This window comes from Nicotiana tabacum, chromosome 7 (genome assembly GCF_000715075.1).
Source record: "Nicotiana tabacum cultivar K326 chromosome 7, ASM71507v2, whole genome shotgun sequence".
Lineage (NCBI taxonomy): Eukaryota > Viridiplantae > Streptophyta > Magnoliopsida > Solanales > Solanaceae > Nicotiana > Nicotiana tabacum.
The window spans coordinates 171,182,391-171,252,315 of NC_134086.1; the positions used below are offsets into that span (position 1 = coordinate 171,182,391).

Genomic DNA, 69,925 nt, shown 5'->3' on the forward strand with positions numbered 1-69,925 from the left:
GTTACATATTAGTCTATGTATTTTCTCAAACAAATTTCATAAATCCTTCAAGGTCCGGAGGAATTTCCGTTGGTGGTGGCGGAAAAGAAGCTTGTTCATCACCGCTTCCGGGCGAAGCAGCATCCTGCGCAAGTTCTGCTAGTATTTCTTCATAAGCTTCTTCTATCTCCGGTTGTAATTCTGCAAGTCCAAAATTTCTTCTTTCCGAACGGATCCAATCTCAGAAGAGTACTGATTTTTTCAAGCTCTCCCTTATAGACGCTCTATGATCACCGATTTGAAGTTTCACTTGACTGAAAAGCGCTCTCCGATGTCACTGTTAAAGCTTGAACACTTAAAATATCTCGAGTCATCCTTGAAAGAACCGGATAATGTTTTTGTTTGTCCTTCCACCATTCCAAAACATCAAAGGAGCTATCGGGAGTCTCTGATTCAAGTCCCTGCGACAAATAAACTTGAAGCTCATTTTGTTGTGAACTATCACCAATATTATCACCTTGAGAACCCCTGAACTCCATCCAAGCACTAAGGGCTTTTAGGCTCATAGTTCTTTTAGATGATTGCGAACTAGACGAAGTAGGAGTTGGAACATTTGGTCTAGCATGATCTAAGGCAAGTTGATAAGCATTATAAATTGTTTGAGCATTTATTTTAATTGAGGCTTTTGCATCTCCAAGTGTAGCAAATTCCTCATCTGAAAGTGATAAAGCGTTATAAATTTTTGTGTACCAAAAGTGAGTACCTCCTAATTTCATTGTATGATTTAACATGGTAGCAACACCAAAAATAGGGGGGATAGGGAAAAAATATTTTTTTAAACTTATCTTTCATAGAATTAATAGCAAGTTGATAAATTAACTCACCCTCTGAAAATTGAGTAAACAAATCTGCAAGTGCTGCAATATAAACTAAACAATTAGAAATAGTAGGATAATATTGCCCAGATAATTCATTTGTAGCAATATAAATTGTTCTAAAAAGTCTACAGGCATTTTAACATTAGTCCAATCCTGATTTGTAAGGTGCTCATCATCATCATCATCACCACCAACACGAGCATTATGCGTTGCGTTAATTGGGTTCATATATTCATATGCAACAAATAAACTATCATACATGTAATTCCATCTAGTCGGACAAGGTTTAGGAACCTTTCTTTCTCTAAGGCCAAATTCATCACAATTTTTAAAATATTCTCTAAGTCTACTTCTACGGTTTGAATAAAAAAGCCAATTAAGAGTCATTTTAACCTTTTCAATTTTCACATTTAAAATTTTCATACCATCACCGACGATTAAATAGTAAATATGATAAATACATCTAACATGAAAAATATTACTAAATGCAGGATTTAGTGTAGTTGTAAGCAAGTCTATAGCATTAGTGTTACTAGAAGCATTATCTATTGAAACCGACATTATTTTATCTCTAATGCAAAACATATCTACAAATATCTGCAACTGTGTTAGCAATAAACTTACATGTATGGTGTGAATTAATTATTCTATAAGCAATAATGCGCTTTTGCATTATCTAGTCCTCATCAATCCAATGACTTGTAACAATTAGATAATCACAGTCATTACCACTTCTACCAATATCAGTAGTAATAGTAATGCGACAATCTATATGAGTAAATAAATAGCGCAAATATTGTTCATATTCATGTTTATATTTATCAATATCGCTTTTTACGGTTGCGCGAGGCTTTCCTTTAAAAGTAAAATTAAAAACTCTTCTAATATAATGCACAAAGTGAGGGTTAGAAGGAAAACTCTAGGGTAAACACATAACAGTAACTATTTTTGCCAATTCTTCACGATCTTTATTTGGATCATAATATAAAATGCCACTAGTAGCAGTGAAAATTTCCGGTTGAACTAGATATGACCTTGTACTAGTGTTAACCTCAGTATCTAAACTTCTACCCTCTTGCGCAGCTTTCATTTGTAAATATCTAGCTTTATCTCTAGGGTGTTTCTTTATGTGTCTAGTCAAAGTACCCGTATCGCTACGGTCTCCAGTATATTTATGAGCCATCAAAGACCCACAAGTTTTACACTTAGCCATCAAAGTAAGCAATTATAGAAGAAAATTAGAGAGAGATTGAGAGAGATTGATGAATTTGTGAGTAAAAATGAAAGAATGACGGGGTATTTATAGTTGAGAATAGGGAAAAGGTGTAATTATAAAAAGTTTGGGGGCCAAATGGCTATTTTTAAAAAAGCCAAACGGCTAAAATTGCAGGCCAACAGCTAATTTTTAAATTTCAGACCGTTGACCTTTTTTAAAAAAATATATTTTTTTTTTAAAATAGCCGTTTGGCCTGGTTGAACCGACCCAGGCCCGCCTGCCAGTCCCGGGCTAAATGGTCCCGGGCTCGCGTTTGGTGAGAACCGGCCCACAGTGGACTTTTAGGACCGTTAGGGATCGTCCTGTTTGAACCGACCTGTTTGGCCTGTTTGCTAGCGGTTCTGGGCTGGGCCCACAATACACCCTTAGTTCAAACTCAAGAACGAAGAACAAATCAAGGTTCAAGGAGTACGAGTTCAAATCAAAGTTTGTGCTAGTTGAATTCAAGATCATTGTTCGTGGCAACAAGTATAGATTCAATATCAAGCTCGAAAGCTCTTGAATTTATTTACTATTGGAAAGAATAATCAGAGGATTCATAGGGATTGTAACACTCAAATATTTGAAATCAAATACTACGATTGTTGCGATATTCTTCGGTCATGATTTTATTTTCTCTACGCAATTTTAATCTCCACAAATTCTGGCACGCCCAGTGAGACAATCTCTACCTCTCATCTCAACTTTTCAATTAACAAAGTTCAAGAACATTGAAATGGATTCAAACAAAATCAATCCCAGTTCAACTTCCACCAAGGTTGCTAATTTCAGGTTCTATGCTGATGTAGAAAGCATTCTAGATGTTACTTTTGGAAGTTTTGGACCAGTTAGGAGGAGCAAAGCAAGCTCATTAGGACAACAAGCACCCCAAGTGTCGTCCGCATCAATCCCAGTTTTTGGATCTTCATCCTCAAAAGGAGCAAGATCTTCCACAAACGCACCTGAAGGAGGAAGTGATGTTGCTGAAAAGATCAAGAAAACTCTTGCTCTATTTGACCTCTTCGGATCCAAGTACTCTGCCGTGAAGGAAGATGATGATGCTTCAAGTGATGGATCCTCCCCACTTACACCACATAGCGTGAGCCAATAGAAGAACAATATGTGTGACAATCCATGCTACTCTCCATCGTCCACAACAATCATGCAAGCCACGGTGACAAACGCTTTATCTGTGGAAGAGCAGTTGGCAAAATTGACGGAAGCAATCGTTGGCTTGACCAAGTGCAAGCAAAATCAAGATGCTAGAATTGAGAAGTTAACAGGCAGGGTAAGAATCTTGATGAAAGAAGAATCCACCCATGCACCAGGCAAGCTCCCAAAAGTTCCCGAGAGTGATTCTCCCCCAAGACAAGTAGCATCCGCTAAGTCTATCCCTGTCTCATCTGAAGGAATGATTCCAATCGATCAACTGAAGGAGTTCATTGAAGGAACTATTTAAAATAAGTATGAAGTTGCTGCCAAGTCCTCTTACATGCGCAAAGCCGTATACTACAAAGATCGATATGTTGAAGATGCCTGCTAGCTATCAACTTCCAAAGTTTCAACAGTTTGATGGTAAAGGTAATCTAAAGCAACACGTGACGCACTTTGTTGAAACATGCAATAATGCTGGGACTTATGGAGATTACCTTGTCAAGTAATTTGTCCGCTCGCTGGAAGGAAATGTTTTTGATTGGTACATAGACCTCGAGGCCAGATCTATCAATAGTTGGGATCAACTAGAGCAAAATTTTCTCAATCGCTTTTATAGCACAAGGCGCATTGTGAGCATGGTGAAATTTACAAATACTCGTCAACAGAAGAGTGAACCAGTTATCGACTTTATCAATCATTAGAGGAATGCAAGCCTCAACTGCAAAGACATGCTTAGTGCAGCTTCTGGCATAGAGGTGTGCATCCAAAGCATGCATTGAGGATTGCGCTATATCTTGCAAGGTATCAAACCTAGCACATTTTTCAATCTTAAGGTGGACATATTAGTCCATTTGCAGCTTAAGTTGACCTCTTTATAGATTTACCCTTCTATGTGTTGCTATGGATTTGTCCTCCATATGATGTTGAGGATTTCTCCATCTATTTGTTGTCATGGACTTGTAATTGTTGTATGAACCTTTACGCCCTGAAATGGCCTTCGTTTTCTGGGCGGGGATGAGTATTCATCCCCTCATACCTTGAGAGTAATCTCTCCGATATTCGGATCACTTTGAGAGTAATCTCTCCGATAGTCGGGTCACCTTGAGAGTAATCTCTCAGATAGCCAGGTGACCTTGATAGAAATCTCTCCGATAGTCGGGCCACATTGAGAGTAATCTCTCCGATAGTCGGTCACCTTGAGAGTAATCTCTCCGGTAGTCGGGCTACCTTGAAAGTAATCTCTCTGATAGTCGGGTCACCTTGAGAGTAATCTCTCCAATAGTCGGGTCACCTTGAGAGTAATCTCTCCGATAGTCGGGTCACCTTAAGAGTAACCTCTTCGATAATCGGGTCATCTTGAGAGTAATCTCTCCGATATTCGGGCCACCTTGAGAGTAATCTCTCTGATATTTGGGCGGGGATGAATACCCATCCCCTCACACCCTAAGATTGTCATCTTCATGCACGGATCATCTCGTTAAACAAGAACACATCCTTCTTGTTTGACCTACAAAATTTTAAAAAAAAGGAAAAAGAAAAAGAAAAGGATAACGGAAAATACAGAAGAAAGAAATTACCTCAGCTAATGCTCCATAATCGTCAAAGCACGAAGCCGATATGGCTTGCAAGTATTGCGATTTGATGCTTAATAAACCTACGAGCATGCATTTATATGGTTTTCAAAATATGACATCAGATGTTTTAAGGAATACGAATTCAAATCAAAGTTCGTGCTAGTTGAATTCAAGATCATAATTCGTGGCAACAAATATATATTCAAGATCAAGCTCGAAAGCCCTTGAATTTATTTACTAGTGGAAAGAAGAATCATAGGATTCATAGAGATTGTAACACTCAAATACTACAATTGTTGCGATATTTTTCGGTCCTGATTTTATTTTCTCAACGCAAATTTATTGTCCACAATAATGACTAGAAGAACAAAATTTATTTACACCCAATATTTGTATTCATTTGTCTTGCCTGGTGCAAGCACGAGACGTAAGTATAAAAAAATTGCCATTCCTAATTTAGCGTAGAAATATCCCAAACGAAAATAAAAAAGAAAACGATAAATTATGGGTGTATTTAATACAAAGGAAAACGTTTTCACTAGAAAAAATATTCATGAAATGAATGATTTTATCACTTATTCTTTTATATTTGGTTGGTTAATGAATTTTTTTTTCTGAAAAATATTTTTTAATATTTAATTAGTGAGTAAAAAATTATTTTTATGAAAAGTATATAATTTAGACAAACACTACGAAGTCGAAATATATAAGGGCGAGAGGAAGGCGGGGGGTGTTTCCATTATAATCAGGGAAAACAAGAGGAGTTTGTTTACTGGCAAGTAAGCCGTTCAATTTTCTACTAGTAAATTAGAGATTCCAATGTACACCAGAATCCAGATGATATATTGTACCAAAAAAGTAATTTTAATGGATGCCTTGTTATTTTTTAAATATTTGGCTTTGAAAAAGTTTAAAAATATAATGAGTGATCTTGTGCATAAGATGACAAAAATAGATTGACTTTTGTTATACAAAACAAAGAAAAATAACTATCATAAATAAATTACCCTTAATTAAGTGACCTTCTAAGTAAAAATTCCAACTTTTTTGAATGATAGGAGTAGAGAAGAAACAATAAATAAAAAAAATGAAAAGGTTAAAATAAAAAATAAATAAAAAATCTACTACCCACCCAAGCAAAGAGTAAAAAAGTAATGGCATCTTTTCTTTTTTCCCCTTTCCAAAAATTGAATGATTCTGGTTCAATTGTATCATCTTCACTGTAACTTCATGCTGCGAATGTCAACCATTCCTTGATTAGAGAAACACCACTAAACAGTGAATCTCAACCATATGTTAACGTTAGGAATTTAATGAAATATAATCTAATAGCTTTTTTTGGGTCACACTCGATTAAGAATATGAGTAGAACAAGCCCATGCACTGAATAGAAACTTATACAGTTATACTCTCTCCGTTTCAATTTAGATTGACTCAAGTTTAAAAAAGAATGAAGATTTTTGAAACTTGTGGTTTTAAAAGCTTAAAGGGTAAAAGCTTTGTGGGACCTTGACATTTGTGTGGTTATAAAATCTTCTCATTTGGGGTAAAATGGATAAAATAAAGAGTTTAAAATTGAATTATTTCTAAATATAGAAATGTGTCATTTATTTCGGAACAGACTAAAAAGGAAAGTACCTCGTCTAATTTGAAACGGAGAGAGTATATACTGGTCGACAAAATATTACTCACAGTATTAAACCAAACACTATATTTTAGAAGAACCCGAACACGAAATCATAGTACTATCTAGATTCTCGACCTCAATTTCAAATTCTAAGCTAAGCCTTATTGACTTATAATAAAGATATTTTTGAAGTCATAGAATCTTCTGGTATCCTTTAATTACCAAAACACCCAAACTTTATTTTCTCTTATAAAAATTTTCACCTAGAATCATATAAAATTGTAGTTATAATATTTGAATTATATTTTGGTATTTATTGAGAATCATGTGTAAGCTGTTACTATATGAACAGGTTGGATGAATGCGAATATTCATAGGGACAAAATAATTAAACCTAATGTGATAAAGAGGTCCCAAAACAGAAATAGAAAATTTGAGTGTTCAACACTATTGTCATTTCAATTAAGTCACGCCACCATCATTTGGAATTCATCTCTCTGGTCTTTTAAACACCACACATGCACCTCATACTCATTTTAGAATTTATATTAACGAACTCGATCGATGCATTTATGACAAATATTTCCTAATTTGTAATTGTTATTAACTAAACTTTGTTTTTCAATAAGTTACTCATATTATAATGGTCTTTTTCTCCTATTTTGCAAATCACAAGCTTTTTGAATCATATCATAGTTGCATGCAAAGCAGTAGGCCTCCAGCATCATGATTTGTTAATTTCTTGGTTGATTTGCTTACAGAATCTCAATAAAACTGTCAAGTCAATGCAAAATATTTTAAATGAAAAACAATTAAAGTTTGTGATTAATTATGAAAATTACTTCAGTCTATAAAAAAATTCGGTCATAGAAATTCAATTAACCAATTCTCATAGTCAGATTGGAGTAGACTAATTCTTTAGTAAATTAAAATTCAGATATTCCAAAACTATATGGAAGGTACTATGAGTCTATGATTTCTACTATAACAAAATTGCAAAAATAAAATATCAGTCAAAATTCACTTAGTTAAAATCTCACGCAAAAGAAAACTAATCATTGCCAACACTACATCAGATTTTGTACTTGGCCTGTTAAGAGAAACTAATCGTGGCTAAAGTTCAAGATATAACCACATTGTCCCTCATATAAAATCTGGAAACTGGATTTGGAAAGCTAATTAGCCATAGACTTACTAAACCTCTAGCCTCAGCTTACCAACCTCTAGCCATTAGCCATAGACTTACTAAAACTAGCCAAGCACATATTAAAATTGAAAAACCAAATAAATAAGGTTCTTTCTCTCAAAGAATCACATCCAAAAATCGCATTCCATATTTTTAAGCGTGATTACCAACATTAGATGCAAGACGGAAAGGAAATTTTATTGACAAGATAGAAAATAAGGTGATGAAATACAAAAAAAATACAATATTCCAAAAATCTAAGCAAAAAGGAACTTTTTCAATGGATATAGTTGAAATTCATTGAAAGCATATAGATAAGTCAATATACAAAATTTGAGAAAGATTGGAGATGATTTGGACTGGTTTTATATCAAAATTCGTAATTAAATCGAGTTCAAAAATTCTTCTGCGACACATGTATCAAACGCATGTATCTCACACGCATGTATACATGGATATACATGTGATACACAATTGATATAAATATGATACATATGTGATATACAATGTGATATACATATTATTATTTTTCATGTTCATTTTTTACTTCGAATTTTCAATTCAAACCACCTCAAAACTTCACCAAATCATTCCAAAATTGAAATTCAAACTTCTTAAGATGTACCCAGTATGTTCTAACAACACCCACTCAAAAGAAAGCAAAAATTTAATTATTTTTTGCTACAAATAGCTAATTCGCTAAGGAATTTTTATATTCTTATACACTATATGAAACTATATTATCCTCCCTACTCAAGTTTCACTTCAATTACCTCCTATATACAAAATTACCAATTATGTACATTTTTAGGATTTAAGGATAATTAATCAATTCCTATAGTCACTCCACTCCCCCCACGTTTCTCTCTCTTTATCTCACTCCCCACACGTTTCTCTCTCCACATCCTACCCCCCTCCCCACGTATCTTGCACAAAAGAGCAGCAATTCCACCGTTGATAGCCATTAAAAAACTTTGAAACTTTGAATTCGAATTTGGGTTTTCAAAAAATATTATTTGTTTGAATTGGATGTTGTTGCAAAGAATTAAGAATTCTCTCTACGTCTCTCTCTATCCCTCAATCCCTAATTTCAGTAATGTAAAGCAAAGGAAACGAGAGTAGCAATTCTACAATTGACCACCATTAAAAAGCTTTGAAGCTTTGAATTCGAATTTGGGTTTTCAAAAATTATTATTTGTTTGGATTGAGTGTTGTTGCAAACAATTGGGAATATGGTTTGGAGTTTATATCTCAATTTTGAGGGGTTTTGGTGAAGATTAGACTTGATTTTTGCTGAATTTCAGATTGAAACTCGAAGAAGACGAAGAAGACATGATATACATTATATTTACGAAATTGTAGTAAAATTGTAGAAAAATTGTATTCTGTTGTTTATATATTTTTCTTTTATTTATTTAACTATTGTATGAAAGTTGAACAACATTGTATAAAAATTATATTTAAGTTGTATGATATTGTAATTGTATATAACTAAGTAGAAATAATGTATGAAAATTGTAGATAAGTTGTATAATATATAATTAGTTGTATGAAATTTATTTTTACTATGTATAAATCAGATACCAAATATACAAAAGACATATTGTATAAATTTTGTACAAAATTTGTATTTAAGTTGTATGTTATTGTAGTTGTATTTAACTAGGTAAAAATAATGTGTGAAAGTTGTGGATACGTTGTAATAAATTGTACAATATATAATTACAACAACAACAACCCAGTATAATCCCACTTAGTGGGGTCTGGGGAGTATAGTGTGTACGCAGACCTTACCCCTACCCTAGGGTAGAGAGACTGTTTCCAAATAGACCCCCGGCATCCTTCCCTCCAAGAACTTCCCACCTTGCTCTTGGGGAGACTCGAACTCACAACCTCTCGGTTGGAAGTGGGCGTTGCTTACCATCAGAGCAACCCCTCTTGTCAATATATAATTAGTTGTATGAAATTTATTTTTACTATGTATAAATCAGATACATAATATACAAATGATATTGATAAATCTTATATAAAATTTGCATTTAAGATTCTAATATGCCCATGTCTTCATTAGGGAGGAAGAAGAGGTTGTTTTGTCTACATTTACAGCTTCTCTCATCTCAAGTTCCGACACAAGAGTCTCTTTTATTGAATCTTTCAGATTGATTCTGTTAATCCTAACAAGTAACTACTTAAAAGGCTGCTTTCCTAGTTAACTTCATTTGTAAAATTTGAGAACCTAGTGATCATTTATTTTGGCACACCTTGATTTCCAGATTGTTTCATGTTATTTTTTGTTACTCTACAACTCTACTCTCTAAGACAACTTGTCATGGACATTGCAAAAGTATTTTTGTGGCTGATGGTTGTTTGTGTAATCTTATTCGCTTCTTATTGATCTGCTGGAAAATTCCAAATTAAACTCGAATGTGGAAATGTGTATTCTGCTCTTACACAATTATCCTCATTTCTCTGAGTTACGGAAAAAAATGCAATTATTCTTTTGAGAGGAAGAGGGGTACATCTCTATCAATAAAGTAGAAATTGTTAAAGAATTACAAGAGCTGAATTTGCAAAGGAATATGTTGTGGTAAACAATTGACGAGCACTGCCGATGATTGGAGAAAAATAAGGAAAGAGAAGAAGAGAGAGAGAGAGAGAGAAAAAAAGGAAAATGGTGTAATTAAATCCCTTGATTGAAGGCACAAATAATGGATTTGGGAGCCTTTTAAGGTGGATTATATATATCTTATAAACAAAACTTGTATATGCCAAGTAATTAGCTAAACATGGACATTAAGGGTAATAAAGTTTCAAATAGTTTATAGGAATGAAAAAATCTCATTGGCTAATATTAGTAATATTTTATGAATTGACCAATTTTTGCAATGAGCTACTTATAAATGGACATAGCTGGTAGGTTCCCAATAAATTTCTCTTGATAGAATAAGTACTGCTGGCCCACAAAAGTTTTGTATTCACTGCAACAATTGCTTCAGCAAAATAGCCATTGAAGCCCAAAAGATGACTTGTTCTACAGAAAGCCCAACAAATAAATGTACACTGGGATCTTTACGCAAATAGCCAATGGGATTCATTGTTTATTTTTTTAGTCAATATATATAAATTATACATTGCTTATACATGATTACATATATATTATATATGAATTATATATATGTTATACATCTACGGTCTATTTTTAGTTTAGTCGATTAGATTCGCAGCTATTTAGGTTAATTCTTTGACATTATTTTTATTTTACATTTTTTAAGATCCAGCCTCTCAAAATTAAAAAAAGTTCACGGAAAAGAAAATTTAAACCATTAATAGCTTGTTTGGCTAAGCTTCTTTTTGACCAAAAATATTTTTTTTTTTTTTTGCCAAAAGCACCTTTGGCCAAAAATTAAGGTGTTTGACCAAGCTTTTAGAAGGAAAAAAAGTGCTTTTGAGGAGAAACAGAAGCAGTTTTGGAGAAGCAGAAAAAAGTAACTTCTCTCCAAAAGCACTTTTTTGAGAATGAACTTTTGAGAAAAATACACTTAGAAGCAATTTTTTAAAGCTTGACCTAACACTAATTGATGCTCAAAAGTATTTTTCCAACTAATTAGCCAAGCACAAACTGTTTCTCACCAAAAGTACTTTTGAGAAAATCACTTATCAAAATAAGCTGATTTTTGCAGCTTGGTCAAACGGGCTATAAATCTATATTCTCTCATTGTGCTTAGGAATGTACGACTTCGATAATGCTAGGAGAAATTATTTTAAAGAAACGGAAGTGTTTTGTGGCAATACTTATTATATTCCTTCTCTATCATCATATTTTAGCCCTTACTAAAGAGTGATTATAAGCAAAAGTGTATAAAATGCGTATATAATTAGAGACAAACAGATACAACTGCACAAGTTTTAAGTTATAGGGGCCAAGTCTACACTCTACAAAACCAAAAAAAGAATAAAAAAAAAGAAAAGAAAAAAGAGAGTAAAAGTACAACACCTACCAACGGGAAAGTAAACGTACAACTTTTACGCTATAACCCTCTTCCTTTGTCCGGTAAGGACAAACACAGCAAAAGAATGAACAAGAATAATCACATCCACAACAAGAACATTATTTCTAAAAGCGAAAAGAACAAAAAAAAAAAAAGCTCATGTGGTTCAAAGAGAAAACTGAAGCACATATTTAAAGAAAGCTAAAAAGTATTTAACAAATGAAACTAGCCTACAATACTCAAAATTGCAAGCAAACCAATTATTTTCAGTATCTTATACTATGCAATAATGTTGACATTAATCCAACTTCTCAAAGTTGAGATTCAAAGCACCGATCACTTTTCGTTTGATGACTTTGCGCGTCATTGTTTAAAGCACACATTTCTCCAAAGCGCATGGCTTCACTCATTTGCTTTGCATCACTTCAAACAATAACACTGGGCAACAATGGAAAAGAAAATTCGACCAAAGGAACTGACAAGGAATGGCCAAGAGAGAGGGAGACAAGAAATTTCGTGTGACTGTTAGTACTTTAAAAAGATAAGACACCAATCCCTAAGAACATCTTAAGCAGGAGTAAGAATATAACAAATTTGTTTTCTTCATTTTATCTTTTTGCTTTTTTTATCCCCTCGAGACTGATTCCGGATGATCTTAGTTAATAATCAGGAGGATCCAATTATATTTTGTCAACGTTCAAGATCCTATTCTGTGGTTGAATGAATCTGCCTAAAAGCCACAGGAAATAAGACAGAGAAGCAGCAACCATTAACAGGGCCAAAGAGAAGACAAGTTACCCCAATTGCAATTCCAAGCAAGCCACAGGATCAGTCTTCTCTTTTGATAAAATGAGCAGTCAAGAGCTTTGTAACTGTGAAGCCATGGAAGGAATCAACTTGAAATAGTTCTTTTAACCTTTCATCGCAGATTATTGTCTTCTTATCAGATGGATCCTGGAAAAAGATAAGCACACACTATCAAGCCCTGAGATTGGTCAATTTTTTACCATGTTTCAAAACCTGCTACATATGCCCAGCATACAGCCAATAACTGCTGAAACACCACCACCAATAGATGTAACTATAGCAACTAATCAGTCATGGTATTCATATCTCAAATAGAAGTCATCAGATGGACCTCTTTATTTTTTAAGATAAGATACAACAACTACGTCTCAGTCCCAAACATGTTGGGGTCGCCTATATGAATTTTCACTAACCATGTTACTCCAAATGAATTCATGTCAGGCCGATATCATACAAAATAGCAAGGCCAAATACATATACAGCCCATCCAACTTGGCATCATTTTTCATTTTAGCACTCTATCTCTACCTTGTTCCATTTTGGCCCTCCAACTCTATTTCTTATGTTCCACTTTAACATAAAAGCTGAAACCAATGCAAAAAATATAGCCCGTTAAATCTGAGGTGTAATAAATATCCAATTAAATGTTACCACCTGATTTTTTCATCCATGTCAAACGGGTCAATATTAAAATACCTGAACCCCGATCATATTTTTTCATCCACCGTTGCTCATCTTCATTCTCTAAGTTCCAAAGCTTTCATCTGTCGATTTCATACCTGACCTGTTTAGATGAAATAAACCCACAAAAAATACGATCGGGTTCAGGAATTTTACTATTGACCTGTTTGACCTGGATAAAAACACCAGGTGACAATATTTAATTGGATATTTATTACACCTCATATTTAACAACCTATATTTTTTGCACCGGTTTCAGCTTTTGTGGTAAAGTGGAACATAAGAAATAGAGTTGAAGCGCCAAAATGGAACATATAAAATAGAGTTGGAGGGCCAAAATGGAACAAGGTAGAGATAGAGTGCCAAAATAAAAAATGGTGCCAAGTTGGATGGGTTGTATATGTATTTGGCCAAATAGCAATAATAATACTCTAGTACGTATTAATCACTCTGAACAGATAACATAAAGAGCTACTAGACATTGCCAAAAGACATCCCAATATTTCATTACATGGAATCTTCATTCACCCAGATATACCATAGAAAAGATTTCACTACCAGGATTATTGTCACTTAAATTTAGCTAATAATATCATCCAATTATAATAGCTGCAATGACAACGCTACCTAGTTATAAGCTTAAAGATGGTGAAGTAAGTGAGCAGAAAATGCAACAAACCTGCAGCTCATTTTCTTTTATATACTGCCATATTCGCTTGATAACATCAGCTCGAGTTAATGCATTTTCACCAATACCAAAGAATTTTACAAGGGCATCTGATAACCGAACTGGAGCAAGAAAACCAGATCCTCCCCCTTTGTGCCTTTTCTCTTTCTGCTTTGGCTCATCTAAAGCTGGTTAATTGAGAGTCGTAGATGTGGTTTAGCAAAATGCTGAATATGTCATTAGTTGGAGTAAAGCTGAAGCAAAGGCTTCACTGTACTGCAAGTGACCTAGATAAAGTGCGTAAGACTTTATGGAATCAAAGCCTATTACTTGCTGGACTTCGACCAATTTATTCTCACCTTCTTCTCTTCCTTGTTTCGGTAGCCTTTTCTTCACAGAGGATTTGACTTGACTGGCTGCATGAGTCAAAGGAAAAGATCCTGAATATACAAAAGATTTCAAAACTTCACAAGCACATCCACTAAGTTGAGTTCTGAGTCTTATAGATATGATAGGTCAAGCCACAAGCCAACTTTGAAGTCACTATAGTGACTTATGTGATGTCAAACAATTTTACAGAATAAAGCATGCAAGTCGGAAACTATTGCTTCAAGAACCAAAAGCGACTGGCCGTAGACACAGTACTCTTCTGCAATCATTTTAGTACCTAAAAATGATAACCAGAATAACTACAACAATACCATGATGATGAGAAATGGCTCCTATTGCAAAATATTAAATTACAAATTGAAATTGTCAAAACGAAAGTAATAATACCATCTTCCTCATCTATGGGCCAAATGTGCTTGGATAGCACCTTGTTCATCTGGAACATGTCGATTGTTTTGGCCCGGAAAATTTCACTCAAAACTTCATCACATAAAATTTTCCGCTTGTTCTGTGGGTTTTGTAAATTCTTCTCCCGGATATAGGCCCAAATCTTCTTAACAACCTACTAACCAAGAGACATCACAAGGTAAGGATCACAAGGTATACAGGAAATTAGATCGACCACAAGGTAAGGATCATAACAACATGTCATACAAGTTAAGCATCACCTCTGGTCTGCCCAGTTCGGACTCGCCAACCAATTTCTGAAGCTGTGGTGAAAGTGCGCATGGCTTGTTAAAGCCCCCTTTTTTCTTTGCTTCTCCATTCATTTTCTCAGACCTACTTAAAAGATTAAAATACAGTTCAGCGTGAACAACATTAGACAAAACACAGAGCACGATTTAAAAGTGGGTGATCAAAAGTAAGCCCGGAATAAGCCTTCTGCTCCTATGATAGCTTTACTATATCACATGTATTTGCTGATACTTGCGAGAATTATCAGTAAACGATAGCATCTATATTATGCACTAGCATACAAATTGTTGTCTAAATTTTTTTTTTCTCACTTCTACTATCTACAAAATGTCTGCCCACAACATGATAGAATGCATCGAACAAGTTATTCATGCCAGAATACAAATTCTATTCAACATAATGAGAAGGATTATTGATAAATCAATCAAGCAACTAAACTACAACCTCAAACTAGTTGGCTCGGTTATACTAATCATCTAAACACATTTCCCTCAATTCGGACCCATTTAATTCCATTAGTAGATAATTTATCTTCCAAGGCAAATTAAGGGTCTTAAAAACTAGAGATTCTGTAAATCTCACACTTATTACCCTGACGTACAAGTCTTTAACCAGTCTAGAAAGACTCTTGGCAATGCCGGACCTAAGTGTAACAACAAAGATTAAGCATTAATCCCAACAAAGATTATGCAAAGAAAAACATACCGAGCTTTCTCCTTTGCCCCTGTATCAGTCTCATTCTCTTCTTCTTGGGAGCAAGAATCATCATTTTCCTCTTCCTTCACATTCTCTGTTTCTTGTTCTTGTTCTACTTCTTGTACGTCGTCGTTCGGGGTTTCCTCAACATGGGTTCGAAGGAAAAGGTCAATTTGGTCTCTGATAAAGGCTTTTCTGTCATTTAAGTCAACCCCGAATTCCTCCTCAAGCTTCCGACGAACACTGCCGGCGGTGGTAGTTTCAAGGTCGGAAACTTTGAGAATTTCCCGGAGCCGATCAACCAATACGGAATCCGACACCATTGTTGGGGTAAAAATGGAAAGCTACTAGTGTTTGTGGTAGCCTTGGGTTTGCATGGACTAGAGATAAAGTAAACCTAGTTTTTATGAGAAACTGAGTTGAGTTCAACGCTTCTGAAGAAAAACAAAAGACTCTGAACCAGTTGCCAAACTATAGGAAAATAGTACAACTCCAAAACTCTTTTCCCCCTTTCCTTCTTTTTGCGTCTCTCTCTTGTTTTGTTTTTATTTTAGATTTTTTTTTCCTCCTTTTCTTTTGTGTTTAAAAAACTACTAATGGGGAACCTTACAATTAAAAAATAGAAGTGGCCTTGTAAATTAAATTAGTTGTTTTATATTGAGAACTTAGTGGTCAAGCGATCATAGTATCCATGTCACAATTATTTTTGTTTTGTTTTAATCTCATAAATTCAATTTCATTTTCCTCTTAGTCATTTTCCTTTCAGCGTAACTATAGATAACAACTAACCAGATACTTGTGAAGTCACCACCTGGCATTAAAAAATATGCCAAATGTTGAAGTTCAACATGCTTTCTTCTCCTCTTAAAATAGTTTTGTTTTTTGTAACATTTTCGTTTACTCTTTTCTCTTCTTGCTAAACTCATTTTTTTGATCTATTGTTTTGGCTATAATAACTTTCAGTGTAGGATTTCTAATGTCATGACGTAAAGTTTTAGAGTTCAAGACTTTTCGAAGATTGTTGTATTTCACTTGCAAGAATGCCTATACTTTGCAAGAGCAATTAGTTATTATCGTGGGTGCTAAGAAGAGTGGGAATGAATGATAAAGATGGCGAAACCTTATCCCATAAAATTCATGATCCATTGTTTTTAGGGCTTCAAATCATGGGTGTGGCTGACTCGGCCTACATTGTAGTTGATCAGACTAAGGCCTTAATTGCTTTTTTTAATATTAAGACGGTCTGAATTTGAATACACATTTGAATATCAAGATGCGTATTAAGATTAAAACATCTGAATCTGAATACACATCTGAATATATTAGTATGTGTATTAAGATCTGAATACTAAATAATTAAGACTGTTTGATTTTTAATATCTGAATGTATAAAATTTATCTTTGTTTGAAAATTAATAAACATAAAATTCAAATGAAATACTAACTAACCTAATATTCTATGAATAAAATATATAGTTTTTTAAAATATGATAGTTGTTGGTGGTGATGGCTAATAGATGAATGCCGACTAGAGGCGGTGGTTGGTGGTAGTTTTGGTTGATGATGGTGGTTCATGCTAGTAGCTAGTAGTGATTGGTAGTGGTGGTGATTATGATTGAGGATGCTGGTGGTGATAGTTAATAATGGCGGGTGGTGGTAGTAATTTTGACTGAGGAAGGTGGTGGGTGGGTGGTGGTAGGTTATAATGATGGGCAGTGTCGGCTGTGGTTGTTGATGGTAGTGGGGTGGTCAGTTGTGGTAGATGATGCAGATGAGTGTTGATTGTGGATGAGAACTGGTCGAAGTAGTGGGGATAGTTGGTGGTGATGGTCGATAATGGTGGCGGCTATCATCGAGGATGATGGTGGCGTGGTGGAGGTGGGGGTGGTGGGGTTAGTGGAGTATGGTAGTGGTAGCGGCATGGTGGTAGTTGATAATGGTAGGCACTGATGGCAATTATTAATGAATATGTGATAGCATCTTAATGAAATTAAGTCTCTATTATAGATCTTAATCATACAGATCTATTCAGACCCATTAAGTGGCTGTGAAGTAAAAAAAACAAATACACTTAATGATTAAGATCTGAATAATTAAGATTCAGACTTTAAAAACAAACACACTTAATTTCTGAGATCTGAATGATTAAGATTCAGACCTCCATTAAGTGCAAACAAACGAGGCCTAAATGGCGCGTCGAACTATGATGGTGCATTAGGTTGCACCTATACGTTGAGTCGTGCGAGTCCGAAACTGAAATAGTGCCATTTTTGGAACAAAATACGTTTCTACTGTTTTTCAAAAAAAGTTACATTTCTACATAAAACGCAGTATTACTTTAACGGAAAGTTAGCCGTTAAAGTTAAACGCAGAATTATACTGCATTTTATTAAAAATTAATTTTTGATAAGAAAGCGCATGACAATACTTCGTTTTCCTTAAACGATGTATTGTACTGCGTTTCCCTATAAAATTTGGGCCCACCTTAATAAAGTTCTGCAGGACTGCAGAGAATATTTATTTTTTTAGTGTAAAACATACTATAATACTGCGTTTTACACTGAAACGTATTTTTATACTGCGTTTTACACTAATTTTTGGGCCCACCAATAAGTGTTCTACGGATAACTGACATAATAATAATTCAAATACATAAAATGTGGTATTGTACTGCATTTTACAAAAAAAAAATTGCACCCCAAACTCGGACTTGCCTTATTTAAAGGCGTTTGAATTTTATGAAAATTCATTCAAAACTTTCTTTCAAACTTCCGTTCATACTTCTCTCTTCTTCTTATCAATCATTTTTTTATAATGTCTGAAGAGCCAAAAATAAGGGTTTCATTATATTGGGGGGGGGGGGGGGTGAGGCTGGAGAATAACTCTGTGAGGTATAGCTCACCTCCACAGTGTAATGTTAAATTGCCGCTTACAATGGAGTACGATAAATTGGTATCGTTGTTACGTAAAAAAATGAGTGTGAGGAAACGTTCGGTTAACCTTAAAGTAACCGGTAGATTTCCGTATTCAATGACTCCGCAGGGGTTTGCTTATTATTCTGAGTTTAACATCGAAGATGATGAAACTCTTAGAGATTTTTTGCGGATTGCGGATGAATACAGGGAATTTATTGTAATAAAATTATTGAAAATATACGTCAAGGTTGAAGACGTTCCCAATAATGAGGGCGTGCATAGTAGGGATAACCCCCAGTCATTGGGTGATTATTCTGGAGTAATTTTTGTCGGACAGATTGCTGATGAAAGAGCTTGCCTTGATTTAAATTTGTCACCACCGGCGAATGAGCAGCCACAAAATAATTTTTCGACTTTATATAATCCACAAAACAACTGGTAAACTTCAATTTTTTTACGATTTAGCGATGTTTATTTTATGTTTTAATTGAATTTGTATTAACAGTCATATTTTTCATAGGGGGAACCGTCCGGATATGAATTTTAATCCATTTAAATCGCTTAATTCCTTTATTTATTTAGCTATTTATCAATTGACATTGAATTAGATCACGTCTCCTTATAAACACATTGCAAGTTTAATTGTTACTCGTATTTCGAGGTAAACAGTTATACTTGATGATATATATAAAAGTTTCTTTAATTTTTTCCATATGTATACTTTTTATATTTTAAATCTTTTAGTGAAATAGATAGACATGAATATACAGTCACACCTCTCTATAACACATCTCTATATAACAGTTATTCACTATAAAAGTCTAGTTTTTCTCATAACTGATTTTTTATGATATGTTTTACCTCTCTATAACAACATTCTGCCTATAACAACAACATCCATCTTTATGACAGTACACTCTTTGTAAAATTACCCCTCTATAACGACCATGCAGATTTTCTAAGATTATTACTAATAACAATTCTAAATATTTAAGCAAATATTTTATAACTTTAATGTACAACTTATAATAGCTATATATATTATCTTTAAGGATAACAATATGTCCATTAATCTTGAATTTTGAGATTTTGAATTTTAATATTTCATTAATCTTTTATATATAATATTATAAAAGAAAAATAATTTGTTTTTGGATAATTTTTGTTTATAACAGCTAAAATATATTTAAATATCAAATGTTGTTATAGGTGTATAACAGTCATTCACTATAAAAGTCAATTTTATTTTAAACAACCAATGCTATTACAGAGAGGGTTGAACGCATATATTGAATGTGATAATTGTGCATGGTGGTGATCACCCACAAAACCAATCACATCCATAGATCATTGCGACATATTGCCTCAACTAATAACCAATCAAGTACAGAGATCATGCCAACTTTTTGAATATAAATTTTAGTTTTCACTTTTCAGAACTCCAAAATTGTTGTAAATTTCTGCAAGTGACACCAAATCCTACAACAACACGTGGCTGCAAATGGACGCTTTCTCGTGCTCTGCGTTGTAAAATAACTTTATCCCAACTCCCCAGAGACAGAGGCTCTCTTTCGTCATTCTGACGTCAACCCAAACCAATCCCTGAACACCGAAACAAGGATACATTTGTCATTTCATAATTTCACTGTTTCACAAATAAACAGAAATAACTACTCCCTTCTTCTCTCAAAGTCATAGCACCCGCATACCAATCCTACACAATTACTCTTTCAATGTAAGTCAAACGATTACTGATATATTGACATTTTTTAAAATTATAAAAATGGAGTTTTCTGCTCTAAGATGAAAACAAATGTTTGAATTTAGAGCCAAAATCACATTATATTAGCTCTCGCACTCAAGCTTCGTATTTTGATAAAGGTTGTCGTGTATCTAAACTATTTCACTGAATATGTGCTACCTTCTAATGACATATATATCGAATAACTCTACTCACAGTCTCACGCTTAGGCAAATAAGAAAAAATTATCTATTTTTGTCTATACTACTCTTATTCAAGCTTTATTAAATTTTTACTGAAAAAAATATTTAAATCTTAAAACTTTGAAATGATATTCTCCTTAGTCTCTTAGGGGTTGACTGGCAGAATATATTTGAAGAAATAATATATGTATTAAGTTTAGTATTATTAATTTCTTGTTTGACGGTATTTTTTAATATATATATTTTATATTAGTTATACATCGGATTCAGTGCTATTCGTATACATAGCAAAATATGACATTAATAATACCATAATTTTTAATACTTGATAACCACGAATAAAGACAAAACTATCTTTTATAAACTTTTTCCAAATACAAAGCTAATGAATATAGAAAATATTTCATAAATAAATATATTTTAAAAAAATTATGCAATAAAGTATTACAAATACACTGTATTTTGTATTATTCTTGTACGCCCTTATGAAACGACCCTTTAGTGCCAATAATTGGAGAACTGTGCAGCTAGCTTTTCTTAAATTTATTATTATTATTACTACCAACAAAAAGAAAGTTAAAAATAAGAAAAAGAAAAAGAAAAAGAAAGAGAGAGTAAAATAATATATCTGCGTGTGTATTCTGGAAGGCCAAAGAAGAAGTAGCTGAAAAAACAAAAATAAAGAAAGAAGAAAAGTAGCTCACTTCACGAGTTCGTCTGTTCTTTCTCTATAAACACACACACACACACAAAGATACTGTACTATAACATATTTGATGAAGTAACACGTCTGCTAAATCAAAACGCTAAACAGAAGTGGAATCTGATCATTTACTTCGCTGTAGTAAGTACAGATTTCACGGGATTTGAGCTCATCCATCATCACTTGTTGTTGTTGCCGTCCCTGTCTTTCTTCAACTACCAACTATACTCAATCTTGTGATTCATCTTCCTCCACGTAGGTAGCATTTCCAGTTCTATAATTTTTGTTGGTGTGTTCTTTTTGGTTTGATTTAAGATTAGGGTTTTATTTTCTTTGGTGATTGTGGGGTTTTAGTTATTAAAATGGCAGAAGTAGCTTAGCTTGTTGAAGTTAAGAAGGAGAGCTTTATGGATCGGGTGGCAATGACAGTAGGAGCAGGGATGGACGTGCCGATCATGCACGATAGTGATAGATACGAGCTTGTAAAGGATATTGGTTCTGGCAATTTTGGAGTGGCAAGGCTTATGAGGGACAGGCAAACTAATGAGCTTGTTGCTGTTAAGTATATCGAGAGAGGTGAGAAGGTTAGTCTTTCACTTCCATTTCTATGTATTTTAAAATTCTGGTTTGGCGCTAAAAAAATTGCTAAATTTGTGATTTACCAGTAGTAATAGTTATCTTTTTAAGAAAAAGTTTGTAATTTGCTATGGTACTTTCAAGTTAAATTATTTCATGGCTGTTTCCTTGTCTCTGCCCACAAGAAAGGGGGTGGGGTGGGGTTGCATCAAGTATAATGTGGAATATCATAGGAGATTCATATAGCTGGTGCTAGCTAGTTTTGGAGTGTGGTGTAGTTGATTGATTGACGTTTAGCTTTTGCATCCAGATTTGTGAATTTAAATGGAATTAGATAACAAGTGTTTGTGAGATATAGAGATAGTTACCTTTTCCCATTGTAGGTTTAAAGAAGGTCAAACTCTCAGTTTATTTGTTTTTCACGCAAAATCTTGTGATTGTGTTTCACTTAACTTGAGCATTATCAGCTGGAATACTAGGAAGAGACAACCAATGGATAAAGGGGCTAATCGACTTTACACTTTCTTGGCTTTTCTTTTTTGGATTTGTGGGGACTCAATATATCTGTGTTTGTTTTTCTGCCATTTACCTTTACCTGTTTATCTAGTCATTTATTGATGTGTACCTTCTACACATTGCAGATTGATGAAAATGTAAAGAGGGAAATCATCAACCATAGATCATTGAGGCACCCTAACATAGTCAGATTCAAAGAGGTAATATTCATCTCAAAACTGTCTCCCAATAATGGCTTAGGTGTTGAATTTTAAATGATTCTCACTTATAAGTTATAACTAAAAATAGGATTTTTTTTATTTCAGGTCATATTGACACCAACTCATTTGGCTATAGTGATGGAATACGCATCTGGAGGAGAACTGTTTGAGCGCATTTGCAATGCAGGCCGTTTCAGTGAGGATGAGGTATATATTTTAAAAGATTATTGTGGTTTTCACTTTGTCATGAATATATTCATAGGCTATTAGTTGTAAATTTCAGGCACGGTTTTTCTTCCAACAACTCATATCTGGGGTCAGCTATTGTCACGCCATGGTACTTCACCATTCTCTGCCTTCAATGTGCATTGCCGATCTACAATTAGTTATAAAAAAAGTGAATTAACGATCTATTGAGTATTGTGAAATTTTTAATGGTTTGTTTGCAATTGGTTGTTTATGAAGCAAGTATGCCACAGAGACCTGAAACTGGAGAATACATTATTGGATGGCAGCCCTGCACCAAGGCTAAAGATTTGTGATTTTGGATATTCTAAGGTAGTAATTGTTTTTTCTGTAATATTCTCTTAGACAATTGTGCCACAAGGCGACCTCCCCCCTTCTGAGAGAAAAAAGAAGCACAACTACTTGAGTATTTCAATAAAACCAGTCCAAATAGGGTGAAAAGGATAGTAAGGATACGTACTACACGCCAAACGAGCTTGGCATTTTGGTATAGGTTTTTTTTTTCTCGATTGACTAGGTGGGATTGATGTGTAGGTGTTGTTATTGTATATGTGCTGCTATACCTCAATCCCACGATCTATTTGCTACTTTTCTTCTCTCCCTGGCTTCTCCTCTATTCTTATGTCCTTCATGTTTTATTGACCATCATTTTGACTGTCGTTGTTTGCAGTCCTCGGTGTTGCATTCACAACCAAAGTCAACTGTTGGTACACCTGCATATATTGCTCCCGAAGTGTTATTGAAGAAAGAATATGATGGGAAGGTAAATCTTTTTCCATTTAATTTTTCAGAGCCAATGGTTGCTTGTGTTACAGTTTGGTCAAGTGGTGTGGTTGGCAGATGAAGTGCTGCTAAGCCCGTCTTCCTGAAAGCAATTATTAATTGTCTATTTTGCCTACTCTCCTTGATGAAGATCATAAATAGGTTTTATGTCTGATTACTGCTATGAAAGGTTTGATAAATTAGGAATGACAATGGGGTGACCAATCTCGTCCTCATCCCCTGCATTGATGTCTGTAACCAGTGCTCCAGTTTCAATTCTGGTTCCCTTTTCTCTATGTTGAGTTTGGAAGACATTAATTGTGCGTCCCATCAGGAGAGTGTGGCACAGCAATGGCCCCGAAGCTGGATTGTTTTAATGATTTTCTGTCCCTGCAACAGTTGTGAGACCTTACCGGCAGATTGTTTTGGTGGACAAACAACGTTGTGTGTAAATTTATAAGTACCTTGCAGTTGAAAAAAGCTACTTTGAAAACCCTATTTTATATATGCTCTAATGCATAGTGTCAAAAAAGAAAAAAGGCTTGAGTTGGTCTATGCAGAATGAAAATAGCTTTTACACAAGGTTGTTGTGCTGAGAAAGAATCATGATAGAACATTTTGAGATGTGGATCGTATGTGTGTTACAATGCTAGGAATTTGGTTTAGGAAACTTGGTGGTGTGTGAGGACTTTTCAACTTATGCAGGACTTTCTATATTATTCCATTAGAAAGGCTGCAAAACTCTGTTCCTTGACATTTGTCAAATGTCAATGCACCTTCTACAATTGGAATATACCCACTTCTACTTTAGTTCTAGATCATGTACGTTTAAACTAATGGATAATGTTACCATTATTAAATTTATCCTATGTGATTTAAGGAAAAGAAAAGAAAAGAAGATTATGTAGCAGCTTAGAATTATATTTTAAATGCTTATTATATGTCTACTTTTTCACTGCTCAAAATCTTTTGACTTTAAGCATGCATTAGCAATACAAGTGTTCTTGATACCGTTTGGCATAAAACGAGATTTAGTTAGTCATTGCTGAATTAGATTGTCTGCAAATTTAAAAAGTACTCCATTTTTGCAGTGAATGCATTAAGTTCGAAGTCTTTGTAAATATAGGTGGAAAATAGCTAGTTTGTTGTTACAGTTCAGGTCAACCAATTATACCCTTATTTACTTACGTCAACCTTATAACTTTATTTAATGTTCCTCTTTTACCAGAGATGTACCGGTCATTCTTTCAAAATATACTCTCACCATGATGTACGAAGTAAAGTGTTTATTTTCATTTCTGAACAGTGCCTTAGCCATTTTGCTTGTATTTGTAAATACTTAACAATGTTTTCTTAAAATATTTTTCCAAGCATTATCTGAAGGTACCAGAAAACTTTCCATGTTGTTATGGTTTTCACTGCTTAACCTTCCATTTGTAAATTATCTTATTAGCTTCTTTGTGCCTGATGTTCTCTTAGATGTTTTCTTCATTATCTCAAAATATTGCAGATTGCAGATGTCTGGTCTTGCGGGGTGACTTTGTATGTCATGCTAGTAGGAGCATACCCTTTTGAAGACCCGGAGGAGCCTAAAAATTTTCGCAAGACAATACAGGTAACTTCTTATGCTCTATTGTTACTGCAAAATCCTCTTTGTTTGTCTTATTGACTCATAGCATTTTCTGTTTCACAGCGAATCTTGAATGTACAGTATTCAATTCCAGATTATGTACATATCTCTCCAGAATGTCGTCATCTAATATCAAGGATTTTTGTTGCTGATCCTGCAAAGGTAATCTTATCCACAAATAATTCCGGTGCCCTTCATCCTGATTTTCTTCCCTCATCTTCTGTCTCAAAACATAATTTGAGGTCTTTCTAGTTACTGTCGACTGTGGTGTTGTAACATTTCTGTGCATGATTCATCATTGTTTGGACTTTAATGCTCTCTCTATCAGGAAAATCTTGTACTCAGGTCCCTGTATTGTCCTCTGCTGTTTCTTCATTTTGTTAAATTATCTTTCCTTTTGCCCAACCCCTTTATTTCGATTCTCTTATGTGTGGGTCCTTTCTTTTGCTTGCTAAGTTGCCTGGTGAAGGAAATAGTATGCTTGTGCTGTTTTGATATTTATATTTTATCTTTGTTTCCAATTAGTATATATTTAGTTTTGATTTTGTGATGCTACTGTTTTGCACTGCAACAGAGGATAACGATCCCCGAGATCAAGAACCATGAGTGGTTCTTGAGGAACCTTCCTGCAGATCTCACGGATGATAATATGACAAACAATCAGTTTGAGGAGCCAGAACAACGTATGCAGAGCATTGACGAAATCATGCAGATAATAACTGAGGCCACCATTCCTGCTGCTGGGACCAACAGCCTTAATCATTACCTTACTGGTAGCTTGGACATTGATGATGAGATGGAAGAAGACTTGGAGAGTGACCCTGACCTTGATATTGATAGCAGCGGAGAGATTGTCTATGCAATGTAAATGATTTGTGCATTACTAAGTTTATGGATCAAACGGAAGCCGAGTGTTGTAGGTCTTAATTATCTGGTCTACCTTTTGGTTTTCATTAGTTGTTTATCAAATGCAGTTCACAGCAATTCAGGCTTCCTCTCTTTGTTATCTCTCAATGGTTGTGTTGCTGTTGTTGTATTACTTGATTTCCCTTTTAAACTGTGTACTTGTAAGCTGCCATGTAACATTACTTTTTTTTTCTTCCAAAGTAGTATGTATGGTTGTGTTACTATTACTAAGGTAGTAGTTTCAGTGGTATTAACTGAATCTTGCATGTTTCTGGCACTCTTCTGCTAAATGTTTTTGCAATTTATTTTACATTATTCGGTAGGGTCCAGTGCTCATTTGCTGTTAAAGCTAACTCTTTTTCTTGTCCTGAAATTGAGCAGATTCTTAACTGCATAAAGGGAATTATAGGATATTAGTGTGGAGTTGAAAATCTAACTATAGGTCAAGGGAGTATTTATGCATCTTTCCTAGATTTACTGCACTTCTAATATCACTATACGAGAAAATAATATATTTTTATTAATTAAAACATAAAATAATAAACATAAGAAAATAATGAAGTTTTAAAATCAGTTGTAACCTTTTAACAATGACGATACTTCAATTTTCTTGTGGCAAAAAAAGGAAAAAAGAAAAAAAAAAAAAAAGGCCCTTACTGGAAAAGTAAATATTAACTGCATCTTGAGAAATTGAAGTAAAAACTTTGAAAGGACATTTACAATATTCCTAATGCCATCATACAAGAAAATAATTTTACTTAAATAATAAAGTCAAACAATGAATACAAGAAATAATGATATTTTTAGTGATTAATTGTAATTACAACGTAATACAATATGGAATGAATTTACAAAGGGAAAATATTTTATATTGAAATTTCATGCTTTTACAATCATATGGATATAGATAAATTTTATTTGGAGTTTATTCTCCTACGTCTTAGGTTTTTGAGATGCTAAGTTGCTATTTTTTTATATTTAATTTCTTTTTCAATTGATAATATAGTCAACTTATTTAATTCAAAATTGATCTTTAAGTAAAATTTTGTTATTAAAAAACTTCTTCCACTGAGACAGTTGTTAACATTGTTCTATAATTAATATAGACATTTGAAAAATATTGAAGTCTTCATATAATTGAGTATATAAAATAGATTAATTTACTATTTCACTTACACAATTTGTCCTAACACTTTTAATTCTAATATGGTGTGTGGAGATGTAATTAGCTTGAAACGAGTCTATTGAGACCTTGAAAGAAGAAAATTTACAAAGCTTTAACTTAAAAAAAAATTTAAATTCAATTAAATTTCAATGAGTAAGACGAAAGAAGCAAGAAGTTGTAAGAATTATGTGATTAATGGCTCTCGAAGGAAGATAACTCCACCAGCGCTTTATAATTTTTTTTTTTCTTTTTTGGTTGGAGTGTTCTAGTAAATTAATATAGAAGGACCTGTTCTAGTAAATTAATATAGAAGGATCTGAATTTCCTCTCAAATTTATTTTTCCGTGCATAAAAAATGAATATCGAAGTTTTGCTTACTAAAAATATAGAAAGATCAAGTCCCCTTTTTCTTTTTCTTTTTTTTTCTTTTCAAATTCAGAGTTAATTTTCCAAAAGAAAGTGAGCTTAGTTTCCTAATAAATATAGAAATGGGACAATGAAAAGTTTTCCTTTAATAAAAGAAGAAGACTTGTACGTGAAGTACAAGAAAGAAAATACGTGAAATTCGATACTTTCCGCTACTATCCTAATCCTCCTAGTCCTAGGAAACATTGCACCTCTATAAATATTGTATCCACCGGCTTACAATTTTGCAAACCATAGTTTCTTTATCAATTTGCTCTTTCTTGCTTTGCTTCAATGGGGAGCAGCCGGTCCCTTTAACTCCATATACAGTTTCGGTGATCGCGACTCTTCATCATCATCCGCCGCCGATCATATTGCTGCAACCCTCAGTTTGCCTTTTCCCCAATCATACACCCAATGAGGCACCGAGTTCTTCGAGTCTGGACTGAGTTTTGCGACGCCCGGAGCAACCATCATGAAGCCCCTTTTCTTCCTCAAGAATGGCATCCCAGCACCTCCAGAGTCACAAGACCTATCTCAGATTTCTACCTTCATGAGGTGGTTCCATCAAGGCTGCTTCTCTTTTCATGACTGCGGCAGAAATAACAAGGTTCTTCGGTTCTTCCGAAGGCGCTCATTTTTATGGATCAACCCGGCATCAACGACTACAAGCATGCCTTCTTACATGGAAAATCTATTTCAGAAGCGTCCCTTCTCGTCCCTGAAGTGGTGGAGACTATTAAGAATTCAGTAGAAAGACTCATCAACGAAGCCGGAGCCAAAACTCTCATAGTTTCTGGAATTCTACCCGTGGGCTGCTTTCCTGGTTTTAGGACTCTGTTTCCCGAGGGAGATTCAATTGGAAAAAACAGATGCCACAGAGGACTTAATATGTTTTCAAAGCTTCAAAATGATCATCTATGGCAAGCAATTCTGGAGCTGCGTTTGAAGTACCCTGATGTTCACATCATATATGTAGATTACTACAAAGCATTCATGGCGGTCCTTAAAAACCATGTGTTCCTGGGATTCAAGATGAAGAATTTGATGAAGGCATGTTGTGGCAGTGGAAACAGTCCACTCAACTTTGATACGCAGAAGAAGTGCGGAGACGAAGGAGTTGTTGTATGTTCTGATAGGGCTTCGTATTTATACTGGGATGGATTTCAATTGACACCTGAGGCTTTGGAGAACCTGATGGATACGCTCTTCAGCAAAAAAGGATTTGTATTCCCAGAATTGAAGGCTGGAGAAGAAACAGCAGCAGCAGTAACAAGGCGTCATTCCAGGATTCTTGCACGAGTTGGAGACATATCTTCTGTTATTAGGCATTTACTCTTCGTCTAAGATAGTTTTCTGTATTCAATTCATTAGCATTGGATTTTTTTCTGTAATATGTTTAAATCGAAGGGCAGGTTCTCATTGTTTCATATGTACAGGGGAATGCCCCTCTTAGTTTCTGTAACAACTAGCAATTCTTTTTACGCATACTCAATAAAAGTATCACAATTTCATTCAAATAAGCAATTAAACATAGAATTGAAGAAACAACCATGTATTAGTGAATTATAATCAAGGTCAAGCTAATATCAAACAACAATATTCATGGCTAAATCACAACCCCAGAACAATGGGTGTTTAGCTACTCATGATGTAATCAAACAATTGCAAAAGTGTTTAATCAATAAGAAATACTAGAAAAAGATGAAGAAAACTGAGAATTCTCCGCTTTCTCTCGATCCCGTGTGTGTTTTCTCTCCAAAGTGGCGTCTCCCCCTTCAAAAATAGGTTTAGTCTTGCTTTTATATGTGTTGGGTAGGTCTAAGGCCGAAATAACCTTGTCCCGGGTGAATTTGGAGAAAATTCACGTCACTGGCGCCCTCCACGGCACTCCAATATTTTTAGCTACTATTTTTGGCGCAACAGGTAGAGCTGGGTGCCACCTGTGGCGCTCAAATTCGCAAGTTTCCCGGTTTCGTTCGTTTTGGCTCAAATCTTGTGTGTTTCGCCCCCAATTGCTCCCGAATCATTCCTACACATAAAAACACTTCAAATTAATATAAATCATAGCATTTAACATCCCAAATTCACGAAACAAAAGTAAAATATGAGGCGATATACATAAAAATATATATGCTTTAAGCTAAATATCAACACCCCACACTTAGACTCTTGCTCGTCCTCGAGCAATGGGACAATTCACTACCCTCCAACTACGTACAATTATCAATTATAGAGGAGCACTTTAACTTTTAACCACATACTATACCCTGGACTATGATCAATACCGGCACACAAGCATGAACACATAAAAATTCACGTTCTTCCCATTTAAGCATGCCCAAGTATAACCCTTCAATTCAATCAATTCCAACAACCTATTTGTCACCACCCAACCTCAAAAGCCGACTTGTAACCACTAAGCACCCTCAATTCATGCACTTACCCAACAAGAAAATTTACAACATTACTAATCATTCATGAGATCATATGCCCTCTACCAACTTCTTATTTTCCAAGAGACAAAGGAATTGTGAAACTCCCAAGATCCTTCAACTTAGGAGGAAGTTTACTCTGAACTCTGGCACTGCACTCTTCAGTAAGTGCAACTGTTTCGAACTCTGCATGTCTTCATTTGTTTGCCACAACATCTCTGAGATACCTTGCATACTTAGGCACTCCCTGCAAAATTTCCACCAAAGGCAAATTCACACTCACTTGGCTCAAAATATCTAGGAATTTCTTGTACTTAGCATCATCTTTTTGCTTCTGCAGTCTTTTGGAAACGGAGGTGGTGGACTAGTCTCAATTACTGACTCGGGTCCTTTATCATCTTTCGCATTCCCCTCAACTGGCTTGGGAACTAATTTTCCTTCAGGATGAGCTGTATTCTTCTTTTTCTTTGGAACTTCTTCTAATGCTCTTTCATTTCTCAAGGTAACCGCATTGACTTGAGCTTTAGGATTGAGCTAAGTATCACTAGGAAGAGCCCCTACTAGTCTGGTATTTTGGGCTCTAGCAAGTTGGCCCACGTGGTGCTCCAAATTTCTCAGTGTTGCGGCTTGAGCCTGCTGATCAACCATTATTTTCTGATTGAAAGTTTGTTAATCTGCTATTAATTTTTGATTGAAAGTTTGTTGATCTGCTATTAATTTCTAATTGAGGGCTTGCTGGTCGGACATCAATTTCTTCATCATCTCCTCAAGGCTAGCTTGTTGTTTAGCCTGAGGTGGTCTGGATTGTTGTTGAGGTGCTTGAGGACTGTATTGATTCTGATTGCCTTGATTTTCACCCCAAGAGAAGTTTGGGTGATTCCTCCAGTTAGGATTATAGGTGTCCCCATACTAATTTGTTTGGCCTTGATTTCCATTACCCACAAAATATACAGACTCTGGATTTGCTGGGCATAGATTGCTCATGTGACCCTCTCCACACTTCACAAAATATTTGAACTTGTTGCACTGGCTGGGTTTGTTGCTTGTTAATGATCATGGTCATTTGATTGGCTTGGTTGGTCAGCGTAGAGACCTATGCTCACAATGCTGAGACAACATCTAATTCAAGAACCCATGGTGATTTTTGTACCATGTTCCTACCCATCTCTCCTTGCCAATCCGGATTACTTTTGGAGAATTTGTTCAATAATCCATAAATTTCATCAAAGCTTTTCTCCAATACTTGACCTCCAACTTCAACATCTACTATAATTTTTGTTTGGGGATGGAGCCCTTCTATGAAAGTGTGAACTAACACTTCATTCATCTGATTGTGATGAGGATAGTCTCTGAGTAGCCCGTTGAACCTTTCCCAAGCTGAGTATAAAGATTCTCCTGCTTTCTGTTTGAAGGCAACTATCTCACTTCTGATCTTTGCAGTTTTGCCTGAAAGGAAGAACCTTGTCAGAAATTTTCTTGCCAAATCATTCCAAGATGTAATGGAATTAGCTGGTTCTGCCTTTAGCCATCGCTTAGCTTCGCCCAACAGAGAGAATGGAAAAAGTGTGAGCCTCACATAATCTGGAGTGACCCCATTAGTGATATAAGTATCACTAATCTCCAAGAAGCTCAGAATATACTGTTGTGGATCCTCGTGTGGAAGACCCATAAACTGCCCATTTGCATGAAGTAGCTGGATCATGCTCTGTTTCAACTCAAAGTGCCTAGTGATTCTGGGCTTCACTATGCTGGAGGTAACATTAGCAATACTGAGCATTGCTACTTCCTGAACAGCCATATGTTTCTCCTCTGCCATGTTCACAGGAAATTGAATGAGTGCTTGAATATTGTTTGTATCCCTTGCTTCCCTCAACCTCCTATGAAATGTTTTCTCAGGTTCGGGGTCAAAGCCATTGAGTCTGTCCTGGCTTCTGACCCTACGCATCCAATCAAAGTTTCTGAGATTAGAGAAACAATCAAGTAACGTTATACTAGACGAAATAAACAATTTAAGCAAAAACTAGAAAGTAGTTTATATTCAAGTCCCCGGCAATGGCGCCAAAAACTTGTTGGTCCCAAACGCACATGCAAGTATACGTGGTCGACAAGTAATATAATGATAAGTTTAGTGTCGAACCCACAGAGACTTATATAAACTACTCACTAAATCACTAAAATTATTATTCAATCCATCTAAAATCAAAGTCCAATAATATGATTATATTATACTACGATTCTAAATAATAACTAAATTATCAAGTAATGAGTTGATTGTTGTGTATTCAGTAGAGACAAATATTCCAGGGTTGTGATCGATTCATCATTCGTATTGTGTTCTAATTAACTCTCCCTTTCATATAATTCATTCATGGTTGCTAATTAATCGATAATTGCTCTCATGGCCTTCTCCCGAAGTACTACTCGCCTATTCAAAATAGATTAACGCCTATATTCCTATGAAATCAATCTATTAAGAACACATTAAGATTACCATATTTAATTAAGCACGGTGACTAGGTATATTCCTATCTTAACCACAAATCCGCTCCCCCTAAGGGTTAAGATCATGCTCTCTTCAATTCTTCTCTAATCTAAACATGGCTTTCCCAAGCATAACATAGATAGTAAATAGAACCTAACTGCTGGACAGACAATTAAGCAATTAAATACATAATTGAAGAAACAATCATATATTAGTGAATTATAATCAAGGTCAAGCTAATATCAAACAACAATTTTCATGGCTAAATCACAACCCCAGAACAATGGGTGTTTAGCCACTCATGATGTAATCAAACAATTGCATAAGTGTTTAATCAATTGGAAATACTAGAAAAAGATGAAGAAAACTGAGAATTCTCCGCTTCCTCACGATCCCGTGTGTGTTTTCTCTCCAAAGTGGCGTTTCTCCCTTCAAAAATAGGTTTAGTATTGCTTTTATATGTGTTAGGTAGGTCTAAGGCCGAAATAACCTTGTCTCGGGCAAATTTGGAGAAAATTCACGTCACTGGCGCCCTTTCTAGCGCCAGGCGCCCTCCACGACACCCTCCACTATTTTTGGCGCAACAGGTAGGGCTGGGTGCCATTTGTGGCGCTTAAATTCGCAAGTTTCCCGGTTTGGTTCGTTTTGGCTCAAATCTTGCGCGTTTCGCCCCCAATTGCTCCCGAATCATTCCTACACATAAAAACACTTCAAATTAATATAATCATAGCATTTAACATCCCAAATTCACGAAACAAAAGTAAAATATGGGGCGATATACATAGAAATATATATGCTATAAACTAAACATCAGTAACTAATTTAAATATATATTTATAAAGATCAAAAGTTTTGCTCCAGAAAAAATATATCCCATTTATTTCCTCAAACTCAGTTTGTAAAAAAGGAAAAGTGAATTCCGTTTTCTTAAAAAGTTATGGAAATAGTAAATTCGGAGTGTGGAGTGCCCCTTCGTTTAAGAAACTTGGGATAAAAGAAAGAAAAAGGAAAAAAGTCTTTGGTCAATAATTTAATAAATCTTAAATGAAAACTAATTCTAATCAATTTAGGAAACACAAATAACTTTGCTTAAACACCAAGCTCACAAACTCTATAAATACAGTATGTACAATAATTCTAATGGAGGAATGTTTACAACTGGAGAAAAAACTTTATTGTAATCAATTCCCTCCTTTTGAGCATATCCTTTGGCCACCAATCTTGCTTTGTAACGAACATATTCTTGGTTAGGAAATCCTTCTTTCTTTGCAAATATCCACTTGCACCCAATTACTTTCTTTTCCTTCGGGAGATTGGCCAATCTCCATGTATGATTCTGATGAAGGGATTACATTTCATCATTCATGGCAATCCTCCACTTATCTTCTTTTGAACTTTGGGCAACATCTTTATAAGTGGTAGGAACATCATCAGCTACAATTGAGGCGGCACAAGCAACCGTCTCTATAAGACGAACATGTTTTGTTATTGTCCTTTTTGGCCTGCTAGTTGCTATTGATTCAAGTTATTGTTGAGGTTCCTGAGTTAGAATCTCCCTCTCTACTAGCTCTTCTTCCAGAGGATAATCTTCATTTGTTTCCTCCTCTGCTTCTTGTGTAGGAAAAATAAAGTGTCACGGCCCAAACCGAAGGGCCGCGACGGGCACCCGGTGCCTTACTCAACCGAGTACCAACATAACATATCTTTCTTATTATGTTATCATGAGTAAATGAGCTAGAAAACCCGTCATGAGATAACAAGAATAAAACATAAGGGAATACTCAACATATGAAGACCCAACATGATATACAAACTAATATATGTGACATACGGGCCTATAAGGCCGACATGACCATTAGTAAACTCGAAACATAGGCCGACAAGGCCATACAATTATCCATACACCTGACATCTGTCTACAAGCCTCTAAGAGTACATCAAATCATAAAGGTCAGGACAGGGTCCCGCCATACCAATCAATACATATCCAAAGCATACTGACCAAATAGGCAACTCCGGAGCAAGTGGAGTGCACCAACACCTTTACTGAGCTGATAGCCTACTAAGAGGACTGTCAACCTATCAATCGGGACCTGCGGGCATGAAATGCAGCGTCCCCAGGCAAAAGGGACGTTAGTACAAATAAAGTACCGAGTATATTAGGTAGGAAAACATAAACAAGAACAGTAATGTCAAGAGAGAGATAGAGGAGATACAACATGTAACATCTGAGTGCCTCTGGGGGTTACTGATATGAAATGCATAGTACATATATATACATAAACTTTTTAAAACATTCGCCTCTGTGGGCATCATCATCATCATATCGTACCCGGCCTCAAAGAGGACTCGGTAAAAGCGTACCCGACCATCATAAGGTTCGGTAGAATCGTACCCGGTCACGTGGAGCTCGGTAAACCAACTGATCAGTGGTTGCACAATAGGTGCCATATCCGGCCGACTATAGCGCGGCTCGGTAGAGTAAAATAGATACATATATATAATGCATGCTCAACTCATGGAATCACGTTCTAACCCTTTCGGAGTGATGTAAGGTCATTGCACCTTCGATTAATATTATGGACATCCCTACCATCAATATGAACCTTAGTGGGATTTAAGGATCATACACACTTGTTTAGAATAACTTTATAAGGAAAGAACAACATGGACAACCTTAGTTTCTAGGAGTAGATCCGTTATGAATTAGCGTATTCATTTCACTTTAGATCATGCCAAAAGAAAGAAAAAAGTGCCTTAACATACCTTAAACCCGTTGAGTCCTTAATCACTTCCAAGAAACTCTTCAAACAAGTCAACTCAATCTATCATAGTATAAGGAGATTCAAAATCAGTGCTGAGCAAAGGCTAAGTCTATAACTTAAGCTAGTAGCTCGTTTACGTAAATTTTGGCAGCATCTCCCTTGTAACAAGGGCCTCCTCCAATACCATATACAAACAACAATGACCAGAGCAATCCATCAATACATAATTATCAATATCAAGACACCATATAACAACAACAAGTCACAACTACATTACGACGAGCGGCAAGCTCCGATTGGAATCCGTATACCCCTTATCAATCCTTATAGACTTCTTACTTCAACATAAAAGTATCATTAACATAATAATGAAGTCATTAATCAATGATTCCAGCCTTAAACCATATATTTATAACAACGAAAATAATCCACAACTTCAACTATCCTCAATTAGCAACTTTATTCACTAGTTCATGTCTAGCCCATTCATTTAACTTAATCAACATCAAGATAACCTTAGGCACAAGTAAGATAACAATATACATACCTTATACAGTAACTTCAAGTCAAAATCCAAGTTATATTCAGTTTACAACAACCCTCAATAGCAATACAACACCATAGAAGTGACTTAAGCTAATCCAAGTATTATCTTGTAGTTTATCATCCTAACAACTTAACCAACATACAAGAAAGATTAAGCACAATTAGTAGGCTGTTATACTCACCTTAGACAACAGCAAAAACTAGTAATTTCATCCAAATACGACCCACAACAATCCTCAATGACAACACAACCTCAAAGAGGTGTTGTTCTTCACTAGAACTAAGTTTTGATGTTGAAATATGGTGTAATCACTTTGGAATCACTTCAAACACTTGTGGTATATGTTTAGGAGGGCTAGGAGAAGTTTGGAGACGAAATTTAGTTGAAAAATGAGCAAAAATAGGCGTCCAAATTGTTTATAAATTGAAGTAGGTCAACCACCGCCTAAGTGGGTCCCATTGGGAGCTGCTTGCGCGGTCTCGCGAAAACGAGACTATCTCTCTACTCCGATGTCGTATTGATGAACGGTTTAATGAATTAGAAACTAGACTCATAGATATTCAATTTGGTAGGTAAAACACCCCATGATTCCAAGTATATTTGGAGAAATTCTCAGATACATTTGACCTAAATTTCAGCAAATTTATGAATGTAACTTGTGATGACCTTTGCCAACTCTTGTTCCACAACTTGCTTGCCTTCAAAATGTAGAAAATGATTATCATACGACTAAAATAACTCATAGAATAACCTCTTTATCATGTTAAGAACCCTAGTCTTACCCCAAAGTACATGTTATAACATTCGAAACTTGTCGACTTTCGACGAAACTTATTTTCTTCAATTGGTTTAGCTTCTAAGATTTCCAACCCTATTGGTACTCGTTATTCATGATATTAAATATTTGTAACCTCCAAGGTAACATGATTAACTTACTTTATTTACTTCCAAATATAATCTCATTTCCGAGCTTACATCAATGACTTACGACATACTCTCACGTATGAAAACTTGGGGTGTAACATCATTCCCCCTTTGGAACATTCGTCCTCGAATGTTGATTGATGCGCTTATCAGTTTCATAAACTATAGCTCTTACGAATACTTTAATGCTCATCTTTCCATCTAATCCACTATTTTGTGAATAAATCTAAATGCTTGGGCATTCCCCTATTTTTGGCCTCTTTGTCACGCCATGACATGTGGTCGGAATTCTTCCAACATCATAACATTTGCTACCTTATGTCATGCAGTATGTACGACTGTGTCCTTGTATGAGTGCCTAGCGGGTCGTATTCTCTTTTCCCTCCATCTTTTAGCCATTCTCTAAGCCTCGCTTTATGAACATATACAGAATTATGACAAGCTGTCCCTCTAGGCATCTATAGGTGTACTGATGTCTTTCGCTTGGTACTTTATCGAACTTAATACTATTTCTATCTCTTGTTTCATAGCTTTGTATATCTATCCTTATGGATTTACTACATCTAGGTAGGTTATACTATACCATAAAACTTACTTCGGTTTATTATTACCGAGGTTTGCTACCCAACTCCAGGTTACTCTCTCGCTGCTTATCCTATATGTATAAATCTAAGTCCTTTAGTGCTTCCTCATTATTATTCATCTAAGAATAACAAACAAATCTCATCTCGTACTTTGGAACTTGTACCCATCTATTGTTTATTCACCTTAATGTTGATCTATAATCTATCACTGATAACTTGCAACCTCTTACGTAATACACTGTCACTAGGGCTCACATCTTATCGGGGAACATATGAAGTGATTTTCCTGATCCACCTAGGGATAATACTATACTTCAATAACCGTATTTCATTGCATCCCAATGCGATTCATCTTATGGGGGTATTCTAATCCCGTGCAATTAATGAAATCCCTTTCTCGTTAAATCATTACTCAATCAAAGGCCTAAGCATCATCCTCTTATCTATCACAATTACACCCTTATTCTACTGCCAGGGCAACATTCCATCTCTTCTAAATGCACCTAGTCTCAGACTCCTCTGTGTTCATTCAGGATGTACCGAGCTTTTTATTACATATGGAAATCATCAGCTCCCTTGTTTTGATGGGTTTAATCCCGAGGACATACATATTCTCGTCACCTTATAACTCACCTTTTCATATCCTTACTCCTATCTACCTAAAACCTTGTTGCTCTACAATACTTTACCTTAGGACCTACACCGATCTATTTATACTACTCGCAACCTTCCTTTAACTTGCTAGCACCATAAATTTCCTTTCGTGCCTTCTCAGTTGTCCTTAAATGTAAGCAATTACTTTTGCTGGTCGTTCTATCACTTGTTGCATGAATACTTGGCTTGTCTTTTTGCCCACGAATACTATAATTTCCTGTACCTCATATGATCTCAAACATCACCTTTGATGGCTTTTTTTTTCCATTCATTAGCCATGATAGGTGCCACTTTCTTATGGAGTGTATACAATATTGTAGTGAGACTGTTGTTACAGGATCATTTACTCTTTAGCTCACTATGCTTAGGTGGAAACCTTCTTCCTTATTTCCTCAACTAGTCTTTCATTGTAGTACTTAAGGAGACCTTCTGGCTCTTGTAAAGTTGCGAGCTTGATATATCGTACACCCGAAGGTAATTTTCGTTATTCTTACTCGCCTATAATAATCCTTAGTTACATAAATTTATGCCTTTGTGCTCGTAGGGTTACTTCTAAGCTCAAATTTTTATTGTCTCCTTAGTGGCACTCTCTCTTATTTTCATAAACATTAAAATAGTACTTTTAATTGCCTCAACTCCTATCTGAATTTTTTTCAAATGATTGCGATCTTATATCTGCGAGACTGAATTCACTATGCCGCGGTTCACTACTTTTATCTTGCATGATCTATTGATTTATCTGTGACCTCTTTTTTAGCGATAACTGGGCTCTTCCTGAATCAACTACTAATTACTCGTTGGTCCATTCTCATATATATATATATATATATATATATATATATATATATATATATATATATATTCTGCATAATCCCTCTTGGGATATATCCTTTGTCTTAACTTATCTCTCGCCACTAGCTCCTGATGTATCAAGTGTCCATTCACACTTATTTATCAATAACATCCTGGCCGGAAACTTTTACTGCCTCTCTCCGGTGTCGTGCTTGTATAAGGTTCTGGAGTCGCAACATATCTGCAGGAACTGAATAAATGCAACATCATCCCTTTCTCATTTTTACCACATTCTTTCTTTACTATTCCATAGTTAACTGAACCGCTTAACTCCGACTTAATATCATATCACACCATATTCCCCCCCTTTAGGGGAGTACTAAGATTTAGTACTACGACGATCTACCTATAGTTGTTTTACCTTTTCATATTCGGCGTCTTTTCACATTATCAATGAACCTTAATCACCTTATGGTAACCTTCTGTACCAGGGATAACTAAATCTCTTACGCACGAAGGTGACACCTACGGTAACTGGCACACTTAGTCCCTTAAGATTAACTCTACTCAGAGTGCTTGCTTTAGGTAAACGACTTCCTAAATAACCTTTAAAGGTTATTCGTCTATTGTCTATTCTATTATTGTTGGAGTACGATCTTTGAAATTCTCATGATGTCGACCATTATCAAATCCTCCGGTCCCTAATTCATGTTCGGTTTTAATATGTTCACTAGCCTATACTGATTTTTATTACTCTGGGGTCTAACCTTTCCTCCTGGTAATCACGTTGAAGTCACCATCTCATTTCTCGAAATAAGAATGACTTTATGGCTTATACTCTTTTATTGCCTTAAGGCTTGTCACCTCTTGTATTTTCCTTCACTTGACTATAGACTCTGTCATCGTGTCATATTTTGATTTACTGTTATCACCACTTCTGTCACGACCCAAACTGAAGGGCCGCGACGGGCACCCGATGCCTTACTCAACCGATTACCAACGTAACATATCTTTCTTATTATGTTATCATGAGTAAATGAGCCAGAAAACCCGTCATGAGATAAAAAAAATAAAACATAATGGAATACTCAACATATGAAGACCCAACATGATATACAAACTAATATATGTGACATACGGGCCTATAAGGCCGACATGACCATTAGTAAACTCGAAACATAGGCCGACAAGGCCATACAATTATCCATACACCTGACATCTATCTACAAGCCTCTAAGAGTACATCAAATCATAAAGGTCGGGATAGGGTCCCGCCATACCAATCAATACATATCCAAAGCATACTGACCAAATAGGCAACTCCGGAGCAAGTGGAGTGCACCAACACCTTCGCTGAGCTGATAGCCTACTAGGAGGACTGTCAACCTATCAATCGGGACCTGCGGGCATGAAATGCAGTGTCCCCAGGCAAAAGAGACGCCAGTACGAATAAAGTACCAAGTATGTTAGGCAGGAAAGCATAAACAAGAACAATAATGTAAAGAGAGAGATAGAGGAGATACAACCTGTAACATCTGAGTGCCTCTGGGGGTTACTGATATGAAATGCATAATACATATATATACATAAACTTTTTAAAACATTCGCCTCTGTGGGCATCATCATCATCATATCGTACCCGGTCTCAAAGAGGACTCGGTAAAAGCCGTACCCGACCATCATAAGGTTCGGTAGAATCGTACCCGGCCATGTGGAGCTCGGTAAACCAATTGATAAGTGGTTGCAAAATAGGTGTCATACCCGGCCGACTATAGCGCGGCTTGGTAGAGTAAAATAGATACATATATATAATGCATGCTCGACTCATGGAATCACGTTCTAACCCTTTCGGAGTGATATAAGGTCATGGCACCTTCGATTAACATTATGGACATCCCTACCATCAATATGAACCTTAGTGGGATCTAAGGATCATACACACTTGTTTAGAATAACTTTATAAGGAAAGAACAACATGGACAACCTTAGTTTCTAGGAGTAGATCCGTTATGAATTAGCGTATTCATTTCACTTTAGATCATGCCAAAAGAAAGAAGAAAGTGCCTTAACATACCTTAAACCCATTGAGTCCTTAATCACTTCCAAGCAACTCTTCAAACAAGTCAACTCAATCTATCATAGTATAAGGAGATTCAAAATCAGTGCTGAGCAAAGGCTAAGTCTATAACTTAAGCTAGTAGCTCGTTTACGTAAATTTTGGCAGCATCTCCCTTGTAACAAGGGCCTCCTCCAATACCATATACAAACAACAATGACCAGAGCAATCCATCAATACATAATTATCAATATCAAGACACCATATAACAACAACAAGTCACAACTACATTACGACGAGCGGCAAGCTCCGATTGGAATCCGTATACCCCTTATCAATCCTTATAGACTTCTTACTTCAACATAAAAGTATCATTAACATGATAATGAAGTTATTAATCAATGATTCCAGCCTTAAATCATATATTTATAACAACGAAAATAATCCACAACTTCAACTATCCTCAATTAGCAACTTTATTCACTAGTTCATGTCTAGCCCATCCATTTAACTTAATCAACATAAAGATAACCTGAGGCACAAGCAAGATAACAATATACATACCTTATACAGTAACTTCAAGTCAAAATCCAAGTTATATTCAGTTTACAACAACCCTCAATAGCAATACAACACCATAGAAGTGACTTAAGTTAATCCAAGTATTATCTTGTAGTTTATCATCCTAACAACTTAACCAACATACAAGAAAGATTAAGCACAATTAGTAGATTGTTATACTCACCTTATACAGCAGCAACAACTTGGAATTTCATCCAAATACAGCCCACAACAATCCTCAATGACAACAGAACCTCAAAGAGGTGTTGTTCTTCACTAGAACTAAGTTTTGATATTGAAATATGGTGTAATCACTTTGGAATCACTTCAAACCCTTGTGGTATATGTTTAGGAGGGTTAGGAGAAGTTTGGAGACGAATTGTAGTTGAAAAATGAGCAAAAATAGGCGTCCAAATCGTTTATAAATTGAAGTAGGTCAACCACCGCCTAAGTGGGTCCCATTGGGAGCTGCTTGCGCGGTCTCGCGAAAATGCGAATATCTCTCTACTCCGATGTCGTATTGACGAACAGTTTAATGCGTTAGAAACTAGACTCATAGATCTTCAATTTGGTAGGTAGAACACCCCATGATTCCAATTATATTTGGAGAAATTCGCAGATACATTTGACCTAAATTTCAGCAAATTTATGAATGTAACTTGTAATGACCTTTGCCAACTCTTGTTCCACAACTTGCTTGCCTTCAAAATGTAGAAAATAATTATCATAAGACTAAAATAACTCATAGAATAACCTCTTTATCATGTTAAGAACCCTAGTCTTACCCCAAAGTACATGTTATAATATTCGAAACTTGTCGACTTTCGACGAAACTTATTTTCTTCAATTGGTTTAGCTTCTAAGATTTCCAACTCTCTTGGTACTCGTTATTCATGATCTTAAATATTTGTAACCTCCAAGATAACATGATTAACTTACTTTATTTGCTTCCAACTATAATCTCATTTCCGAGCTTACATCAATGACTTACGACGTACTCTCACGTATGAAAACTTGGGGTGTAACATAAAGTTTCCCTCAAACTCTACCTGCTTAGAAGCACCCTCATTTTGTTTGGTATCTTCTGTTACCTTATTTACCATAGCAGATTCATCAAAGGTAACATCCCTACTGAATATTATTTTCTTTGTCATAGGACACCATAAGCGATATCCTTTGACTCTAGAAGTAATCCCTATAAAAATAGCCTTCTTTACTCTTGGATCCAATTTTGACTCTATCACATGATAATATGCGGTTGAGCCAAACACGTGCAAAAAGTCATAATCTACAGCAGGCTTTCCATATCACTTTTCAAATGGTGACTTGCCATCAATAGCAGTAGATGGTAGACGATTAATAAGGTGGCATGAATATGTAATTGCCTCAGCCTAAAATTCTTCGCCCAAGCCAACATTAGACAATATACACCGTACCTTCTCCAGCAAGGTCCAGTTCATATGTTCTGCCACTTCATTCTGTTGTGATGTATGTCTGACAGTGAAGTGTCGGACGATGCCATCATTTTCACAGACCTTATTAAAATGATCATTTTTGTATTCACCTCCATTGTCTGTGCGAATACACTTGATCCTCCTGCCTGTTTGATTCTCCACCATCATTTTCCATTTGAAAAAAATTCCCAACACTTCATCTTTGCTCTTCATTGTATACACCCACACTCTTCGAGAAAAATCATCAACAAAGGTTACAAAATAGTGCTTCCCACCCAATGAAGGTGTTTTGGAAGGACCCCAAATATCAGAGTGTACATAATCCAAAATGTCTTTAGTATTATGGATCGTTGTACCAAATTTAACTCTTGTTTGTTTTCCTTTGACACAATTCTCGCAAAACTCCAAGTTGTAAGCCTTTACTCATTTTAACAATCCTCGATCTGATAGAGTTTTCAAGGATTTTCCTCCAGCATGTCCCAAACGCATGTGCCATAGCTTGGTTGCTTCTGCCTCTTTGTCGTCACTGGATGTCACTGTCGATGTCCCAATAACTGTACTACCGCGATAATGGTACATGTTATTGTTCTTCCGATTGGCCTTCATTACCACTAGTGCACCGGAGCATACTCTCATCACTCCATTTTCTGCAATGATTTTGAACCCTTTTGATTCTAGGGCTCCCACAGAGATGAGATTCTTCTTCAAATCCGGTACATATCAAAGATCTGTTAATGTTCTGATCATTCCATCATGGTTCCTTAATTGTATTGAACCAATGTCATATGAGGTAAGAAGGCTGTTGTCCGCTGTGTGGATGACTCCATATTGTCCTTCTTAAAAATCTACGAACCAGTCCCTGTTGGGACACATACGATAGCTACAAGCCGAGTTCATCAACCATATGTCTGATGATGTTGATGGCTCTGTTGTAACTAATGAGAAGTCTGAATCATCACAATCAGCTACATTTGAATCCATAATGGCCTTTTCATTGTTATGTTTGGCCTTATTCTTCAACTTCGGACAGTCTTTCTTCCAGTACCCCTTTTCTCGACAAGGCACATTCATCTTTGATGGGTTTAGATCTTGACTTGGATCTTCCTTTCTTTGTCCTCGTTTGATTTTGAGGACGACCCCTCACAACCAGTGCTTCTCCTTCTCCGCCCTTCTGTTTTTCTCCATTTCTTTGTTCATAGCTGTACAAAGCCGAACAAACTTCTCTGAGAGAAATTTTGTCATTCCCATGGAGTAGAGTAGTTTCAAGGTGCTCGTACTCATCAGGAAGTGACCCCAACAACATCAAGGCCAAGTCACCATCATCAAAAGTTGCATCCATATTTTGCAAATTTGTGACCAACTTATGAAACTGGTGATATGTTCATTCATCGTGGTACCAGAAATATAGGTGAAGCAAAACAGTCTCTTCTTCATGTATAATTTATTTTGACTGTTTTTCTTCAAAAATTTATCCCCCAGTGCTTTCCATAATTTACTTGCAGAAGTTTCCTTTGTGTATGGATATTTCTGCTCTCTAGCAAGGTAGGATCGAATGGTACCGCAAGCAACACGGTGATAATTCTCCAATCTTCTTCTCCAATGACATCTGGTCTTTTTTCTTCAATGGCAAGATCTAGCCCTTGTTGAAAAAGGACATTTAGAACCTCGCCTTGCTACATCCCAAAATGTCCTGACCCGTCAAAAATTTCTACTGCAAATTTCGCATTTGACACAATTCTTGTCATAAGCGAAGATGTCAATGATGACGTATTGTTGACACTTGATGTAAATTCTTCTTGTTTATTGTCTCCCATCTTTGACACAAATATTATTTAATAGTCGATGACACAAATCAAGATTATTTCCTTTCTGGTGTGGAAGATCAGACTAAGCTGCAACCACAGAGCATACTCAGATAGAACCTTGACTCAGTTACCAAGATAAATCTTTTCTGATGTGGAAGATCAGACTATGCTGCAGCCACAGAGCATACTTAGACAGTACCTTGGCTTTGATATCAATTGTTGCGGAAGCCAAATGTATATAGTGTGAATGAGTCACAACTACTATACCAAAAATTATGACAGCCACCAAATAATAAATAAGACAATAAAACAACAATAAAAGGAACACCAGAATTTACGAGGTTCGGCCAATTTTGCCTACTTCCTCGGACACAACCAATATTTTATTTCACTCCAAAAATACAAGTGAAATAATACTAAAGAGAGAAGATACAAATGCCTTAAGAAGATAAGAAGGCAAATGAGAGGTGCATTTAAATCCTAAACATTAGGCCTTCTTTTATAGGGAAAAAATCCCAACTAAATATATCATCCACCGATGTGGGACTTTTGACATATTCAACACCTATAACTTCAAGACAGTGGAATTCAATGAATTTTCACAAATATGCATTGTAACTGACATTATTTCTCAAGTATACTCAGGGGCTTATCTAGTAAGGCCCGAGGGGGTGCTAAGCCACCCGCAAGATTCGTTCAAAACTCTGTGTGCATATATATATGTGTGTATATATATATGTAAGAAATTGTATATATATTTGAAGCGCTATCCACAATAACAGTTTATACAAAAGTGCCAATGGCAAAGGGTAGGAGATTCCACCTTGGTTGTGAAGGATTGAACCCAACTGGCAACAATTTTTTAACCTTTTGGCTTGCTACATCATGTTAAGTTTTCTATCATTCTATAAAGAGATGTACATGGACCGGGTTGGTTCGATTTTTATTAAAACCAAACCAAACCAACTATATCGGTTTGGATTGGTTCCATTTTGTTGGGTTTTTCGGGTTTTTTATTACATGAATATTATTTCAATCTTACTTTGTTAAATTTTTTATAAGCAAATATATATTTAGTAAAAATTGAAAAAATTGACAAACATATGATCTATTAAAATAATTTTATGGGAGAATTTTGTTAATAGCACATGATAGTTACTTTTTTAACCTGACAATAATTTTTGTTGATGTATACTTTCAAGGTTAAACGAATTTGCTAATTAAAATACCTAATTAATGATATGTTCTATTTAATTTTAGATTGTCGAAACACCACTTCAAATTCGAAAACATATAAGAATTTAATAAATCTTGACTTATTAACATGGAAGAACAAAGAAATTGGTGTTTTAGTAACACTTGATAAGAAAGTGATCATATAACTCATTACTTAAGGTTAATAAAAATGACATACTTCATATTCTAGTACTAAATATTACATCCCATAAGAGAATCCTAAATATTTCTAGAATTTTTGTAAAGAAAATTCTATATAAAGTCTTAAAATTATATATTTATATGTCGATTTGGTTACGTTCGGGGCTTTTTACTCATACCAAACCAAATCAAACCAAACCCAGTCGGATTTTTTAATCGATTTGGTTTGACTTTTCGGTTTGGTGCTGTTTTCCGGCTCGGTTTGTACACTCCTAATTCTATATATTCCGTTCTCATTTTTCTTCTTATGTAATTTTTGTTAACTATCATACTTTATTTGTTAACTTTTGACTTTCTTTTTGTGTCTAAGTATTTGCCTTTTTCTTACAAAGTTAAAATAATATTTTCTTTGCAAATCTTCGCTCTATAATAAATATAGTACTATATATCTTCATTTAATTGATTTATATTATATACCAAAAAAACAAGTAATCCGAACCGAAGTCTAAAGTTGCTTAAACCAACAAAATAGTTGTAGCACCCGAAAGCTCAAAATCCTAGATCCAACTCTTAATATACTACATACTGGGACTAGCTTTATAAAATTAAAATTGTCGATAAAAGAACAATGTTTCTTATAGTAATTAATTACTACTGTAATAACTACCAAATTAGTTTTTGTCAAAGAACATTGTACTAGATCTAAATATGTTGTTCCTTCAGAAAGCAACTAGAGTTTTCGAGGAAAATATAATCTAGGCTTTGCATATAACTACATATACTTGTATAAGGTTTGAAACTCAAGTTTTCTTTAACTTATGATTAAATCTGAATTACACAATTCCTACATGTACCATGTCTAGCATTTCTTAGCTATGTTATTGAAGCCACCTATGTAACAAATCAAATTATTATCTATTGAGTAAAAAAAAGATACTTAACAAGTAGAGTATTAAATAACATTGAACAATGAAATTTTTTAAAGTAACAAAATACAAATAAAAATTAATTGCTCTGATTTAGTAATTTCACTAATGCCAATCGTAACTCGAAACTCCACCTACTAAATTGAGAATAAAAGAGAGATGACTCAAATATTTAATGCAGTTAAAATATGCTAAAATAAAAATTGTTTTGGAAAGTCAAAAAAATTATATAGAAATATCATAAAAATTATCTCACAAAATATATATATATATATATATATATATATATATATATATATATATATATATATATATATATATATAAAGACCCAAAGTTTTGCTCCCAAAAAAATGTATCCCATTTTTCCTCAAACTTAGTTTGTAAAAAAGGAAAAGCGAATTCTGTTTTCTTAAAAAGTTATGAAAATAGTAAATCGGGAGTGCCCCTTGGTTTAAGAAACTTGGGATAAAAGAAAGAAAAAGGAAAATTCAATAATTCAATAAAAACTCTAATTCTAGTCAACTTAGGAAACACCAATAACTTTGCTTAAACACCAAGCTTACAAACTCTATAAATACAGTACGTACCATAAACTAGAGTTCACGCCTCCTTTGAGTTCATTAGTTTCTCTTTGATTGTTCCTTTAGTTTGTAAGATTTCTCTGTTACAATATGGCGGCCTCCGTTTGCATCAGCCATCATTTGGTTGTCTTGCTATTACTCTTTTCCTGTCTTGTTGTTGTTGTTTCGTCTTTCTCTTTGGCGAAAGAAGCTGTTGGTCCCTTTAATTCCATATACACTTTCGGAGATTCTTCATCATCAGTTGCTGATCATGTTGCTGCAACCCTCAGTTTGCCTTCTCCCCAACCATACACTCAACGAGGCACTGAATTCTTCGAGTCTGGCCTGAGTTTTGCGACGCCTGGAGCGACTTTCATGAAGCCCTTTTTCTTCCTCAAGAATGGCATCCCAGCGCCTCCACAGTCACATGACCTATCTCAGATTTCTACCTTCATGAGGTTCTTCTATGAAGACTGCTTCTCTTTTCATGACTGCGGCAGAAATAACAAGGTTCTTCCGAAGGCGCTCATCTTTATGGATCAACCCGGCATCAATGATTACAAGCATGCCTTCTTACATGGAAAATCTATTTCAGAGGCGTCTCTTCTCGTGCCTGAAGTGGTGGAGACAATTAAGAATTCAATAGAGAGACTCATCAACGAAGCTGGGGCCAAAACTCTCATGGTTTCTGGAATTCTACCCGTGGGCTGCTTTCCTGGTTTTAGGACTCTGTTTCCCGAGGTCGATTCAATTGGCAAAAACAGATGCCATAAGGGATTGAATATGTTTTCGAAGCTTCACAATGATCACCTATGGCAAGCAATTCTGGAGCTGCGTCTAAAATACCCTGATGTTCACATCATATATGCAGATTACTACAAAGCATTCATGGCTGTTCTTAAAAATCACGCGTTCCTGGGATTCAAGACAAAGACTTTGATGAAGGCATGTTGTGGAAGTGACAACGGTCCATTCAATTTTGATGCACAGAAGCAGTGTGGAGAGGAAGGGGTAGCTGTATGTTCTGAAAGGGCTTCACATTTATATTGGGATGGATTTCGATTGACACCCGAGGCTTTGGAGAACCTGATCGATGCGCTGTTCAGCAAGAAAGGATTTGTATTCCCAGAATTGAAGGTTGGAGAAGAAACAGCAGCAGCAGTAACAAGGCGTCATTCCAGGATTCTTGCACGAGTTGGAGACATGTCTTCTGTTTTTAGGCATTTACTCTTTGTCTAAGTCAGTTTTCTGCATTCAATTCTTCTCACTATTGTGTTTGATTCTAAGAGTAGTCCCTCATTGGTTTGTATGTACAGGGGAATGCCCCTCTTAGCTTCTGTAACAAGTAACAATTCTTTTGATTCATTATCAAATAAAAGTATCCTGATTTAATTCAAATATTTTTCTAGAGATGAGTTGATGCTTATTAAGTACTTTATCTGTTTATCCTGTTTTTATCTTTCAACCTTAATTTTAAGCCTGAGATTGACAAAAAGGGTTCAACTGTTTGTAAGAAACTTAGTATCAGAAACAAGATTGCCTTCCCAATTGACCTGGTTAACAGTAAGTAACCTGATAAGAATCCAATTATAATGATAAGAAAATACAATTAAAAAGAGTAGAAGGGAGACACTTCCTTACAAGATTGAGCATTACATTGACTGAATGTTTTACAATGAAAACTTTTGACTGATATACCTATTTTCTGATTGGAAAGAAGCTTTCTTCTCTAGAACAAAAAACCAAAGCCCCTCTAAAAGTGAAAATCCAAGATCTTCAAACTTGGTCGATCCAATAGACAGACCAATTGACTGGATCTGCTGTGGTACAATTTGCCAAAAATAGTGATTTGCCCCTGCAAAAATAATTTGATCAGTCGATAACAGTGCCTTGCAAATATCTAATTTTCTGAACTACGAAAGAAACTTCCAATTGCAACACTATGATACCCAAATCAAAGAATCCCTCTTGCTATCACGACTACATTTAACAGCTTAAATATCAAGGCAACTGGTGCTTCCACTACCAATATTTTAGAGATTCATAATTGAAATTCCACATCCAAAAGTTAAAGGTTAAATACCCAATTGGTCAAATAGTAAAGAGAAAGCCTAACCATACTGACTATTACAAAGGGATTACAATTTACAAGTATGCTTAAACATACTTCAGAAACCATACACATTATTGGACGACTTTGTCATATCATTTAGTTAAGTCTTACAAAGTCTTTGAAGTTGGAAGTTCAAATTGTTGTAAAGTATGCAAGAGCTGTCAAGAGAAACGTCTTCTCTGAGTAAGCATTAAAGTACAGCCTAGACCTTAGTAAAAAGGACATTCATTTAATTGGAAAGAACAAAAAAAGGGCAGAAAATCAGCTTAATGCAACTGCATAAGGAATAAGGGGTTTTGTCTCTCAGAACTATTATCATTAGAGTTGATCATAGTTATTAATTAAGTTCCTTTTATTCAGAGATTCCATGCACGGTAGTTGACACTAGTCAGAACAAAATTTATAAAAGTGCAAGATCTATCAAGCAGACTTACTACAAAAGGATTGGATTATCGATTTCCTTTGCCCCTTAAAATAAGAAAAGAGCACATAGCACTTACAGCAGGCAAATAGAAGTCATAAACAAATACAATGCCTTTCTCATTCATAGAACACCTTAGGCCAAGCATTGGCGCCTGTATTATTTTTCTTTTTTAAAAAAACAAAGGAAAGGCGCCTGCATCTTTTTTCTGTAGGGCGCAAGTAGCAGCGAGTTTTAATATGCAGATGAAACTACTTCTAGGAGAACAAATGTTATTACCAGTTCAAATACTTTGTCGCCGAAAAAGTTATAGCTCCTTCTGTTCAGGATCAAGAACTACTGAATCAGGCAGGGTCTTTTCTAGTGACTTCCTAGGCCTTCTGTACCAGAGGAAAGCAAACCACAGAGTTCTGAACAATGCACCATTTGCAAAATGTGGAATAAAAATTCGACCCCAATATGGATAATATGGTCCCGGCAACTTTAGCAGAGTGAAGAAAAGGCCAATGGCAATCAAATGCCAGGGAACTTCTGCATTCTAACATTGTAAATTGAGCAGAAACATGTCAGTATACAACCAGACTTCATTCATGTTATTTTCTTCTTGGACAAAGAAGCAGATCAATTCTAGACATGTAGCACAAACTTTAGTCCATAATTGCAAAAAGCCAAACAGGGACAAGTTGAACTGGGGGGAAAAAGAGAATAAGGGATAGCAAAGCAGAATGACATAGAGATGGAAGAGTCCCTTATTCAACTTGTCAATAATTGCAAACGTTTCATCTATCCTGTTTCCAAGTTTTAGCAACTAGGAGACAGTGAAACTCCAGAGGCAATCTAATAGATGTACTTTCTTTTCCTTGAGAAAATATCTAATAGAGCACTTAATTGGTAATGTTGGATATATATTCTTCTGCTAGAATTTCATGAACTATGTACAGCAAAAAAGATCACCTTGGGAGATGGAGAGGACTCCGCAGCTGCTGACTTTAATATGCCAGCAACACCAACACCAACAAGAAATGGAAGCAGCGTGATATAAAGCTTCCTTTCATGTGCACAATAAGACAACTCACTGATTGAGGTAACTATAAGTACTGGTACATACAAGTATTTGGTGACTGTCAAAACAATGTCAAGAATAAGTTGAACGAAATTGTCCGCTGCTCTATTCCAAGGGAAACTCTTGACAGGTGCAGGAGCGCTGTCCCACAATTTCCTTGCCCGGTCTATTATGTTCTCCAAGTTAAATTTTAGAGGTTCATCGGATTGTCCAGCTGCTATGTTCATATTGCAGATTATTTTAGGTCTTGCAATTGAACGTGTCCCATATGATCTGATGCTCAAAATGCACATATTAGACTTAGTCAACGGTCGTAAAATCTGCCAAGATAGAAGGCGACTGTCATCCAGATTGAGTGAAGTGAATAACAGGAGAAAAGAAGCAAGCCAGAAAAAATATTGAATAAAAAGAACAAAGACAATAACAATAAACAAAACGCAATAAAAACAAGAGAAAGGAACCAAAACAAGGACAAGAGAAGAATAAACAACAAAGAGCCACTAACCTAGTAATCTTAATGGAGGACTACAAACATTCTGAAATTGGTTTGTCAAACCAAAAAGGAACTAAGTAAATGTTCTTCCCATTTGGATGTAAAATATAGAATGCAAACAGTAGCTTGGTTTCAATATATATAGCATAGGAACAGATGACCAAAATAATATCAAACATCAGAAAAAAGATGAATTAAATAAGTCTTCCGCTAGTAAACTCAACATGGATATGAGAATATTGTACGAAAACTTTACATGGAAAATATACGAGAGTTCAGCTAACCATCAAAGAGCAATTGAAATACATTTCCCTTTTTATTTCTAGCGGAGAAATACCCAAAAAAAAAAATTGTCAGCAGAAGATTAACCTAATCATCGAAGCTGTTTTCGACATATTTGAAACTTCAGCTTTCCATTGTATGATCATTTGCCAAAGTCGAGATATTTTGTCAATGTGGTGCTATATAGTAAAGTAAAAATTCGATTTTTCACACCTACTATTACAGCAATACTAGCAAAGAGTAACTCCAGCAGACATTAAAAATTTTCACCGTACATCAATGTTCCACTAATTGTCTAGCATCCAATACTTTAAACCTAGAGTCATATCCATGATTAAATATTCAAGAAACACAAAAGTACGAGCTAAGCAATCAAAAATTGCTAAATTGCAAAACGACCAGAACTTTATTAGTGGGTGTAATTCTAAACTTGTGTACATAGCAGAAAACGAACTGTTGAGAAATAAAAATCTCTTTATGTGATGTGGGTCACCTGAAAGCCATTGGCGGCTGGAGAATTAAGTTTGAGAGACATCATAGTAGGGAACTGAAGTTGTGCAGATACACTCGAAAACTGTGTATAAGAAACTGCCATTTTTAAACTACTTTCAGAAACGCCATGAAAGATAAGGTCTTTTTAGGCATGAAATTGAGGGGTTTAAGGGGTGTTGCTTGGAACTTGGAAGAGTGGAGTCCGATCCGGATAAACCCACTGAAGCAAATTTGGATGATCCGTAGAGCCTTAAATGGGCCGTCTATTTATGGAAAGTATACTATTGAAACTGAAAAATAGAAAGTTATGAAATTTTTCTAGTTCTTCCTTCGCAAAATAAAGAAGGCACTCCAAGTATTTGAGCTGAAGTTAAAAAAGAAAATTATGAATGTTGAGTTTCCAATTTTTTTTAACAATTCATGAGATATTACATTACTTTCTTTGTTCAAGGAAAGATGACATGGTTTGGATTCACTGTCTTAAAAGGCAGGATTGGGACTCGCCCAGGCCCTGGGTTTATGTGTGGGGCTTAGTTCCATGAGACTTATACATTGATTTCGGGGCTTACGTCCCGGACGCGCCCAACGCCCAACGTACTGGGCTCGCCTAATATAACATTATGCTATTGTATGTAACTAATCTTGTAAATTCTCAAATTTTCTTAATAAATCGTTGACTATTCAAAATTACTTTTTTCTTAATCATAAATCATTAAATTGAGAGTATTTTATGTCATAATTAAAATATAAATTATTGCACGTTATCTACTAAGACTGCTATGATAGTTAATTTTAAATAAATCTTTAATTTAAAAAAATATTTATTTATTAACTTTTGGTATGCCTTTACTATATAACAGGCTATAATTTTTTATTATCATTTTTCTAAATATTATTTTTTTCATGTTTACGAGATATAATACTTATTAATTTAATAGTTCAGCATTAGCTAGTAACTATTTGCAAATAATTAGTTATCATGGTACTGTATGCTGAATTATGCTTTATTAACTTGTTGAAACTTAAAAATAAATTATGCAAGATAATCATATTTAAATTGTGAATTATATTTTTATACAAATTCTCTTACAATTAGAAAGCATATTAAATAAAAGGAGTATTTTAAAAAAATATTAAATTATAATATCGAAATTCTTTCAAAATTCATTACTCCTTAAGAGATACATATAAGATTTCGTATCGAATACATTACTTTTGATGTTTGAATTGTAACGATGTTGCAGCTAATTTGCATATTATGATATATGTCATAGTTTTCGTATTATTCATAGTTGAATTATAATTTATAAATATTTTAAATAGATTATTTATTATAATTTTGTAATTTTAATGTAATTTTTATAATTATTTTTTATTTTATACTATCTTAAAATTCTTGAAATTAGTAAAATTTAAAGATCCTTGGGACTTACGTCTCATGTCTCAGGGCTTACGCCTCGCCTCGTCAGAGGTAAAATGCCTCGCCTCGCCTCACGCCCCCGCCTTTTAAAATATTGTTTGGATTTTGATTTTAATTACGATTATTGGGATATGATTATAGTTTATTTAAATTTGATTGGTTTCATTAGAAGAAAAAAGTTAATTATTTGACATAAATAATATTTTATGCACTGACCAAAATGATTCTGAGTGTAGAACTCCAAAATTTTTATTAAAACGACCAAACCAAACAGGTTAATTCTTACAAAATGAATACACTATGTATAAACTGCTAAGGAATGAAAATTGAAAAGGTTGGGGGGAAAGATCAGTTCCATTAAAGGAGGACGGAAAATTTTCACTACTTGAAAGTCTGAAGAAAATATTACAGTGTTAAATTAAAGGGAAAAAGCCATTATTACCCATGTACTATTGAAAACAGTACACGTTTGTTCTCCGTTTCACTTTACGTCCAAAACTCATCCTACCACTAACAAACTTGATGGAATTGCCCCTAACCATAACGGATCTGCACCGTGGCAACTGACTCCTTCAATTTTTTCCATATCAGCTGCCAAATCACTCGACCCTACCAAATTAAAATCCCACAGACCTCATTACATTCTCCATTGACAAAGAATTAGAGCTCACACGACCCCAAGCCTATTTACCTCACACCCCTATGCACATTTATAAGTAAAACTTGGTTGGATGGATAGACTTCAATTAAATTATTCAGGGTAAGAATAATAGAGATAGGTTTGTCTTTGTTGTGTTTTGTAACAATCCGATCGGCCGTTTTGAACGTTTGCACTTCGCTCGCCAGTTCTCGGGTAGGACTAGCCCCGTATGATATACTATGACTTATGTAAATCGTCGGTTTTGATTTTCAGGATAATCGGAATGGATTTGGAAGAACAATTCTCAGCTTGAAGCTTTAAATTTGAAAGGTTTGACCAAGTTTTGACTTCTTAGTATTCGATCTCGGATTTAGATTTTTATGGTTTGGTTAGCCCCGTTAGGTATTTTGGAATTGGAAGCGCGTCCGGAATGTATTTTGGAGGACCGCGGTAGGTTTAGGTTTGAATTGACGAAATTAGAAATTTGGCATTTTTCGGTCGGCAGTGGAAATCTTGATATAGAGGTCGGAATTGAATCTTGGAAATTGGATAGGTCCATAGTATCATTTGTGACGTGTGTGCAAAATTTCAGGTCATTCGAAGTTGATTTGATAGGTTTCAACGTCATTTGTGGAATTTGAAAGTTTCTAAGTTCTTAGGCTTGAATCCGAGAGTGATTTGATGTTTTGATGTTGTTTTGAGTATTCCGAAGGTTGGAACAAATTTGAATGATGTTATGGGATGTGTTGGCATGTTTGGTTGAGGTCCCGAGGGCCTCGGGTGAGATTCGGGTGGTTAACGGACCAATTCTAGGTTTTCGAGAGTTGCAGATTTTCTCGTATTTTGTTGCAAAGTTTTGTTCTTCGCGTTCGCGAGAGGGCTGTCGCGTTCGCGATGCAGATGTTGAGTGAGGCAGGCGAGTTGCCCTTTGAGTTCGCGATGTTGGTCCCGCGTTCGCGAAGGTTGAGTCAGAAGGTGCATCGCGAACGCGTGGCATAGTTCGGTTTTAAAGCTTTTTGAGAGGGATTGATGAGGGAATCGAAGGGAAACACTTGAAAGTAAGATTTTTGAACTCAATACTCGATTCTACGGTGATTTCTACCTAATTAGATATGAAATTAGTGTGATTTAAAGCCTAAAACTGGGAAATTAGGGCTTGAAATTGGAGAGTGTAAATTGGGGATTTGAGGAACCATTTGAGGTCTGATTTTGATGTTCTTGGTATGTATGGAATCGTGGGAGGATAAGGATTCTAGTGATATGATTTTTATCGAAATCTGAGACATGAGCTCGGGGATCGGGTTTGGCCAATTTCAGATTTTTGTGTTAATTTGATTATTTCACTTGGGCTTTGTTCCTTTAGCGCGTATTAATGGTATGATACTGATTTTGGTTAGATTTGGAGCAATTGGAGGCCGATTCGATGGGCAAAGGCATCGCAGGCTAGAGTTTTGACCGGATTGAGGTAAGTAATGATTGTAAATGTTGTCCTGAGGGTATGAAACCCCGGATTTCACATCGTTGTGCTACTTTGAGGTGACGCACACATTAGATGACGAGCGTTGGGTCATGCACCATTGAGCATTGTGACTTGGTCTGTCCCGTACGACTATTAAGTCGCGTCTTTGATTGAAAACTGTTTGATATCATTGTGTTTTAAAAAGTATTACTATGTTTTGAGTTGAATGCCATATTTGGGCCTCGTGCCAACTATTTTGGACCCTTAGGGTATTTTTACTACTATTCCTCATTGTTTTGACTTATTATCTGTACTCAGTCATGTTGTATTTTACTAATTACATAGCTCAGCCGTATTTACTCAGTTTTGATACTTTAAACGATATTTTGGGCTGAGTTTCCTATTTTATTGTTGCCCGAGTGGCTTGAGAGGTCTCTGACTGAGTGAGACCGAGGGCCTGTGTTGTGAGGATATTATGGGATCAAGTTGCGCACTGAGGTGGCTTTTTTTTATGTGAGGCCGAGGGCCTGATTGATTATGCCACGAGGTGGCTTGTTATAGCGCTTGGGCTGTAGGAGCCCCTACGGAGTCTAAACACCCCCAGTGAGCGTGGATACCTAGTGTGAGTGATGTGATGTAGCTCGAGGGGCTGTTGTTGATTCATATTGTTGCCCGAGGCGCTATTCTTGATCCGTGTTTTGCCCGAGGGGCGGTTCTTGATTCAAGTTATGCCCGAGGGTCTGATTACGAGTAATTGTGAGATAGCCCGATGAGCTGGTTCTGTTGATATTATGCCCGAGGGGAAGTTTATGGTACATGTTTTTGCCTGAGGGGCTGTTTACGATTCTATCCTTTTCTCCCTGTTTTCATCACTCGTTTGAAATTGTTGAAAGATGTTTTAAAAGGAAAGGTTTTCCTAAAACTGAATTGTTTTACGAGAAAAATGGTTTCTATACTGTTTTATGCAATGTAATGTATTTGTTGTAGTGTTGTGACGTGAAATTATGTGCTTTCTTTCTGCTCAACTTTCATTTACTTTTATTAATTACTGAGTTGGCGTACTCACATTACTCCTTGTACCTTGTGTGCAGATCCAAGAGTTGCAGGTCGCGATAGTGAGCATTGATTTGTCCATTCAGCAGGATTTCGGAGACGACAAGGTAGCTGCATGGCGTTCGCAGCCCTGTTCTTCTCCCTCCTATCTTCCCTAGGATTATTTAGTATAGTCTTCCAGTGTTGTTTAGACTTTATTGTATTGAGACAGAGATGTAGTTGCTCGTGACTTGTGACACCCCGATGTCGGGCTTATGTATCTATTCCGCATTGGTCATGTAGACTTCATTATGAGATTTCTTGTTAATTAATGGCTTAAAATAACTTTTATAGAATAACGGTTTGATTTGGGAATTTTGTCCGTTGGCTAGTTTCACGATAGGTGTCATCACGGCCGGGTCGGTTTTAGGGTCGTGATAGTTGGTATCAGAGCCTAGGTTACATAGGTCTCACGAGTCATGAGCAGGTTTAGTAGAGTCTCGTGAATCGGTACGGAGACGTCTATACTTATCCTTGAGAGGCTGCAGAACCTTTAGAAAATCCCACATTCTTGAATTCTTATCGTGTGACATTGATTCAGCTTGAAATGTAATTCTTTGAATTCTTTCCACACATTCATATGCTCGTATGAGCGCTCGGTATCAGCTGTGCATCGACGGCTTGTGATTCCCTGATCGAAGGGCGAGATGTGATTTCTGTGTGTTGATGTTGGGCCAGTCTGGAGGACTTGAAGTCGGGCTTTGCCTATAGCTTGAGCACTGAGGCGTTGATTGTGTGAGCGTGTGCTTTTGGATTTATATCTTTGATAGTGTTCCTATTAGTGGAAATGATGACTGGATGGCTACGTGATGAGATGATGTGACTGCGAGATGTGTTCATATGATTTGACTGTGACGAGAAGAGGTCGCTTGAAGGTATAAAGAACTATTTGGTACTTGATTTCCGTCGTGATTTGATGTATAGCCCGAGTTGTGCGCGTGTTGAAGGATCTTTTCGTGTTGTCTAATTGGAGAGTAGAGTAGATTTTATATTACGATATGAGTTCAAACTCGGAAAGATTAAGTGATTGTGTGATGTTTATGATGGTGGAAGGGTATAAAGAGATGTTAGTTTAAGGCGAACCAGGTGGGTTATCTCCTCCGGAATGTTCTGAAGTTGTGTGATACCTATCATGTTTTGTAGCGAGATCTCTATTACTAGTTAAATATATGTGTTGCAATTTGAATTTGGATCTCTTGAGAGTGGGCTTGTCTGTTACGAGGATGAATACGAGATTTGGAGATGATTTGAGTACTAGATGGTTTGTGTTGCATGAGCTTATGAATGATTTAGTTTAATCTCACCATGGTATTATGGCAGTAGTAGCGTATGGGCATTGTGAGTTCTGTGTGTTTTGACCTATGGATTTAAGTCAAGTGGGGGAGTCTGCTATTGATTGGTTTATTGCACGGTTATGTGTTGTAGCGGTTTCAGTTTGAGGTATACTAGTGAATCAGTTGTGGCTTGCAGGGGTTGAGATCGAGGATGGCTCGAGTAAAGGAAATTTTTAATAAAGGTTATGTTATGCTTTATGGCTGAATGAGAATCACGGAATGAGAAAAAATATATCCCATTTATTTCCTCAAACTCAGTTTGTAAAAAAGGAAAAGTGAATTCCGTTATCTTAAAAAGTTATGGAAATAGTAAATTCAGAGTGCGGAGTGCCCCTTCGTTTAAGAAACTTGGGATAAAAGAAAGAAAAAGGAAAAAAGTCTTTGGTCAATAATTTAATAAATCTTAAATGAAAACTAATTCTAATCAATTTAGGAAACACCAATAACTTTGCTTAAACACCAAGCTCACAAACTCTATAAATACAGTATGTACAATAATTCTAATGGAGGAATGTTTTACAACTGGAGAAAACACTTCATTGTAATCAATTCCCTCCTTTTGAGCATATCCTTTGGCCACCAATCTTGCTTTGTAACGAACATATTCTTGGTTAGGAAATCCTTCTTTCTTTGCAAATACCCATTTACACCCAATTACTTTCTTTTCCTTTGGGAGATTGGCCAATCTCCATGTATGATTCTGATGAAGGGATTGCATTTCATCATTCATGGAAATCCTCCACTTATCTTCTTCTGAACTTTGGGCTACGTCTTTATAAGTGGTAGGAACATCATCAGCTACAATTGAGGCGGTACAAGCAACCGTCTCTATAAGACGAACATGTTTTGTTATTGTCCTTTTTGGCCTGCTAGTTGCTATTGATTCAAGTTATTGTTGAGGTTCCTGAGTTGGAATCTCCCTCTCTACTGGCTCTTCTTCCAAAGGATAATCTTCATTTGTTTCCTCCTCTGCTTCTGTGTAGGAAAAATAAAGTGTCACGACCCAAACTGAAGGGCCGCGACGGGCCTTACTCAACCGAGTACCAACGTAACATATCTTTCTTATTATGTTATGATAAGTAAATGAGCCAGAAAACCCATCATGATATAACAAGAATAAAACATAAGGGAATACTCAACATATGAAGACCCAACATGATATACAAACTAATATATGTGACATACGGGCCAATAAGGCCGACACGACCATTAGTAAACTCGAAACATAGGCCGACAAGGCCATGCAATTATCCATACACCTGACATCTGTCTACAAGCCTCTAAGATTACATCAAATCATAAAGGTCGGGACAGGGTCCCGCCATACCAATCAATACATATCCAAAGCATACTAACCAAATAGGCAACTCCGGAGCAAGTGGAGTGCACCAACACCTTCGCTGAGCTGATAGCCTACTAGGAGGACTGTCAACCTATCAATCGGGACCTGCGGGCATGAAATGCAACGTGCCCAGGCAAAAGGGACATCAGTACGAATAAAGTACCAAGTATGTTAGGCAGGAAAGCATAAACAAGAACAGTAATGTAAAGAGAGAGATAGAGGAGATACAACCTGTAACATCTGAGTGCCTCTGGGGGTTACAGATATGAAATGCATACTACATATATATACATAAACTTTTTAAAACATTCGCCTCTGTGGGCATCATCATCATCATATCGTACCCGGCCTCAAAGAGGACTCGGTAAAAGCATACCCGACCATTATAAGGTTCGGTAGAATCGTACCCAACCACGTGGAGCTCGGTAAACCAACTGATCAGTGGTTGCACAATAGGTGCCATACCCGGACGACTATAGCGCGGCTGGGTAGAGTAAAATAGATACATATATATAATGCATGCTCGACTCATGGAATCACGTTCTAACCCTTTCGGAGTGATGTAAGGTCATTGCACCTTCGATTAACATAATGGACATCCCTACCATCAATATGAACCTTAGTGGGATTTAGGGATCATACACACTTGTTTAGAATAACTTTATAAGGAAAGAACAACATGGACAACCTTAGTTTCTAGGAGTAGATCCGTTATGAATTAGCGTATTTATTTCAATTTAGATCATGCCAAAAGAAAGAAGAAAGTGCCTTAACATACCTTAAACCCGTTGAGTCCTTAATCACTTCCAAGCAACTCTTCAAACAAGTCAACTCAATCTATCATGGTATAAGGAGATTCAAAATTAATGCTGAGCAAAGGCTAAGTCTATAACTTAAGCTAGTAGCTCGTTTACGTAAATTTTAGCAGCATCTCCCTTGTAACAAGGGCCTCCTCCAATACCATATACAAACAACAATGAATAGAGTAATCCATCAAAACATAATTATCAATATCAAGACACCATATAACAATAACAAGTCACAACTACATTACGACGAGCGGCAAGCTCCGATTGGAATCCGTATACCCCTTATCAATCCTTATAGACTTCTTACTTCAACATAAAAGTATCATTAACATGATAATAAAGTCATTAATCAATGATTCCAGCCATAAACCATATATTTATAACAACGAAAATAATCCACAACTTCAACTATCCTCAATTAGCAACTTTATTCACTAGTTCATGTCTGGCCCATCCATTTAACTTAATCAACATCAAGATAACCTTAGGCACAAGAAATATAACAATATACATACCTTATACAGTAACTTCAAGTCAAAATCCAAGTTATATTCAGTTTACAACAACCCTCAGTAGCAATACAATACCATAGAAATGACTTAAGCTAATCCAAGTATTATCTTGTAGTTTATCATCCTAACAACTTAACCAACATACAAGAAAGCTTAAGCACAATTAGTAGGCTGTTATACTCACCTTAGACAGTAGCAACAACTTGGAATTTCATCCAAATACAGCCCACAACAATCCTCAATGACAACACAACCTCAAAGAGGTGTTGTTCTTCACTAGAACTAAGTTTTGATGTTGAAATATGGTGTAATCACTTTAGAATCACTTCAAACCCTTGTGGTATATGTTTAGGAGGGTTAGGAGAAGTTTGGAGACAAATTGTAGTTGAAAAATGAGCAAAAATAGGCGTCCAAATCGTTTATAAATGGAAGTAGGTCAACCACCGCCTAAGTGGGTCCCATTGGGAGCTGCTTGCGCGGTCTCGCGAAAACGCGAATATCTCTCTACTCCGATATCGCATTGACGAACGGTTTAATGAGTTAGAAACTAGACTCATAGATATTCAAATTGGTAGGTAGAACACCCCATGATTCCAAGTATATTTGGAGAAATGCTCAGATACATTTGACCTAAATTTCAGCAAATTTATGAATGTAACTTGTGATGACCTTTGCCAACTCTTGTTCCACAACTTGCTTGCCTTCAAAATGTAGAAAATGATTATCATACGACTAAAATAACTCATAGAATAACCTCTTTATCATGTTAAGAACCCTAGTCTTACCCCAAAGTACATGTTATATCATTCGGAACTTGTCGACTTTCGACGAAACTTATTTTCTTCAATTGGTTTAGCTTCTAAGATTTCCAACCCTCTTGGTACTCGTTATTCATGATCTTAAATATTTGTAACCTCTAAGGTAACATGATTAACTTACTTTATTTGCTTCCAAATATAATCTCATTTCCGAGCTTACATCAATGACTTACGACGTACTCTCACGTATGAAAACTTGGGGTGTAACATCATTCCCCCCTTTGGAACATCCGTCCTCGAATGTTGATTGATGCGCTTATCAGTTTCATAAACTATAGCTCTTATAAATACTTTAATGCTCATCTTTCCATCTAATCCACTGTTTTGTGAATAAATCTAAATGCTTGGGCATTCCCCCCTTTTAGGCCTCTTTGTCACGCCATGACATGTGGTCGGAATTCTTCCAACATCGTAACATTTGCTACATAATGTCATGCAGTATGTACGACTGTGTCCTTGTATGAGCGCCTAGCGAGTCGTTTTCTCTTTTTCCTCCATCTTTTAGCCATTCTCTAAGCCTCGCTTTATGAACATATACAGAATTATGACAAGCTGTCCCTCTAGGCATCTATAGGTGTAATGATGTCTTTCGCTTGGTACTTTATCGAACTTAAGACTATTTCTATCTCTTGTTTCATAGCCTTGTATATCTATCCTTATGGATATACTACATCTTGGTAGGTTATACTATACCATAAAACTTACTTCGGTTTATTATTACCGAGGTTTGCTACCCAACTCCAGGTTACTCTCTCGCTGCTTATCCTATATGTATAAATCTAAGTCCTTTAGTGCTTCCTCATTATTATTCATCTAAGAATAACAAACAAATCTCATCTCGTACTTTGGAACTTGTACCCATCTATTGTTTATTCACCTTAATGTTGATCTATAATCTATCACTGATAACTTGCAACCTCTTACGTAATACACTGTCACTAGGGCTCACATCTTTTCGGAGAACATATGAAGTGATTTTCCTGATCCACCTAGGGATAATACTATACTTCAATAACCGTATTTCATTGCATCCCAACGCGATTCATCTTATGGGGGTATTCTAATCCGGTGCAATTAATGAAATCCCTTTCTCGTTAAATCATTACTCAATCAAAGGCCTAAGCATCATCCTCTTATCTATCACAATTACACCCTTATTCTACTGCCAGGGCAGCATTCCATCTCTTCTAAATGCACCTAGTCTCAGACTCCTCTGTGTTCATTCAGGCTGTACCGAGCTTTTTATTACATATGAAAATTATCAGCTCCCTTGTTTTGATGGGTTTAATCCCGAGGACATACATATTCTCGTCACCTTCTCACTCACTTTTTTATATCCTTACTCCTATCTACCTAAAACCTTGTTGCTCTACAATACTTTACCTAAGGACCTACACCGATCTATTTATACTACTCGCAACCTTCCTTTAACTTGCTAGCACCATAAATTTCCTTTCGTGCCTTCTCAGTTGTCCTTAAATATAAGCAATTACTTTTGTTGGTCGTTCTATCACTTGTTGCATGAATACTTGGCTTGTCTCTTTGCCCACGAATACTATAATTTCCTGTGCCTCATATGATCTCAAACATCACCTTTGATGGGTTTTTTTTTTTACCTTTCATTAGCCATGATAGGTGCCACTTTCTTATGGAGTGTATACAATATTGTAGTGAGACTGTTGTTACAGGATCATTTTCTCTTTAGCTCACTATGCTTAGGTGGAAACCTTCTTCCTTATTTCCTCAGCTAGTCTTTCATTATAGTACTTAAGGAGACCTTCTGGCTCTTGTAAAGTTGCGAGCTTGATATATCGTACACCCGAAGGTAATTTTCGTTATTCTTACTCGCCTATAATAATCCTTAGTTACATAAATTTATGCCTTTGTGCTCGTAGGGTTACTTCTAAGCTCAAATTTTTATTGTCTCCTTAGTGGCACTCTCTCTTATTTTCATAAACCTTAAAAATGGTACCTTTAACTGCCTCAACTCCTATCTGAAATTTTTTTCAAATGATTGTGATCTCGTATCTGCGAGACTGAATTCACTATGCCGCGGTTCACTACATTTATCTTGCATGATCTATTGATTTATCCGTGACCTCTTGTCTAGCCATAACTGGGCTCTTCCTGAATCAACTACTAATTACTCGTTGGTCCATTCTCATATATATATATATATATATTCTGCATAATCCCTCTTGGGATATATCAATAACATCCTGGCCGGAAACTTTTACTGCCTCTCTCCGGTGTCGTGCTTGTATAAGGTTCTGGAGTCGCAACATATCTGCAGGAACTGAATAAATGCAACATCATCCCTTTCTCCTTTTTACCACATTCTTTCTTTACCATTCCATAGTTAACTGAACCGCTTAACTCCGACTTAATATCATATCACACCATATTCCCCCTTTAGGGGAGTACTAAGATTTAGTACTACGACGATCTACCTATAGTTGTTTTACCTTTTCATATTCGGCATCTTTTCACATTATCAATGAACCTTAATCACCTTATGGTAACCTTCTGTACCAGGGATAACTAAATCTCTTATGCACGAAGGTGACACCTACGGTAACTGGCACACTTAGTTCCTTAAGATTAACTTTGCTCAGGGTGCTTGCTTTAGGTAAGCGACTTCCTAAATAACCTTTAAAGGTTATTCGTCTGTTGTCTATTCTATTATTGTTGGAGCACGATCTTTGAAATTCTCATGATGTCGACCATTATCAAATCCTCCGGTTCCTAATTCATGTTCGGTTTTATCTTGTTCACTAGCCCATACTGATTTTTATTACTCTGGGGTCTAACCTTTCCTCCTGGTAATCATGTTGAAGTCACCATCTCATTTCTCGAAATAAGAATATGACTTTATGGCTTATATTCTTTTATTGCCTTAAGGCTTGTCACCTCTTGTATTTTCCTTCACTTGACTATAGACTCTGTCATCGTGTCATATTTTGATTTACTGTTATCACCACTTCTATCACGACCCAAACCGAAGGGCCGCGACAGACCTTACTTAACCGAGTACCAATGTAACATATCTTTCTTATTATGTTATCATGAGTAAATGAACCAAAAAACTCATCATGAGATAACAAGAATAAAACATAAGGGAATACTCAACATATGAAGACCCAACATGATATACAAACTAATATATGTGACATACGGGCCTATAAGGCCGACATGACCATTAGTAAACTCGAAACATAGGCCGACAAGGCCATACAATTATCCATACACCTGACATATGTCTACAAGCCTCTAAGAGTACATAAAATCATAAAGGTCGGGACAGGGCCCCGCCATATCAATCAATACATATCCAAAGCATACTGACCAAATAGGCAACTCCGGAGCAAGTGGAGTGCACCAACACCTTCGTTGAGCTGATAGCCTACTAGGAGGACTGTCAACCTATCAATCGGGACCTCCTGGCATGAAATGCAGCGTCCCCAGGCAAAAGGGACGTCAGTACGAATAAAGTACCGAGTATGTTAGGCAGGAAAGCATAAACAAGAACAGTAATGTAAAGAGAGAGATAGAGGAGATACAACCTGTAACATCTGAGTGCCTCTGGGGGTTACTGATATGAAATGCATAATACATATATATGCATAAACTTATTAAAACATTCGCCTATGTGGGCATCATCATCATCATATCGTACCCGGCCTCAAAGAGGACTCGGTAAAAGCGTACCCGACCATTATAAGGTTCAGTAGAATCGTACCCGGCCATGTGGATCTTGGTAAACCAACTGATCAGTGGTTGCACAATAGGTGCCATACCCGGCCGACTATAGTGCGGCTCGGTAGAGTAAAATAGATACATAATATAATGCATGCTCGACTCATGGAATCACGTTCTAACCCTTTCAGAGTGATGTAAGGTCATTGCACCTTCGATTAACATTATGGACATCCCTACCATCAATATGAACCTTAGTGGGATTTAAGGATCATACACACTTGTTTAGAATAACTTTATAAGGAAAGAACAACATGGACAACCTTAGTTTCTAGGAGTAGATCCGTTATGAATTAGCGTATTCATTTCACTTTAGATCATGCCAAAAGAAAGAAGAAAGTGCCTTAACATACCTTAAACCCGTTGAGTCCTTAATTACTTCCAAGCAACTCTTCAAACAAGTCAACTCAATCTATCATGGTATAAGGAGATTCAAAATCAATGCTGAGCAAAGGCTAAGTCTATAACTTAAGCTAGTAGCTCGTTTACGTAAATTTTAGCAGCATCTCCCTTGTAACAAGGGCCTCCTCCAATACCATATACAAACAACAATGACCAGAGTAATCCATCAATACATAATTATCAATATCAAGACACCATATAACAACAACAAGTCACAACTACATTACGACGAGCGGCAAGCTCCGATTGGAATCCGTATACCCCTTATCAATCCTTATAAACTTCTTACTTCAACATAAAAGTATCATTAACATGATAATTAAGTCATTAATTAATGATTCCATCTATAAACCATATATTTATAACAACGAAAATAATCCACAACATCAACTATCCTCAATTAGCAACTTTATTCACTAGTTCATGTCTTGCCCATCCATTTAACTTAATCAACATCAATATAACCTTAGGCACAAGAAAGATAACAATATACATACCTTATACAGTAACTTCAAGTCAAAATCCAAGTTATATTCAGTTTACAACAACCCTCAATAGCAATACAACACCATAGAAGTGACTTAAGTTAATCCAAGTAATATCTTGTAGTTTATCATCCTAACAACTTAACAAAAATACAAGAAAGATTAAGCACAATTAGTAGGCTGTTATAATCACCTTAGACAGCAGCAACAACTTGGAATTTCATCCAAATACAGCCCACAATAATCCTCAATGACAACACAACCTCAAAGAGGTGTTGTTCTTCACTAGAACTAAGTTTTGATGTTGAAATATGGTGTAATCACTTTGGAATCACTTCAAACCCTTGTGGTATATGTTTAGGAGGGTTAGGAGAAGTTTGGAGACGAATTGTAGTTGAAAAATGAGCAAAAATAGGCGTCCAAATCGTTTATAAATTGAAGTAGGTCAACCACCGCCTAAGTGGGTCCCATTGGGAGCTGCTTGCGCGGTCTCGCAAAAACGCGAATATCTCTCTACTCCAATGTCTTATTGACGAACGGTTTAATGCATTAGAAACTAGACTCATAGATCTTCAATTTGGTAGGTATAACACCCCATGATTCCAAGTATATTTGGAGAAATTCTCAGATACATTTGACCTAAATTTTAGCAAATTTATGAATGTAACTTGTGATGGCCTTTGCCAACTCTTGTTCCACAACTTGCTTGCCTTCAAAATGTAGAAAATGATTATCATTTGACTAAAATAACTCATAGAATAACCTCTTTATCATGTTAAGAACCCCAGTCTTACCCCAAAGTACATGTTATAACATTCGAAACTTGTCGACTTTCGATGAAACTTATTTTCTTCAATTGGTTTAGCCTCTAAGATTTCCAACCCTCTTGGTACTCGTTATTCATGATCTTAAATATTTGTAACCTCCAAGGTAACATGATTAACTTACTTTATTTGCTTCCAAATATAATCTCAATTCTGAGCTTACATCAATGACTTACGACGTACTCTCACGTATGAAAACTTGGGGTGTAACATAAAGTTTCCCTCAAACTCTACCTGCTTAGAAGCACCCTCATTTTGTTTGGTATCTTCTGTTACCTTATTTACCATAGCAGATTCATCAAAGGTAACATCCCTACTGAATATTACTTTCTTTGTCATAGGACATCATAAGCGATATCCTTTGACTCCAGAAGTAATCCCTATAAAAATAGCCTTCTTTACTCTTGGATCCAATTTTGACTCTATCACATAATAATATGCGGTTGAGCCAAACACGTGCAAAAAGTCATAATCTACAGCAGGCTTTCCATATCACTTTTCAAATGGTGACTTGCCATCAATAGCAGCAGATGGTAGACGATTAATAAGGTGGCATGAATATGTAATTTCCTCAGCCTAAAATTCTTCGCCCAAGCCAGCATTGGACAACATACACCGTACCTTCTCCAGCAAGGTCCAGTTCATACATTCTGCCACTCCATTTTGTTGTGATGTATGTTTAACAGTGAAGTGTCAGACGATGCCATCATTTTCACAAACCTTATTAAAATGTTCATTTTTGTATTCACCTCCATTGTCTGTGCGAATACACTTGATCCTCCTGCCTGTTTGATTCTCCACCATCATTTTCCATTTGAGAAAAATTCCCAACACTTCATCTTTGCTCTTCATTGTATACACCCACACTCTTCGAGAAAAATCATCAACAAAGGTTACAAAATAGTGCTTCCTACCCAATGAAGGTGTTTTGGAAGGACCCCAAACATCAGAGTGTACATAATCCAAAATGCCTTAAGTATTATGGATCGTTGTACCAAATTTAACCCTTGTTTGTTTCCCTTTGACACAATTCTCGCAAAACTCCAAGTTGTAAGCCTTTACTCCTTTTAACAATCCTCGATCTGATAGAGTTTTCAAGGATTTTCCTCCAGCATGTCCCAAACGCATGTGCCATAGCTTGGTTGCTTTTGCCTCTTTGTCGTCACTGGATGTCACTGTCGATATCCCAATAACTGTACTACCGCGATAACGGTACATGTTATTGTTCTTCCGATTGGCCTTCATTACCACTAGTGCACCAGAGCATACTCTCATCACTCCATTTTCTGCAATTATTTTGAACCCTTTTGATTCTAGGGCTCCCATAGAGATGAGATTCTTCTTCAAATCCGGTACATATCGAACATCTGTTAATGTTCTGATCATTCCATCATGGTTCCTTAATTGTATTGAACCAATGTCATATGAGGTAAGAAGGCTGTTGTCCGCTGTGTGGATGACTCCATATTGTCCTTCTTAAAAATCTACGAACCAGTCCCTGTTGGGACACATACGATAGCTACAAGCCGAGTTCATCAACCATATGTCTGATGATGTTGATGGCTCTGTTGTAACTAATGAGAAGTCTGAATCATCACAATCAGCTATATTTGAATCCATAATGGCCTTTTCATTGTTATGTTTGGCCTTATTCTTCAACTTCAGACAGTCTTTCTTCTAGTACCCCTTTTCTCGACAAAAGGCACATTCATCTTTGCTGGGTCTAGATCTTGACTTGGATCTTCCTTTCTTTGTCCTCGTTTGATTTTGAGGACGGCCCCTCACAACCAGTGTTTCTCTTTCTCCGCCCTTCTGTTTTTCTCCATTTCTTTGTTCATAGTTGTACAAAGCCAAACAAACTTCTCTGAGAGAAATTTTGTCATTCCCATGGAGTAGAGTAGTTTAAAGGTGCTCGTACTCATCAGGAAGTGACCCCAACAACATCAAGGCCAAGTCACCATCATCAAAAGTTGCATCCATATTTTGCAAATTTGTGACCAACTTATTGAAACTGGTGATATGTTCATTCATCGTGGTACCAGGAATATAGGTGAAGCGAAACAGTCTCTTCTTCATGTATAATTTATTTTGACTGTTTTTCTTCAAAAATTTATCCCCCAGTGCTTTCCATAATTTACTTGCAGAAGTTTCCTTTGTGTATGGATATTTCTGCTCTCTAGCAAGGTAGGATCGAATGGTACCGCAAGCAACACGGTGATAATTCTCCAATCTTCTTCTCCAATAACATCTGGTCTTTTTTCTTCAATGGCAAGATCTAGACCTTGTTGAAAAAGGACATTTAGAACCTCGCCTTGCTACATCCCAAAATGTCCTGACCTGTCAAAAATTTCTACTGAAATTTCGCATTTGACAAAATTCTTGTCATAAGCGAAGATGTCAATGATGACGTATTGTTGACACTTGATGTAGATTCTTCTTGTTTATTGTCTCCCATCTTTGACACAAATATTATTTAATAGCCGATGACAAAAATCAAGATTATTTCCTTTCTGGTGTGGAAGATCAGACTAAGCTGCAACCACAGAGCATACTCAGATAGAACCTTGACTCAATTACCAAGATAAATCTTTTCTGATGTGGAAGATCAGACTATGCTGCAACCACAGAGCATACTTAGACAGTACCTTGGCTCTGATACCAATTGTTGCGAAAGCCAAATGTATATAGTGTGAATGA

At 36.0% G+C, this 69,925-nt stretch overlaps 5 protein-coding genes and 1 non-coding gene across 16 annotated transcripts; 4 read left to right on the forward strand and 2 right to left on the reverse strand.

Moving 5' to 3' along the window:
• Positions 1-11,729: 11,729 nt before the first annotated feature.
• LOC107769217 (upstream activation factor subunit UAF30) lies at positions 11,730-16,207 on the reverse strand. 4 transcript variants are annotated; one of them, XM_016588418.2, is made up of 6 exons: positions 15,590-16,207; positions 14,857-14,968; positions 14,576-14,750; positions 14,158-14,214; positions 13,811-13,986; positions 11,730-12,597 (listed from the first exon to the last, which is right to left on the reverse strand). In XM_016588418.2, exons 1-6 carry the CDS (start codon positions 15,901-15,903, stop codon positions 12,472-12,474), a joined length of 960 nt encoding a protein of 319 aa, XP_016443904.1. In that variant the 5' UTR covers positions 15,904-16,207; the 3' UTR covers positions 11,730-12,471. The 4 variants fall into 4 exon arrangements, with proteins under 4 accessions (XP_016443904.1, XP_016443902.1, XP_016443903.1 ...); XM_016588416.2 differs by having other exon boundaries at positions 14,158-14,238; XM_016588417.2 differs by having other exon boundaries at positions 14,857-14,971; positions 15,590-16,084.
• Positions 16,208-21,082: 4,875 nt separating this feature from the next.
• Positions 21,083-26,178, forward strand: LOC107769218 (serine/threonine-protein kinase SRK2E). 8 transcript variants are annotated; one of them, XM_016588420.2, is made up of 10 exons: positions 21,083-21,397; positions 21,497-21,726; positions 22,360-22,434; positions 22,540-22,641; positions 22,718-22,771; positions 22,900-22,992; positions 23,351-23,443; positions 24,953-25,057; positions 25,136-25,234; positions 25,647-26,178. In XM_016588420.2, exons 2-10 carry the CDS (start codon positions 21,550-21,552, stop codon positions 25,938-25,940), a joined length of 1,092 nt encoding a protein of 363 aa, XP_016443906.1. In that variant the 5' UTR covers positions 21,083-21,397; positions 21,497-21,549; the 3' UTR covers positions 25,941-26,178. The 8 variants fall into 8 exon arrangements, with proteins under 8 accessions (XP_016443906.1, XP_016443905.1, XP_075074214.1 ...); XM_016588419.2 differs by having other exon boundaries at positions 21,090-21,401; XM_075218113.1 differs by having other exon boundaries at positions 21,091-21,397; positions 21,497-21,718.
• LOC107769220 (GDSL esterase/lipase At5g03980) lies at positions 25,941-28,914 on the forward strand. The gene is given in 3 exon segments (XM_016588423.2): positions 25,941-26,139; positions 27,854-28,152; positions 28,155-28,914. Coding segments are annotated over 3 exon segments (1,239 nt in total). The 3' UTR covers positions 28,896-28,914.
• A 2,399-nt stretch (positions 28,915-31,313) lies between these two features.
• LOC142162479 (small nucleolar RNA R71) lies at positions 31,314-31,418 on the forward strand. The gene has a single exon (XR_012693742.1). It is a non-coding gene; the product is annotated as a small nucleolar RNA R71 (small nucleolar RNA).
• Positions 31,419-47,493: 16,075 nt separating this feature from the next.
• On the forward strand, positions 47,494-48,860 carry LOC107773645 (GDSL esterase/lipase At5g03980). The gene has a single exon (XM_016593050.2). It carries the CDS (start codon positions 47,583-47,585, stop codon positions 48,708-48,710), a length of 1,128 nt encoding a protein of 375 aa, XP_016448536.1. The 5' UTR covers positions 47,494-47,582; the 3' UTR covers positions 48,711-48,860.
• Positions 48,861-49,012: 152 nt separating this feature from the next.
• LOC142161790 (uncharacterized) lies at positions 49,013-52,644 on the reverse strand. The gene is made up of 4 exons (XM_075218108.1): positions 52,337-52,644; positions 50,960-51,388; positions 50,285-50,543; positions 49,013-49,326 (listed from the first exon to the last, which is right to left on the reverse strand). The coding sequence occupies exons 1-3, from the start codon at positions 52,436-52,438 to the stop codon at positions 50,313-50,315; spliced, it is 762 nt and encodes a 253-aa protein (XP_075074209.1). The 5' UTR covers positions 52,439-52,644; the 3' UTR covers positions 49,013-49,326; positions 50,285-50,312.
• Between the last annotated feature and the right edge of the window lie 17,281 nt (positions 52,645-69,925).

Excerpts from the sequence above, each read along its gene's own strand:
- LOC107769217 (XM_016588415.2), bottom strand. The coding sequence starts at position 15,903 with ATGGTGTCGGATTCCGTATTGGTTGATCGGCTCCGGGAAATTCTCAAA. Across the intron at positions 14,239-14,575 it reads GCCCATAGATGAGGAAGATG|GATCTTTTCCTTTGACTCAT; the intron begins GTATTATTACTT and ends TTGTATATTCAG. Across the intron at positions 13,987-14,157 it reads GAAACAAGGAAGAGAAGAAG|CTTTAGATGAGCCAAAGCAG; the intron begins GTGAGAATAAAT and ends TCAATTAACCAG.
- LOC107769218 (XM_016588420.2), top strand. The coding sequence starts at position 21,550 with ATGGATCGGGTGGCAATGACAGTAGGAGCAGGGATGGACGTGCCGATC. Across the intron at positions 22,435-22,539 it reads ACATAGTCAGATTCAAAGAG|GTCATATTGACACCAACTCA; the intron begins GTAATATTCATC and ends TTTTTATTTCAG. Across the intron at positions 23,444-24,952 it reads AGAAAGAATATGATGGGAAG|ATTGCAGATGTCTGGTCTTG; the intron begins GTAAATCTTTTT and ends AAAATATTGCAG.
- LOC107773645 (XM_016593050.2), top strand. The coding sequence starts at position 47,583 with ATGGCGGCCTCCGTTTGCATCAGCCATCATTTGGTTGTCTTGCTATTA.
- LOC142161790 (XM_075218108.1), bottom strand. The coding sequence starts at position 52,438 with ATGGCAGTTTCTTATACACAGTTTTCGAGTGTATCTGCACAACTTCAG. Across the intron at positions 51,389-52,336 it reads CAGCCGCCAATGGCTTTCAG|ATTTTACGACCGTTGACTAA; the intron begins GTGACCCACATC and ends CTATCTTGGCAG. Across the intron at positions 50,544-50,959 it reads AGTCCTCTCCATCTCCCAAG|AATGCAGAAGTTCCCTGGCA; the intron begins GTGATCTTTTTT and ends TTACAATGTTAG.